The 72089-nt window shown below is 41.9% G+C and overlaps 4 protein-coding genes across 4 annotated transcripts in view; 2 read left to right on the plus strand and 2 right to left on the minus strand.

Annotated features, from left to right (window-relative positions):
* Positions 1-15185: 15185 nt before the first annotated feature.
* PRDX2 (peroxiredoxin 2) lies at positions 15186-27405 on the minus strand. The gene is made up of 6 exons (XM_081939829.1): positions 27255-27405; positions 22965-23070; positions 21088-21241; positions 20249-20371; positions 19600-19730; positions 15186-15494 (listed from the first exon to the last, which is right to left on the minus strand). Exons 2-6 carry the CDS (start codon positions 23065-23067, stop codon positions 15409-15411), a joined length of 597 nt encoding a protein of 198 aa, XP_081795955.1. The 5' UTR covers positions 23068-23070; positions 27255-27405; the 3' UTR covers positions 15186-15408.
* A 919-nt stretch (positions 27406-28324) lies between these two features.
* On the plus strand, positions 28325-36185 carry RNASEH2A (ribonuclease H2 subunit A). The gene is made up of 8 exons (XM_081939828.1): positions 28325-28888; positions 31869-31940; positions 32122-32248; positions 32936-33023; positions 33110-33247; positions 33488-33575; positions 34573-34696; positions 35863-36185. Exons 1-8 carry the CDS (start codon positions 28570-28572, stop codon positions 35999-36001), a joined length of 1095 nt encoding a protein of 364 aa, XP_081795954.1. The 5' UTR covers positions 28325-28569; the 3' UTR covers positions 36002-36185.
* A 2584-nt stretch (positions 36186-38769) lies between these two features.
* Positions 38770-53221, minus strand: RTBDN (retbindin). Its single transcript, XM_081936476.1, has 6 exons — positions 53063-53221; positions 45704-45871; positions 44886-44970; positions 43984-44112; positions 42400-42496; positions 38770-40242 (listed from the first exon to the last, which is right to left on the minus strand). The coding sequence occupies exons 2-6, from the start codon at positions 45867-45869 to the stop codon at positions 39946-39948; spliced, it is 774 nt and encodes a 257-aa protein (XP_081792602.1). The 5' UTR covers positions 45870-45871; positions 53063-53221; the 3' UTR covers positions 38770-39945.
* Positions 53222-61325: 8104 nt separating this feature from the next.
* TTC1 (tetratricopeptide repeat domain 1) overlaps positions 61326-72089 on the plus strand; it is a 25065-nt gene continuing 14301 nt past the window's right edge. The window contains exons 1-3 of the mRNA XM_081934724.1: positions 61326-61477; positions 62822-63116; positions 66692-66752. Of these exons, the coding sequence (XP_081790850.1) occupies positions 62829-63116; positions 66692-66752 (349 nt within the window). The 5' untranslated portion in view covers positions 61326-61477; positions 62822-62828. The remainder of the gene's footprint in view (positions 61478-62821; positions 63117-66691; positions 66753-72089) is intronic.

Raw genomic sequence — 72089 nt, forward strand, 5'->3', positions numbered from 1 at the left:
GTGCTCGATAGAATTCACCGCGTTTCCTCTTGCTCGCTTTTCCTTTCCTCGCCCTCCCCGCATGATGTCGTCTTCTCTGATGATCCCCCCCTCTTCCCGCGCGTCATTTTCCCGAGGTTTTCGGAATCGCTTTCCTTTCCCCTCCCAGTTCTTCCTTTTGATGTCAAGCTCTCAGCTTTCATGCTGAAAAAGCTCCGGTGCTTCGAAAGCCTGTTGGAGTCGGGGACGGGGAAGGGAGGGGGCGCGCCTAAGGGCCCCAAGGGCTTGGCCTCCCACACGCCTAAGCTCCACTTCCTTGATCTCGCAAGTTCTGACTTCAGCTCCAGTGGGTGGAGCCTCCGGAGCCGAGCGGGAGGGGGGGGACTCGTGCTGACGCAGGGGAAGATGCCCATATTTGGGCAGTTTCTGCCTGGTGACGTTTCTGCCGGTCGGGCTCCATTCCGGGAACCCCCGCCCACGTTGCCAGGCAAAGGCCCCTGGACTATGTCAATTTCCAGCCAAACAAGGAAGGGGGCGATGTTTTTGGGGCTGGGAATGTCCCAAGACACCGCAAAGCCACGAACTTTCAGCGAGCCTGCCTGGGTGGAGCGCGCTTAGCCCGTGGGGGCAACACAAACGCCTGGTTCACACAGGCATTTGTCCTGCGGGGGGGAATGACACACTGTCGATGGGTCGTGGTTGTGGATTGTCGGCTTTTGTTAGTTTTCCCGTAATGCTGTCTCTTGCCGGTCACCTCAGCGTGGTCAGCCCCAGCGATTGCTCCGTAAATATCGCGGAGTTTGTGCTGGCGGGGAAAAGAGCAGGCCACGCTCCCCTCCCTTTCAGAAGAGCAGATAGGGCTTCTACAAAACAAAAATGATCGGATGTATCTAATCTCGAGTTTCCTTCAGAAATAAAGCGCTAAGGCAAGGCCTAAAACAGTCCTGTGAGGATAATCAGCTGGTTTTATCCCTAGTCCTGGAGCTCCAGTGAGGAACTAGTGCCCGAGGCTACTCTGGCTCCTAAGGATCCTAAACCAGGCCCTTTTCTACTCCGTGGCTAAGCAAGGCACCTCTTCCAGAAGACCTGTTCAGAAGAAGTTCTTAGGTTACCATTAGTGTTGTTTCGCTAATATGGTGAAGAATCTAAGAGAAGGGTTTTCTTGCTGGGTGTCAGTTTTGTAAACATCTTTGTTGAGGCTCTGTCTCTATTTGGGTGCTCTCTCCTAGGGAGTATTTGAGAGAGGGGGGAGCGGGAGGGAGAGGGAGGGAGGGAGGGGGAGAGAGTCATGGCTTGTTGAAAAACAAAAAAACTGACTGGGTTCACATACTGGGCTAGACGCATACTTGTAGTTGATTTCACACGACAAAGGAAACCAAGCAAACTGTTTGGTGGGTTAATGGGTGGGGAAACGAAATCTTTTCTGACTTGTTTCAGGAATTGTTAAGGCATGATCTGAATAATCACAATAGGCTGGACTCAAGCAACACGCTAAGACATAGTCAACCAAACTATATGAATTCATATGCTGTATGGTCCAGACCTCTATTTCACTAATAATAGTTGGGGAAAACTTTAGATGGCTCCGTATTTAGGGTCACCATAGCGCAATGGTTCAAGTAGCACTGGGGTAATCCAGATTTAAGTCCTCCTGTGGATATCACTGGTGATCTGGGGCTAGTTGTTCTCTTTCAGCCCAACCTCTCTCATAGGGTGGTGGTTGTACAGAAAAATAGGAGGAGGGAATGTTATATACTTCACCATGAGCTCCAAGACAGACAATGTAAATCTAACTCAATTGCTAAAGAAGCAAACTACAATCCACAATTTGAGTTCATTATGATTGCTTTCTGTGCTCCAGAATATGTTCCTTGTACATTTTCTTTGCCACACTATTTGCTTCCTGATGCCTTTTACTTCAGGGAGTGCATCTGACATGACACAAGAAGTGTGAGGCAGCTTAATAAAAGCATTTAATTTTATATAGTGGGAATCTAGTGATAGATCTCAACAAGTTTAGATCATCACCGTCATCTTTGCTATGCACAATGTACAAACATTTTTTTCTTAAGCGACTTTCAAGGGCGCATTTTTACTCCTCCATCTGTAAAGAAGAGCAATAGAGCTATACAAAATAGGAATTTAGTTTCCCATTTAAAATGTATCATATTTGCATCACTTGCTTAACTGTCTTTGAGTGATTCACATGTAAATTATCAGACATTTTGCCTGTGTGTGTAGCATAATGTGAACTTAGCCATTATAGGTCAATACATGGATATGCCAAAGTTTTCTTGAATTTAGGACTGCTCTTGATTTGAGTGGAGTATGCTGGCAGCCATACTCCAAAAAACAGCAGATGCAGTCAGAATAAAATCTAATTTTGATTCCATTTAATTTTAACTAAATGAATATGGCTGTTCAGTGTATAGTCAAGTTTTCCCTCTGATCATATGAAAGATTAACAATTTAGTAACAATGTTCAAAAGCTCTGGGTAGATGCTTCTGGCTTTACACTTCTGGCTTACAATGCAGCACAAACTATGCTGAAAAGTAGCTGTCCTTTCAGCCATGATTATCTCTGAATTCTGTTGTGTGAAAATCTGAAGGATCCTTGGTTGCTTATTGACTTTGCTGATGTTCCTTCTTCCAAAAGATTAAAGTTGGGTAGGATACTGTGAATTTGTAAACACACTTTGACTATCCTTTTCTTTAGTATCATCAGATTGATGGCCTTGAGTAACACTGTGGCTAGGTCCACACATCACACTAAACCATGGCTTATTTTAAGTATGATTTGTCAAATCACACTTGTTGGGTTAAAAGGACACTAAATTAGAAATTAGGGCTTAGTGCAGGGATGTCAAACTCACATCACAGCGGCGTCACATGCAGGCAACATCCACTCCAGCTCAGTGAAGGGGAAAAATGTCATGATAAACCACGTGACGGCAACGTGACACCGAAAGTTTGTCACCCATAGTTTAGGCAATGAAACACCAAACATTCTATATTTCATATATGCCTTGGCTCAAAATCCAGCATCTGTTTCCAACTGGACTTGTAAGTGAAGTTTTGGATGGGCTAAAACAAGGTTACTCATAAAAGCAGGATGTGGTATCCTGCTTTTCTTCTCTTAAAAAAATTGCTAGTCCACGATTCAGCCACAGATCAAAAGGTCAGTGTGACTCAGTAAAAAGTAAATGGGCTGTTGGACCATAGAGAACATTTAGAGTCATCTAATAGCAATGGCTGAAGAAAGACATGCGCATTGGGGTTTTCCTGGACTGGAACTGCCAAATTCATTTTGGCAATTTGTCTTCAAAGATTACTTGAAGTTTTCATAAAGGCAGGGCCAACTTTATGCATGAGACATAGAGTAGTTTTGAATTGGGGGAGGACATGGTTATTTCTCACAGTATTGACACCGAAGATGGGAAAAGGAGAACCGGCAGCCACTGTTCTAGATTTGTATATGTAGTTTCTGATTATATATGATGTGAAACACAAGTTTCACTAGAAAAAAATTAAAGAAAACCATGTTATTTTTAAAAGCTTGTAAAATAACTTGCTAGGAACAACTTTGAAAAGCCTTAACTTTACTAGATTGCAAGGGCTATGCAGAAGAGCCTAGCTAGAAAATACTTTCATAAGCTGAGAGGCAGAATAGAGATGTATTAACAAATGGGAAATTAGATTTTGATTTAGGAATTGTATCTTTACAACACCCCTCTATGATCCCAAGTGAGGATAGCAATGGCATACTGGGAATATAATAGGCATATAATAAGTACAAGGACATTTGAATCAGGGTTTTGAGGAAGGTCTATTGAACAGACAGAAATTATAGCAGACAAACTCCTCAGGTGCTATTTATCACCGAGGATAAAAACTGGATTCTGATAAAGGGTAGCTAGCACCAGAGTACCACATTCCTTCTGTCTATGTTGCCTTCTTGGGTTCTTAATTACGTTTTGCTATCACTTAAAGGATTGAGGCAAGATCCTTGCTAGGCCTCCCTGGAGCTATATGGAGCAACCTAGTGTCCCTGGTAGGAGGACAAGCTGATCTGGAATGGAATGTGGTTGCAGTACTTATGGCACAGCTGAAGGTGAGGCAGCACCTTGTACCAGTCTTCATCTATATCTCTGGGCAAGGGAATAAAGGGTGGGGAGAGGGAAAGAGGCAGGCAGGAAGTTTTCCTCTCTTTTTCCATGTCATATCTAAATGATTGAAATCGGAAGGGACACAAGAAACTGGGAAGGTAAAAATAAAGCAGGAAGATGCCTTTAACGCTCTGACATCATAAGGTAACTTAAAGGAAGTAAAAAAGCAAAACAGGTTATCAAGGAACAAGTAGCATAAATACACCGGGGCAAAACTGGAACAACAAACTTGCAAAACAAGTTGCAACTAACAAAGGATACTGGGGACAACACAGACACATGAGATTATTAGCAACCAAAGTAAATCTGGGGATGGGGAAGTGGATTTGTTGCTCGTCTCCATACAACCAGATGATCAGATGCACGTGTGTGCGCGTGCCTGTGTTTGTTTAAGGTCAGGATTACTCAATGCACAATTCTTGGCAAAGAAGGAAATTGCACTGATACACAATATTGACAAAAACAAAGATGCTAAAAGGTAAAATGATTCAAAATACTTGGGCAATCTGAATTCGTGTTGCTGAATCTTGGTGGCTTCAAGACTCTTAGAAGGGATATGGGGCAAATTTCTTAAAGATAAATGTGAAGAAGCCAGGTGCTAGATTTGTTTGACATTTATCTTGACTCTTCAAAGGACTTCGAATGGGTAACTCCCAGGGAATGTAAGAGAAGCTGAAAACAAAATAAATGCCTGACTGGCATTTATTAGGCGAATCAAGGAAGAACATTTTACTACTCTTCCAGGAAGGCACTGGACCATGGACATCTGGGGAAAACATTCTACAATTGTTAGGCACAACCTCCTCTCTATAAACTTAAATCATAGGTAGTACAATCAAGAAAATAGTCTTGCCATGGACACAATTATATTAGGAACTGAAGATAAATGCTGAGATGGGCAGTATGGACGAGTGATCTGGGAATGGGGGATTTAGTCATCATGCCCCTGTCATGGTCTGATCACTCATCTCTCTGGCTGAACTTCCCTGGCGCTACCTCCCACCGCGAGGAGGCGGAACCAGACTGTCTAAGCTGGTACTGCCCCAGGCACCTGATGGAACCGGATAGATTCCAGACGGAGCTTGGGCCAATACCTATAGCCCTGACCCGCTCCCGGTCGGAGGACCTAGCGGCCGCCTGGAATAGGGCGGCGGCTGGGGCCTTGGACCGGGTTGCGCCTTTGCGACGTCTCCTGCGGCAGCGATCCACCCGGGCTCCTTGGTTTACCGAGGAGCTGAGGGTGATGAAACGCCACAGGAGACGTCTAGAGAGCAGGTGGAGGTCCTCACGCTCCGAATCTGATCGAGCACAGGTAAGAGCCTACTTGCGGACTTACCTTGTGGCATTAAGGGTGGCCAAACGTAGACATTGTGCCGCCCTTATTGCGTCCGCCGATAACCGCCCTGCCGCCCTGTTTCGGGTGACCCGCTCCCTCCTATCACAGAGGACGCGGGGGGCACCCCTGCAGGGAAGAGCAGAGGAGTTTGGGGAATATCTGCAGGACAAAGTCGCTCAGATCCGGAGCGGATGGGCCCCCTTCAGTGGACCGGACGAGCCGTCAACAGCGAGTCTTGTGACACCACTCTGGGAGGAGTTTGACTCTGTTGCCCCCGAGGATTTGGACAGGTTACGTGGACGGCTGCGACCCACCACATGTTCAATGGACCCGTGTCCCTCCTGGCTGGTACTGGCATCCTGGGAGACGACACGAGGCTGGCTTCTGGGCCTGGTGAATGCTTCGTTGGGTGAGGGATCCTTGCCAACCGCCTTGAAAGAGGCGGTGGTGAGGCCCCTGCTCAAGAAGCCTTCACTGGACCCAACGGAACTAGCTAATTACCGTCCAGTCTCCAACCTTCCCTTTTTGGCGAAGGTTGTTGAGAATGTGGTGGCGCAGCAATTTCCGCGACACCTCGACGAATCCGAATATCTAGACTCACGCCAGTCCGGTTTCCGACCCGGGCACAGCACGGAGACAGCCTTGGTCGCGTTGGTTGATGATCTCTGGAGGGCCAGAGATAGAGGTTGTTCCTCTATCCTGGTCCTATTAGACCTCTCAGCGGCTTTTGATACCATCGACCATGGTATCCTATTGCGCCGGCTGGGGGGGATGGGAGTCGGAGGCACCGTTCTACGGTGGTTCGGCTCCTACCTCTCTGACCGGACGCAATGTGTGTTGACAGGGGGGCAGAGGTCGACCCTGAGGCCACTCTCTTGTGGGGTGCCGCAGGGGTCGGTCCTCTCGCCCCTCCTGTTCAACGCATATGTGAAGCCGCTGGGGGAGATCATCCGTGGTTTTGGGGTTGAATACCATCTGTACGCTGATGATACGCAGCTGTACATCTCAACCCCAAACCACCCCAACGAGGCTGTCGAAGTGATGTCCCGGTGTTTGGAAGCCGTCGGGGTCTGGATGGGGGACAACAGACTCAAACTCAACCCCTCCAAGACTGAGTGGCTGTGGCTACCGGCACCCCGGTTCAGCCAGCTAACTCCATCGCTGGCCATAGGGGGTGAACAACTCCCCCCTGTGGAGCGGGCGTGCAATTTGGGCGTCCTCCTAGATGCCCGGCTGTCTATGGATGACCATGTGGCAGCCGTGGCAAGGGGGGCGTTCCACCAGGTTCGCCTGGTGCGTCAATTGCGCCCCCTACTGGACCGGGATGCCCTACGCACGGTCACTCATGCGCTGGTGACGTCTCGCCTGGACTACTGCAATGCCCTCTACATGGGGCTTCCCTTGGGACGCATCCAAAGACTACAGCTAGTCCAGAACGCAGCCGCGCGGGTGATTATGGGGAGCTCAAGATACTCCCACGTGACACCTCTCCTGCGCGAGCTGCACTGGCTACCTGTGGTTTTTCAGGTGCATTTCAAGGTATTGATTACCATCTTTAAAGCGCTCCATGGCACAGGACCCAGTTACCTGCGGGATCGTATCCTCCCACACACATCCCTACAACCAATCCGCTCTCACAGGGAGGGACTACTACTGGTGCCGTCCACTAGGCAGTGCCAGCGGGCGACGCCTAGGGGTAGGACCTTCTCTGTGATGGGCCCAACCCTCTGGAATGACCTCCCCCCCAACATTAGAACTACCACTGACTTCCGTTCCTTCCGTCAAAAATTAAAGACTCACCTGTTTCGATTAGCTGGCCTGGCACATTCTTAGTTTTTACCTCCCGGTGGATATTTTTTAATGGGTAATTTTGGGTAATATTTTAACTCCTGGGTTATTAGAGTTTTTAATGTACTATATTTATTATTCTATATACAGTCTTGCAACCTCCTCCACCTACGTATTTAATTATTTAACTGTTTTATGTATGTATTTTATAACGCATTTTAGTGACTGTACACCGCCCCGAGTCCCTTTCGGGAGAGGGGGCGGTCTATAAATACGAATAATAAATAAATAAATAAGTACCCAAGGGATATCAGACTTTGAGATCAAACTTAATATTGTGAATTTTATCCACAAGCTACAGGAAAAAGAAGCAATAGATAGCACATCTCTTTTGCCAGGGTTTTATAAAGTAGAATAAGTTTCAAAGAATGACAAGCTTTTAAAAAAAAATTAGCAAGTTATTGGGACAAATCAAGCAATTTGATTTTAAGAACAGAAAGATAACAGAACTTGTTTTTTAAAAAAAGAATAGCTCCAATTTAGCTTCTGTATCATTTATCAGAATCTAAGTCAAATTATCTGTTTTGACAGGATAATTTATTGGGGATATTATTGAGTACCTCCATGGCAAAATAGCTTCATTAAAAAGTTTGAGGAAGAAATACAAAGATAATAGGAAGTGGGTAACTAGCCCATATACTAATGAATAAGGTCGCCTATTTTCTCATTAGAATAAGCAATTCGCAAGGAATAGATATACTCATGCTGTAAACTGGCAGACAAGTAAAATAAAAACAGCAAAAACCAATGCTAAAATGTTATGCCCAGGAAAGTAAATGACGATAAACCCTGTGCATTTACACTACAGGACAGTAGGTGTAAGCTAAATACCAGGGGTTGGGGCAAGAGTAGCTCAGCAAGAGTATTTACAGAGAAAAATGATGCAATTTCCTCTTGGGAGATCTTCTGAGAACAATTTAGACATGCAGCCATTTGTCTTCTTTCTTTAAAGGCATAGAATCTCCTACTCAGTGAAAATTCCCTCATTTTTGCTACCATCTGTTTCCTTCATCCAGAATACTTGGGAACATATGTAGTTAAAACTCATGAATCCCAGGTTTTCATTCTCGTTTGTTATTTTGAAAAACCCAGGCGCAGGGCCGCACAAGGCAAACGCATAATTTAACTAAGGATAAGTACTGTAGAATGTAACTGGGTGGAGTGGGTGAGAACATTTTTCCTTGCCCTGAGGAAAATTAAACTCATTAGACTATATGCAGAATAAAGCTTTAGAAGAGGGTTTCCATTCTCATTTCTACTGTATATGGAAACTCGGGGCTCCACCTGTCTGGTACTCAACAACAGCTTAAGTAAATGCACTGAGCTCTGCAATGCTGTGTCACTTGTACAGGTAGTCCTCGACTTACAACAGTTTGCTTAGTAACCATTTGAAGTTACAGCAGCACTGAAAAAAAGTGACATGACCAATTTTCACACTTATGATCATTGCAGCATGCCTATTTACATTCGGATGCTTGGCAACTCACTCAGTGCCCAGGGGTCATGTGATCACCTTTTGCGACCTTCTGACAAGCAAAATCAATGGGAAAACCAGATTCAGTTAACAACCGTGTTACTAATTTAACAACAGCAGCCATTCACTTAACAAATATGCTACAAACTGATCCTCAGTGCCCCCCACCCAGTGGTGGAATTCAATTTTTTTTTACTACTGGTTCTCTGGGCGTGGCTTGGTGGGCGTGGCTGGGGGGGTCATGTGACTGGGCGGTTTACATGACGGAAGGAAGATAGTAACAGTAAAATTCAAAACTGTAACAATTAATTGCACATTTATTCAAAATCCAATTTAAAAACCTTTTTAGTTAACGTTAATTCAACAAAATTGTTGAATATGATCCAGTGATACCAGGTTTTCAAAGCCTGATAGTCATTTATCAAGAACCTTAGTAACTAGTAACTTAGTAAACTCAGTAAAATTTAGTAACTACTTCACTGTTCAGTAAATTCTTAATGTGATGGATGGGCTTGATGAAGTGATACCAGTTTCCCAACGTCTGGTTTTAAGTCACTTAGCAGGAGTCTTAAATCACTACGTTCAGTAATCTGGAGTCAATTTCTTTGCTTGGAGAGAAGTTGGATGATCACACTGAAGCCATGTTCCACCAAATATGATATTGGAAATGCAACAAGGAGCTTCTTAACCATTGTCCATAGTGCAGGATAGCGATCAGAAATTTCTTTCAGTAACCAAAACTCTTGGTATGATTTCTTAAACTTTGGCTTCAGCTCAATGTCATTTTGCAGCTCTATGAGTTGTTCCTCCACTACCCCATCTTCCTCAGTATCTGAAAATGGATTTATCACCCAATCTGGAATTTCCATCAAAAGAAGATCCTGATATTGCTCAGACATCTAAGTCTTAGAATGTTAGAGAAACAACTTTAGCTGGATAGTCACATCCCTGCAATAACATCATTGTAATTTTCAGTTTCATTAATTTCCACAATATCAACACTAGCTTTGCTACTAACTTCTTCCAAACCATCTGCATAGTCTTTAAGATTTGGTGGTCTAAATATCAAAAACGGTTGACTCACATCACACATCTAAGCAAAACTGAAGTACAATCTATTTTTCCTTTTTTTAAAAAAAATTTCAATTTTAAGATTTATATTACTATCTTCATCCAGTCCCTATCCAAAAATGGCAAGAAACTCTGATGTCATTTTTTTAAAGCAACCATGGACAGATAATTGCTCATACTTGCATTAATATTATTGGGCAAGTTTCTTATTGGCTATGCTAACCAAGAAGTGCTCTGGTCATTGTTAATCCTGCTGCAAAATTTATGTGTACACATATCCACACATACAAAGGCATACAATATAATCTTATGTCCTTCAGATTGCCAATTATTTTGCATGACAGACATTCTGCCTTCAAATGCTTACGTGGTTTCAATGGCTAAACTTCTGCTCGCCGAACCAACTATTCAAAACCAGTAATTCCGCAAGGAGAGAGGAGGGGAATGGGGATATTTCAAAAACTAAACACATATTCTAAAAGAAAATTCACCCGTGACCAGCATTGAGTGGAGCTTTTATAGCTTTAGAATAAATGAGCTGGAAGGGACCTTGGAGGTCTTCTGGTCCAGCCCCCTGCTCAAGCAGAACCTATACCAGAGGTCTTCAAACTTGGCAACTTTAAGACTTGTGGACTTCAACTCCCAGAATTCTCCAGACAGCTATGGACTTCAACTCCCAGCTATGCTGGCTGGAGAATTCTGGGTGTTGAAGTCCACAAGTCTTAAAGTTGCCAAGTTTGGGGACCCCTGGCGTATACTATAGTAGCATATACATATAGTATACTATACCTATATTAAAGAAAGCTCCTGTGAGTTTAACACCACCTGTATTTCCAAGGCTAGAAACGGAAGAGTGCAATGCGAGCTCCCTCCTGGTAATCCAAACCTCCCTAACCAAAATCCACACCACCAAAAGGGAGCGACCACACTTCCACTCATCACCCCCTCCCCCCAGTTACTTTTACCCAGCAACGACTCCATAATTCATGCTCAACCAGAATTCGATTGGCGTTTTTTCCCCCCCTGACAACAATGTGCATGATCTCTCTGCCCACCAACCATTTTGTTTTTTTTAAAAAAACCTTTTTACAAGCCAAGCCGGTTGGTTAAGACGCCGGTGGTGTTGGGGGGCGGGCGATTGAAGCGGCACGCGCCCCTCTCCTGGGAGGAAGGCGGTGATTGGAGGGGAGGATGGTGATGTTGCTTAAAGGGAAACCCGCAGCTATTTCCAGGCTTGTTTGGTTGATTTCGTCCTTCTGCCCGCGCCGATGGGCTTTAAACAGTCCATCTTCTGCTCTGCAAGTTTCTCCTTTCCATGTGATAATTAGCTAAGGGGCTAGCAAGCTAGGGGCGACGCCCTCTGCAGCCAACACAATACACAATCTTTTTTTCCTCGCCCATCCATGCCGCCCCCTTTGCCTCTTAGTGCCTCCCTAAGTCATCCCACTGACCCCCAGGGAGCGGTACCGCCCACTTTGGGAACCACTGATCTAGTTTTTTTGAATTTCCCTTTTTAGACAGCTGAACCAGCATAATGCAACAATACAGGTTGTCAAGTTACAACCATTCAGTTACAACGGCACTGAAGAAGGGGGACCTTACAACCGGGCTATGGAATTTTAACTAGTGTCCCCATGGTAATGGGATTGCATTCCAAATTCTTGGTGCTGGGTTATGATTGTCACAGTGAGATGGTCACATGATCACTATTTCCAACATTCATTGCCAGCTTCCTACAAGCAGTCAGTGGGGAAACTGAAGTTGTTCGTTTCTTTTCATCCCTCCATGGTACCCCATCCCTGTGGACCAGTGCACTAACCGTGACATCTGCAGGCTCAGACAGAATAACAGAATTGGAAGGCTCTTTATAGGTCATCTAGTCCACCCCCTCCAAGCAGGAGACCCTACACCATTTCAGACAAATGGCAGTCCAATCTCGTCTTGAAAGTCCAATCACTTGAAAATGATGAAGCTCCCACAACTTCCGAATGCAAGCTGTTCCATTGATTGATTGCTCTCACTGTCAGAAAGTTCCTGAATTTCTCCTTGGTCAGTTTCCATCCATTATTCCTTGTCTGGCCTTCAGGTGCTTTGGAAAATAGTTTGCCCCCCTCCTCTCTGTGGCAGCCCCTCAAGTATTGGAACATTACTATCATGTGTTCCCTGGTCCTTCTCTTCCTTAGCCATGCCCAATTCCTGTAAACGTTCATGTTTTAGTCTCCAGTCCCCTAATCATCCTGGTTGCTCTCCTCTGCGCTTTTTGTAGTCTCAACATCTTTTTTTAGTGTTGATGACCAAAACTGGATGCAGTACTCTAGGTGTGGTCTTACTAGGGCTTTATAGAGTGGTATTAGTACCTCCCTTGATCTTGATTGTATCCCTGTTAATGCAACTTAGGACTGCATTGGCTTTTTTGGCTGTCGCTGCACACTATTGGCTCAGGTTCCAATTCATTCATCACATTTCTTTATCACCCATCTCACTTAAGTTACCTTTTTAAACTAAGTAAAGTTAGGAACGGTTTTTCACTTTTGTCTGGGAGCGAGTAGGAAGGTAATATGCAAGTCAGGCATTTTCTCATCTAATAACAATTGGAGGAACCTTCTGGCTCGAAACATGGAGAGATGCCCATACAAGTAGTTCTTGTTTATAGTACAATTGGGACCTGCAAAATTCATTAAATGAAGTATTGATAAGTGAAACTGACTTACGTCAGCTTTCCTTTCCTTTATAGACCCTTGAATGTTGTAAATGCAAGGAATGGTTGCAAATTTCTTTTTAATCAAGGTCATAACTGTGAAGCATCACTAAATGAAGCAAGTCACTAAATTAGGTTACTAAATGAAGTCACTATCTGCAGTCATAGACAACAAGGAATTTAAAAAAGTATCACCTATCCCTTGTTCTCATTGTTTTTGACAGTGATAAACTATGATTAAAGTGAATTGGCATAGGTGAGACAGGATTTGTTGGGTTGAAAACCTTTTTCAATCTGTTCACAATAAAATACACTGTAACACTTTCTCTGCATTTTTCAATATACAGAAAAGACAAGACATGGTGATATAATAAGATGGAAAGCAGCTCACTGTTATGGTATATACCTAGTTCTGTTCTCTATTGACCAAATTAAGGTAGATGTGGAAAACCAACATAATAAGCACTGTGTGTATGTCTTATAGTCATTTTGATTAAAGAGGAAAAAAGCAAGTTGAAACTCATAGATTAACCAGGATTAAATATCAGTGAGAAAAAAATCAAACGCTTTCTACCCTCTAAGGTAAAACAGTTGCAATGATACTCAGTGGGGAAAAACCAATAGTACTTGAATAGTTCCAATTCAAGCAACGGATGGAGAAAAAAGGCCTTTCTTGCTCAAAACCAACAGGCAGTGTATTTCCAGAAGCTTTTCTAAGTTCTAAAAAAAAAATGGGTAAATACTGAATCCCTTGCACCAAAAGAAGCCGTCCTCCTATAGGAATACTGTTACAGTCCAGTTATGCTCTAGGTACTAACAAAGCATACTCTTTGGCCTACTTTGGCACATATTATCTGCATAGATACCCTGTTTCATGTTTGTGCAGCCAAATCAAAAATTGGAAAGCTTGATTAATTCATTGCTTTTTGTTTAAAAAAACAAAAACAAATGAGAAACTCATTCTGTGAAGCAACAGCATCATCTAGTGGCATAACAGGTACAGCAGGAGTTGTTTTCCCTTTCAAATCCAAATACAATTCCTGGCTATCTAAAAAAATGATAGTTTAAGTGTAGTTAGTACTGTAGTTGACTGAAAAACTTCCAGGGAGTACCAGGGATGTAGGCAAGATTGGAAAGTTTAAAAAGCAAATCAGAAAGCAGCAACAAGAAGTCACTTATGCTTTGTTGCCCCAAAACCTAGATGAAATTATTAAGATAGAGCAACACATTAATATTTATAAAATGCGTCTTAAATCTAATCATGTTAATGTCTGGCTTTTAATTAGAATAATTTAATATTAAAGAGGCAGCCTCTCATATTGCACATATAAAATCAGTACCTCAGTAATATTAAATAACGATTACATGATATTTGAATTTCAGTAATCTTTTTGAAAGAATATGTGAAGTCTAATTATATTGAATATGGGGCATTATGACTGCAACTTTCAGAACTGGTCAGAGTACCCAATGTGGTTGTAGTCTCACTCATCAGAATGGTGCCAAGATGTATTTGGTTAGTTATGACATGTTAAGTTTATGCAAGTATATATAACACGTTGAACCAAGTGGCTATTTACCATGTAACATATTGAGTGGTTCTCTTTGGTGATATTTTTCCCTCCAAAAACCCCCAGGATTAAGTAAACCAGTAATTAATAAACTATAACCACAGTCAAGACCAGTTATGCTGCTTACATTCTAGAGGCAGGAGGAAAACTGGGCTATTATACAAGTAAATTTAAGAAAGCATGGGATGAGCTCCTCATTCTCCTTAAGCTAAGGAAGGGCATGTTTATGTGCTCAAAGTCTGAGTCTAGAGGATTTTTCTAGCTTCTAAAGGCCATGTGACTGTATCATAGAAAGGAATTCACTCCAAAATTTGGTGGCATTTTTCTTATAGTACAAAATAACTACCTTTGCAGCCTTTTTCTTAAGAAACAATCTTTCTCCCCCTAGGTTTGGCTATATGAACTAGGGCCGTGATGGCAAACCTGTGGCACACGGAGCCATTTGTCCAGGCACGTGAGGCGTTGCCCTGTCGCCTGGCCAGTGACTGCCATTTTTCACCCTCTGGAGGCTTCAATTTACAATTTTACGTGGTTCTTTTAAGTTCCTCCCTGTTCACAAGAGTGGAGGCTCTCTCCACTCATTCTCATGGTCCTCAAAAGTTCTTTCAGCTCCCAAGAATGGATTTTCTAGTGGAGATGTCAATATCCTATTTTATATAAATAAAATGTTCCAGGATAGCAACAACGTGCGCTACGAATATGTGTATTTTCTAAAATTGGATGACAATGGACTAAACAAGATTTCCATCTCAACAAATTTAGATCTACTTTCTTACCCAATAGGTGGACTGATTTGTGGCTTGTCAGCTAATAGCTATGTCTTCTCTTGATTGTAGCACTTTAAAAAAAATCAGTGCCTGCTACATTGACAGTTCATCAAAAGGCATGGTAACAAAGACAAACAAGAATACATGCCGTGCATTTCCAAAATCAGATCTATTTGTCTGCTCCTGCTACATATAACTCGCCTTCCTGCATAACATTCAGCATTACGATCTTGGAACTGTTTTCTTATTTTAAAATAACTTCAGCAATACAGATATTAGAAGGTACCATCAGGCTCCCTTTAATGATCATTTTACTGTGGAATGAAGATGCCCAACTGAAATTTGCATTTATTCCAGTTCTATGGGCAATTACTTATACAGCAGCTGACTTTTATAGACAAACTATCTCCCAAATTTTTTTCTTATGGAGAATTGACGGAAAATCCCTTTACATTAAACCAGATTACTTCAGTAATAAGAGCATACAAAAGGAGAAATCTAGTGTTGCTTGGCAAAGAAAAGCTTGCTGTCTTTCACAGTGGGTTTGATGGTGTCACCGCCAGGTTGCCAGCCAGCTGGGCACACTGTAGCAAGAACAGGAGCAAATGTTAGAATGGAAAAATATATTGAAATAGGGATTTTTCAAGACAACAAAGGGGACAAATCTAAATAGGAAGGCTAGCTCTTTATTTCTGTTAACAAGAGATGAACCCAGTTAGTTGAATTAACAACAGAAAGGCACCCAAGCTAGTTCATAACATGGGCGCATATGTGCATGCACACTATTTAGAATTTCTACAAAAGACAACATTCCCCAAAGCTCAGTATTTTCTGCTGGACTATATTTGCATGAAACAGGGATGTTGAGCCTTATTTCATCTCTCATCCACCCAAAAAATGAATGTTACTTCTGGTTGTTGGGGTTGTTTTTTTTTACCTTCTTGGGAAATATGGTGTAAGATGGGTATATGTAGATGAGAAGACATAATCGGCAAGGATCATAAAAGATTTTGGAAATTAGCAATTTACAATGGCAGAAATGGCTAAATAAACTAGGATGACTTCATGATATCTGGGAATTGTTTGCACTTTGGGCAAACAAGGAATTCAACCTATATTCCTGGTGCATACAATGTTAACAGATTAACAGAGTTCGAAGGGACCTTATAGGTCATCTAGTCCAACCCTACCCCCACCCCTCCAGGCAGGAGACCCTACATTTCTGACTAATGGCAGTCCAATCTCTTCTTGAAAGTCTCAAGTGATGAAGCTCCCACAATTTCTGAATGCAAGCTGTTCCATTAGTTGATTGTTCTGTCAGAAAATTCCTCATTTCTAGGTTGAAACCTTGGTCAGTTTCCATCCATTATTCTTTGTCTGGCCTTCAGGTGCTTTGGAAAATAACTTGACCTCTTCCTCTCTGTTGCAGCCCTTCAAATATTGGAACACTGCTATCATGTCTCCCCTGCTCCTCCTCTTCACTAGACTAGCCATGTCCAGTTCCTGTAACCGTTCTTCATATGTTTTAGTCTCCAGTCCCCTAATCATCCTGATTGCTCTCCTCTGCACTTTTTCTAGAGTCCCAACATCTTTTTTATAGTGTGTTGACCAAAACTGGATGCAGTACTCTAGGTGTGATCTTACTAGGGCTTTATAGAGTGGCATTAGTACCTCACTTGATCTTATTGTATTCCCCTGTTAATGCAATTTAGGATTGCATTGGCTTTTTTGGCTGCTGCTGCACACTATTGGCTCATATTTAATTGGCTGTTCACTAAGACTCCAAGATCCCTCTCACAGTCACTGCTATTAAGCCTGGTTCCACCCAGATTATATGTGCACTTTTGGCTTTTCTTACCTAAGTGTAGGACTTTACTATGTTAAGCAAGCCATGGAGAAAGAAGGATTGCCAGGATATCCAAACACAACTTTGTAATATTCTAGTACTGTGTTTCCCCCAAAATACGACATGTTCTGATAATAAGGCCATGCCACATTTTTCTGGTGGGCAAAAATATAAGCCCTCTCCCGCAAATAAGCCCCCTGGACAACCCCCCATCTCCGGCCAGGCATAGCGCCGCTCACCAACCTAGCGGTATCCCAAAGGTGCCAAGCCACGGAAACCGGGGGGGGGGGGGGGGGGATAAAGGTGATTGCGTTGCTTGGTGTCTTCGGAATACTGCTAGGTTGTTGAGCAGCGCTGTGCCCAGCTGAAGAGGGGAGTTGCCAGGCAGCTGCTGTCTTGCGAGAGGGCTCCCAAAGAGCCGGGCACAGCCTCATGGGCGAATGGCTGTTGTGCTGTTGCAGCAGCGCAACACAGCAGCCATGAAGTGACCATGCTCACAAGCAGCCACCCAGCAAACCCCCTTTCCAGCCAGGCACAGCGCCATTCGCTGACCTAGGGGGGTCGCCAAGCCACGTGAGCGCCTGTTTGCTGCCGCCTGGCTCTCGCGGCTTGGTGCCTTAGAAATGCCAGTGAAAGGCGCTCTGCACGGCTGGAGAGAGGAGTTGCTCGAGCGGTTGTTCCGCTCTCGCGCCTCCCAGCCTCACAATGCCCTGGCCCAGCTCTCCCCGCAGAGCCAGGGCACCTGTGCTGCTGCCGCCGCATGGCTTTTTCGGCAGCTTCCAAACGGAGTCTTCCGGCAGTGGCCGCTCTGGGCGTACACTCTGTGGTTGTGGGCCAGCTGCTGGCAGAGTGTACAACCATAGAGCGTACGCCCAGAGCAGCCACTGCCGGAAGACTCAGTTTGGAAGCCGCCGAAAAAGCCATGCGGTGGTGGCAGCAGCAGAGGTGCCCTGGCTCTGCGGGGAGAGCTGGGCCAGGGCATCGTGAGGCTGGGAGGCGCATGAGTGGGAGCGGCACAGCCGCTCGCACAACCCCCCTCTCCAGCTGTGCAGAGCGCCTTTCACTGGCATTTCAAAGGCACCAAGCCGCAGGAGCCGGGCGACGGCAAACAGGTGCTCACGCGGCTTGGCAAACTCCTAGGTCAGTGAATGGCGCTGTACCCGGCCAGAAAGGGGGTTTGTCGGTTGGTTGCTCGTGAGTGTGGTCGCTTCATGGCTGCTGTGTTGCGCTGCTGCGACAGCACAACACAGCCATTCGCCCATGAGGCTTTGCCCGGCTCTTTCGGAGCCTGCTCGCAAGAGAGCAGCCGCCTGGCAACCTCAAAACAATAAACCCTCCTCTCATAATAAGGCCCAAGCCATATTTTGTGGGTAAAAAGAAAATAAGACCCTGTCTTATTTTCGGGAAAACACGGTAATTAATGGTATTTAATGTAGTCAGTTAAGCAATTTACTTAAGATGTTCTTGCCTCTGTGGGTAAGCATGTATTGTATATGTGCATTTTTAAGACTCTCTGCACTCCCCTTCCAGTTTGGATCTAGAAGCTCCTATTCTGGCTTCGGAATATGCATGCCTGCCTGGGAAGGCAGATGCCTCATGCTCCTTTACTAGCTTAATTACCAATAGTTATTTGACTAGAAGTTGTTCCTTTTATGAAATGCTTTGGACAATGATCTACAGTCTAGATATATGGTCCTAAATTACAGGGCACAACAGGGCAACTAACTATTTCTCTACATGCAATTCTACAAGTTGAGGTTGTTACATCAGATCAAAGTAATGTCATGTTCATTTTTGAAACGGTATTCAAGATGCAGCATGAGAAGTGGAAAGATACCAAGCTTATGTTCCAGTTTGCTCCGGGCAAAAATTATTAAGACTGTTGCTACCTGTATCTTTGGAATTCTACATACATTAAAAGGCTCTACTGAAGAGGTTCACTATTTGGCATGGGTATAAAACAATAATTACTTTCTGAAACTGTGTCAGCAACTATCTGTCTGCCTGATTACTTAGAGGACCGTCTCTCCCTAATTCAAGAGAGGCATGCTCTGGGTGTCATCAGCTAAGGAGTGTCAGCTGGTAGCGCCCAGAAAGAGAGCCTTTTCTGCAATGGTGCCTATTCTTTGGAACACTCTTCCCTCTGAGATTAGATTAACCCTATCCTTGCTGACCTTCCACAAAGCCCTGGAAACTTAATTTAGTTTAGTGCCTGAACCCGGCTCCCTGGATGCGTGACAGAGCTTGTCTCCTTGCTACATTAGTGTTTTTTTTAATGACACTTGGATGCTATGTCTTCAATTTTTTTATTCTACCGCTATGTATTTTATCCCATTTATTTTCAGCTATCTAGAGTCACATATGTGAAATAGATGCTGCATAAATCTAATACACAAATAATTCCACCCATTCACACACAAATATATAAAAATTGGTGACATCTTCATAAAAACCTATGGGAGAACACTGAAATTTGGTAATGTTGCAAAATGTATGCAGCAGCTGGGAAGATTCCTGAGCTCTGCTTCACTAAATGATAGCTTTCCCATAATGTGGCTGTTGACCATGCTAGCTAAGGGGTGTTAAAAACTGATGTCTAAGTCACCTGTAAGAGTTTAGACTGGGGAAGAAAGCTGCTTTTAAGGTAAAGCCAAATGTAAGTTATCTTTCTGTTAAATTGTTTGACAACCACTATGCAATCCCCACTGTCTCTCTCTCAGACCCATCATTGCACCCTAAAGAGAACCAAGGCACAATGAACCAATCTTAAATTGATCATCTTTCCCAGAGCACTACTGCTATCTTTCTATGCCCATTTCATTATCCCAGAATCTGTCACTCACCTTCACCATGCTGGTCTGTGAATTGGAAGGCTTGAACCAGGCGCAGTGTCTCATCTACAGAACGTCCCACAGGTAGGTCATTGACTGTGATCTGTCGCAGGATGCCTTTATCATCTATTATGAACAGACCTCTGAGGGAGAAAAGATACAATACTAATTGCAAGCATTATCATTGTAAAAGATACAGGCCTTTGGAAGCTATTAGAATCTTATATCTATCAATCAATAGGTGATAGGGCCAGGATCAAGTATGAACGGTAGTATTTTGAATTTTTGCATATGCACCCATCTCATTTTAAAGAATTAAGCTAGAAGAAAAGTTAAGACAAAGACAAAGAGATCCAGTAAACTCTATGAACCACAGGCTTTAAAAAAAAAATGGTATGGCTTCAGGTCTGCATTTGCTAGGAGTTGGATTACTATAACTTTCTTATATTTACTTGACCAACGTATTGTTTTTTGAGCAACATGGATTAATTAATTAGACATAGCTACTAAACAGAATACACTTTTAGTCCTATGACACCCTGGTCACTCTGCTTACATCACTAGGAACATATGCTAGCTGGGACTATATCAGCTAAGTTACCAAAATGTCCATCAGTTACCACAGGTTTTTCCAAACTGATTTAGAATTAACTTTCTATACCTGTATGCAATGCCATCCTCTTCCTTGAGCACACCGAAATCTTTACAAATGCTATGGTTGATGTCTGCCACAAGTGGGATATTTGTCGAACCCAAGCCACCATCCTTTCTTGCTGTATTTGTCCTAAAAGGAAAAATAATAATATCCACAATACTGCTTTAATGACCTGAAACTCACTACATTGAAACCATTTAGATTTTACGAATTATTAAATTAACTAGCAACTTTAAACATAAGAAAATATTTTCCTAACTTTTTGGTCCCACACTAAACACAAAACTTTGTAAAAATAACTGTGTCTGAAAAATGGGTAGGTCATTTTTCTCCTCACTAAAAAAATTGGATTTTCCAAAGAGACATTTCATTTATAGTTGACTTTGCTGTCCCAAGGAAGTGCATACAGTTTCTACACCCCTTTCAGGGGGTCCGGCATTAATTGTACAACCAGTTTATGTCAGCTAGTGAGCCAGCTGATAAACCCCTAATCAACAACCAAGTTTTGCTAGATAAAATTGGTGGAGACCTCCACACCCATCTGTCAGTTAACATCTGCCTAAGTGCTTCTCAGCACTAGAACGTCAAACAGTTCTTGTGACTGACATATCAGTTGTACCTTCTGCCTGAGTATGACTGGAATATTTCTAGTTCCTAAGGCAAGAATGAAGCCTGACAAAAGATCTCCATATATCAGCAAGGTCCAGACCAGGGTATACATCTTAGAAAGCACAATTATTCCTTTCTGTCAGTGTCCTATTATTAGGTAGCTTTTAATATGCACCTCTGGAACTATTTTTCCAGCACAACAACTTCTATGAATAATTATATACTAGGAGTCTCACCAAGCCAAATGGGTAAACTGAGAGTCGACAGAAGCAGCAATAACCTCACAATTAATCTTCCGGAACTCCGCAACTCGATCGTTGAAAGCTATGATCTCAGTGGGACAGACAAAGGTAAAATCCAGTGGGTAGAAGAACAGAACTACATATTTGCCTATATGGAAGAAATGGGCATCAGTAAAACAATCACATCCAAGAGTCCCAGAATCTTTGCACTTCCATACTCTTTTGGACAGTGTCCCTATTAAAGATTATAAATGGAGCAAAAGTTGGAGTCACTAGAGCAGAACACTCATAAATAAGGCGGTTGCATCTTACCCAGGTCAAATCAGGATCTTTCTTCCAGCTACAAAACAAACATGCCATTTATCTATGCACATTTATTTGTATTTATACCATCATTATTTTTATAAATAACTCAAGATGGTGAATATACACAATGCTCCTTCCTCCTATTATTTTTACCCTGTGAGGTGAGTTGTACTAAGAGTTAGTGACTGGCCCAAAATCACTCAACCAGCTTTTATTTAATGCAATGGCCAGCTAGACTGAATATGTTCCTGTATTTCATTCATAGTTGTAATACCATTAATTTGAATACTGAACTATGAACTGTCAGTTACCTCTTCTTTGGCTTTTGTATGAAAGGGGGGGGGGGTCCCTTCAAGTCAGTTTTCAACTCCTGGCAACTGCTAGACAACTCTCTACAGTTTCCTTGGCAAGCTTTTCCAGAAGTGCTTTGCCACTGCCTCCTTCGTATGTCTGATAGAGTGGCAGGCCCAAGATCACCCACTGGCTTTGGGCCCAAGGCAACACTGGAATCCACTGTTCTCTAGTTTATAGCCTGATGTTTAACCACTACATCAAATTGGCTGGCCATTAGGTTCACCGATAATGTATCTTAAACTAAGTATGATGATATTAAACTACAAACGTATCCTGGATTGGAGACATTCATGATGTTTGTGCATATGAAGTTACCCTTGAAGAGCATTTGGAAGCTTTAGCTGGAGTGCAGTGGTGTGGGCAGTCTTTGAGACCTCTAGAGTGGCCCATGATACACCACTCTTCCAAGAGGTGCACTGGCTGCCCATTTGTTTCTAGATACAATTCAAGGTATTAGTTATTACCTACAGTATAAAGCCCTGCATGGTATGGCTCCAGCTTACTTGACAAACCGTCTCACCACTATGGGACAAGCCCGATGCACCCATGCTGGCGGAAGAATAATGCTACAGGTCCCATCAAGAAATTCCAACTGGTGGGATCCAGGGGAAGATCCTTCTCTGTCGTGGCCCTTGCCCTTTGGAACATCGTGTCCCTGAGGAGAGATTGGCTCCCGCCTTCCTGACTTTCCACAAGAACCTAAAAACCTGGCTCTGCCAGTTGGCTTGAGGTCCCAATGGGAGAATATCACACATTGGAGGTGGTTGACTGACGTAATAGCAGTCCCCACTCCCCCACCCCCATACATACTGCTCCCTTCCTTCCCATCTTTAGTTATAACTTGTATTTTATTGCAATTTTAATGTGATTTCATACATTTATAAATTTATAAAATGTATGTATAAATAAAATAATGTGATTATACATGCCACACATTATACAATATTTCACAATATTATAATATTGTAAGCCATCCAGAGTTGCCTTGCAGTGAGATGGACAGCAAACAAATTTAATAAATAAAATAAAACATGAAAGCATATGCATTTGCTTTATAATTACCAAAGATGCCAACATTGCTAAAGTGGATTAATAAAACATTCTATTTGGAAAATGTATCTTAGCCTTCCCATAAAGTCTAGACAGGTTAGAATACTAAGTAATCCAATGGATGCACAATTAAAAAGCCAATAGAAGCTACAGTGCCTTACCTCTGTAGTCTGATAGCTTTATATCCTTGATGTTGCCATCCACCACTGCTGTAGCACGAAAATCTGGAGCTGGTTTTCCAATATATGCTTTACCAGAGGCCATTTCCTAAAATATCAGAGGAATAATGTATGCCTTAAGTTGGCAAATGCACCACTTCTCAGGAATGAAACGGTCTGATTCAGAGTAAGTATTGACTAATTGCCTTTTGATGATTTAAAAAGAAGCAGCACTATTTTGGCCTCTAACTCTTTCCCCATTTTCTCACCACAACTTTTACCCAATTAGAGCCTGTAAGAGAAAGAGCAGAGTCTACCAATCCAGCATGATGCTCTATTCAAAGCCCTAGTCACAGGAACTGGTTCAATCGAATGGTATTAATAATGCTTTTAAATCCGGAGGCCTGCAAAGTGAGTCTGTCCTCTTTTGAGGAACAATGTGCTGCATTTCCTAGTTCAGATGCCTCCTTCATCTTGCTAACTATAGAAAGAAAAAGTATGGTGCAAAGGGAGGGTTACCAAGCCATTTATTAACTAGATTTCCAACCTGAAATGTTGACCTAAAAGGTATGTTTGTAATGTCACAGAAATGTCTACTTTATTTTGGCAATAGTTTCAATCAGGCAAAAAAGCAACTCAGGAGCCTTTAAAAGCAGCCAAATCATCTGGTACATATTTACTTGTTAGAACATGCTTATGCTGAAAATACTTTCACTGGTAAGTGAAAGTGGCAAACTGGTAAGACCACATTGAATTTGAATGAATTTGAAAAAGTTCTGAAAATAATAGTTACACAGTAGTTGATTTAAAGTAATAATCCCAGTTTCTACCCAAGCTTTCCAATAAAATGATTTACCACCAAATTTTCAAATTAGAATTTATGAAACTCAAATTATATCCACTATGGTCCAAAAATTCTCACTACTTCTACTATTGATAACAAAACCTTTTCTTGCTCTGTTGTTCTAATCACTTGCCATGATCTCAAAACTAGATAATCTTTCAATTTAGCCCATAAAAGAAAATATTCCATTATATTTTCATTTCACCAGCAGGTGGCTGATAAATTATTGGTCCTGTGGTACTTTTACATAACATATACATTAAAATCACCTTCCTCAAATGATAATCTCACTTTAGTTAAGAAAAATCTTCGTGGTCCATTTTCCCAAATATATTTCCTAAATAAGTTTTCAATATAAATATTTATTAAAATGTAGAAATACCTAGAAGAATATAAATGAAATAAAGGACAATTTTCATAAGATTAATTTTGATCCAAAGGCTTAAAGGAATTTTCAGCTACTTATCAACATTCACTTCAACACTTAGTAATAATGTTCAACATATATCTACATATTTAGAAATACCTTTGGGTTTATACAGCCCAAAACGTATCAGTAGAAATCACAAATCCAATTTCTTTACATAACTCTTATGTATGTATTGGGATCCAGGGGAGCCAAGCTAGATTTATTCCAATTAGAACCAAAATACTTTCCAAAATACTCTACAACCTTTGTAAAATTAGACAAAGTAGAATACTGATCCAAAATTCCTTAAATATCACCAGTATACAAAAAATATATATATTCATACCCTCCCACTTTCCATCTAAAGATTGCCTTAGATGGTGGCCAAATGTTCAAGGATCAAATTAAATAAGGCAGAAAGTGATCAGCCTCCCATGTAACACACTATAAAAGAAGAGTCTAAAATAATTCAATTTGTTAACTGTGGCAGAAGGTTGCAAATAGTAATCTCAATCCATTGAACAAAACCCTGTGGAAAGCCATATCTAATCATCACTTGCTTTAAGAATTTAGTCTGGACTACATCATTTTTGGCATCACAGTTCTTTGAAACAGACTTTGGAGGAGAGTATTTGGGGCATATGGATGACACAACTAGGTAGATCTTCAACCTAGACAGAAGATAAACCTAAACTGCTTCCAGGAAACCGACATGATAAAATACAGACAAAACTGAATAAGTATTGCTATCTGGCTAATTAGAGCCAAATGTAATTTATTTTTTATAACCTAAAAACCAGCAGCAGTAACAGACCAAAGAAAGACGGAATGGATTTAAACTTCAAGCATAGAAAATTTTATAGTTTGGGTCAGCTCAATATCCATGTGAAGACAATGACCTAAGACAAACATATGTCCTTTCCAATCTTCACAAGAGTTTACATTTCATTTCTTTTCAAAAGATGTATACATCTCCCTCCCCATAATTCGTTACATGGGCAGTAGATAATAAATGTATGGTATAAAGTAGGCAATTGGTAGTTTCATTTTATTGTATCTTCTCTGTATTAAAACTCTTGTTTCTTTTGGGGAGCTGGGGCGAGTAATTCCCAAATTGTCTCAAATTTCAGTGGCAAATCAAAGAACTACAGCACAATTTCATCCTTTCCTTAGAACAAAAATGCAAAAAACTTATTCTAGGCTTGGGGCATGGTTGTCCCTATATATTAATAAACACCCTCTCCCACACCTCAAATGACATTTCACAAACTGGCTGCTTTGATGCAGTGTGCAGCTGAACTGGCAGGGGAGGGATAAAGTCAGCAGTAGCACCCAACTTCCCAGGAAGGAGGCAGTTCCTTCCAGAGAAGGAACTAAGTTAAGAGATTATGCAGTCTTGACCTGGATGGGAAAGGAGGAAAAAACTTAGGATATCCACAACCTAGAATTCTATTAGCTTTGAAGGTTATAGCCGAAGTCTGGCAAGGCTACATTAGATGTAAGCAAATAAAGAACTGGATTCAATTGGATCTCACTGTGTTGTCTTTGGGCGCCAGTAGTTTGAAAAGACACCTTACCCTGACCTACCCCTAATTGTGCTACAACAAGAGACAAAATCAACTGACCTAGCTCAAAAGGGGCAGTAACATTTAAGTTATTTGGTTTGATCAATAGGTTAAGTAACTGCCATCTTTTGAAATATGCCCCACTGCAGGGACTGACTGCACCTAGTCAATACTGATGATACATTGCAGTCTCTCCCAACCTTGACCATTTCCAGACCTGCAGTTCTTCAGCAGTTAATAGTTCTATTACATACTGTTACTTCTTCCCATAAAGAATTCCAGCAACCAATAACTCCCAGGACTATAGCAGCAAAGTCCAACTTATTAGGGAGATGATGTGTAGGTGGCAGAGAGAAAATGCTCTGACTATCCCTAATTTTGAGAGGGGACCCCCCCCCCCCCAGTTTTGGCAGTTGTTGTAATACTTCAAAGAATTCCTCAGACTATGGAGTTACAGAACTAGAATGCACCCTTGCACAATTCCCTTGCAGTTCAAAGAAGTGAAATCTGCACTAATGGGCATAATGCAAAACACCCAATTGTATAACCTTTGCATTTATCAGTGCAGCTGTCTAGAAGAAAATGATATTCAGGACAAAATCATTAAGTGTCCCAGCCCACAGCTATTACTATACTCCTGGGTTCTCTCTATTCTCTTAAACCTACTCCCTAACCCTGAAAAGCTTAGTCCACTAATTTAAAGACTTAAACTTAAAATTGGGACATGAAGATACCTTACACCATTCTGTACTCTTTCTAAAATATGCATACCTCTATTTTTTTTAGAGAGAAGCTGGGATATCATTTTTATAATCCCTAGCTAGCATGGTTAGGCATTTTAGAAATTGGGTAAGCACTATGCAAACTCTAAAGAAGGGGAAGGCATAAAGCATTCGTTCCATGCCTTTTTGGCTATATTTATATTTGTGTCTTCTTTAGGTTACTAGAAACCCTGTCTTAAGTATCATGGTTACTTTTCCTGCCTTGCGTCAAAAAATTAGAGCAGCCTAGAAAGCGTCCCCGTTTTTCCAGGCATTGGGGCGGGAAAAAGCTAGAAGCAAGCAATGGGAAGGTAAAGGGGGGAATATATATATATATACAAGGCCTCTTTTCTTTTCTCCATCCTCTCTAGGAACAAAGAGAAGCCTATTCCTCGCCTGCAGCCTACAATTTCATTCGAAGAAAGCCCGCCTATCTGGCAGTTTTTGGGAAAATAAAAGAGAGACTAAGCGTCGCAGAGCACTTAATCCAGCATTAGCGTTTCTCCCCGATATCACGCCTCTAAAAGAAGAAAGGGGACACACACTCACTCACTCACACACACACACACAGTCGCACCCGAATCCTGGTCCGCAAGGCTGAAGACTAGAGCAAAGGCGCTTCAGGCCCACTCGCCCAATTAGCCTTGCCGAGACCCAAACGGTTGAAACCTCCAACACGAGCCTCGATAAGAGTATTAAAAGCGTCGAACCTACCTCAGTCTCCGCGAACAGCACGAGGGAAAAAGTGACCGCTTCCAGGGAAAGGAGGTGTGGCACCCGCGGCTGCTGCGGAGGATTTTATACTCTGAGAGCCGGGAAAGGGGACGAGTCCGGCTGCGTAAAGGCGGGGCACGGCAAGAGCCCCGCCTCTCGCGGGTAGCGGCACACGTGGTCCTCTCCCTCGATCGTATCCGAAAGGGGGGGATTTTGGAGTGAGAACAAAGGTAGTCGGCGCGGGGTTCTAACATGCGGTGCTTGGAAACTCCCACCACTGGTTAGGAGGGTTCCCCCCCTCCCCGGTTTCGGGCCTTTGCTGGTAGAATAGAATAGAATAGAATTCTTTATTGGCCAAGTGTGATTGGACACACAAGGAATTTGTCTTTGGTGCATATGCTCTCAGTGTACATAAAAAGACAAGATACATTCGTCAAGAATCATAAGGTACAACACTTAATGAGAATCATAGGGTACAAATAAGCAATCAGGAAACAATCAGGGTGCTTGCGAAGATCGACGGCCAGCGATTGAACCGCAGTCCAGACTTAAAGAGCTCGATTTCCATTATGCTAATAAAAGCAATTCGTGGGGGGGGGAAACCTCCACACACACACACACACACACCTTCCCCGAGTTTGTGTTTATAGTTAAGTATGTTTTCCGCTCGCTGTAACCCTATATGAAAATCAAATTTGTTTACCAACAGTACCTCTATAGTTGCCAGGCGGCCAGGCGACAGGGCAAATTCTAACACGGAGAAAGCTATACTTGGAATAATGGGTTCTTGAAAAAGACAGTGGGCAGGTGTTTTTTTTGTGTGTGTGTGTTTGTGTGCAGAATAAAATGTCTTTTTATGTACACTGAGAGCATCAAAGACAAATTCTTTGTGTGTCCAGTCACATTTGGCCAATAAATAATTCTCTTGCATGGGTGTTACAATGCTTTAGGAAAATCACTGAACAGATAAAGGCAGTTCTTTCATTGCCTACCGTAATTGCTTCATGCTAAGATATCCTTTCTTTCTGGTATGGCTGTGTAGACTTTCAGGGGATGAGGAGAGCATTTCTTAAAGATACAATGCATTCCGTGTCCCGATTCGAGTTTTGATCTCACTTGATTTCCAGCTAATGTGGACATTCACAAAACGGGCTCAAGATTCCGAAAGCCAAAGGTTCCGCCAAACGGAGCAGATCAATTGGGATGGTCCACATTAAAACAACGGCCCGTTTCATACTTTCATTAAACGACAGGCATAAGCTCTGGAGAGGTGCATTAAAGTCCTCCGAAGCTTTCCTCACAGCTGGGATTTTTAATGAGAACGTCCTGCCTTTCCCTATTCTTAATTTGGAGATTTAAGGCCTTTCGAACAACCCTGGAACAGAGTAGCGAGCCGTCTCGTTGTCACAAACTACGCTTCCCAGAAGACCTTGCAGGCTTTGCGCTTCCCGCCCAGGTCCACGGCCGGGTGCTTTCAGAGCGCGCGCGCGCGCGCGCGCGAGCGAATATGGATCTCGACAGATTCGAACGGGACAATTCGGTGAATTGTTTGTTGGCCTCGGCGGTGCCTCCTGTTTGCCGGACTGAACCCTGCAGTTTGGGCATCGATGAGGCAGGCAGAGGACCAGTCCTGGGTATGGATTCAAATAGATGAGGGAAAGCTAGAGTCTTTGGGGTACTAGCCCAAAAACCATCGTCCAGGCTGAATCTTGTAACTCGCCGGGTTGTATGGATTTCTAGGTAGCCTAATTGCCTGTTGGTGTGCAGCTAACTTAAATGTTGCAGTGTTATCTTGTAGACATAGTACATAATTAATGCAGTCTTGATTTGCAACCCTTTTTCCTCATTTTGTGCTAATATGCTTCCGATCCTTAAATCCACAAATATCCTCATGCTACTTTTACAAAGTTGACTCAACCTTTCATCCTTCGGAGGTGGGTAAAATGAGAACCCAAAATTGTTGGGGGAAATATGCTGACTCTAGCCGGTGCAACAGGATACCATGGTCGATGGTATCGAACGCCGCCGAGAGATCTAATAGGACCAGGATAGAGGAACAGCCCCTATCTCTGGCCCTCCAGAGATCATCAACCAATGCGACCAAGGCCCTCTCCGTGCTGTGCCCGGGTCGGAAGCCGGACTGGCGCGGGTCTAGATAATCATTCTCCTCCAGGTGACGTGGGAACTGTTGTGCTACCACACTCTCTACAACCTTCGCTAAAAAAGGAAGGTTGGAGACTGGACGATAATTGACTAGGTCCATTAGGTCCAGGGAAGGCTTCTTGAGCAGGGGCCTCACCACCGCCTCTTTCAAGGCGGTCGGTAGAAGCCCCTCGCCCAACGAAGCGTTCACTAGGCCCAGGAGCCAGTCGCGAGTAACCTCCCAGGATGCCAGTACAAGCCAGGAGGGACACGGGTCCAATAAACATGTGGTAGGTCGCAGACGTCCACGCAACCTGTCCAAATCCTCGATGGCAACCGAGTCAAACTCCTCCCAAAGCGGTCCCTCAAGACTTGCCGCGGGCGTCTCAGCTGGACTACTGAAAGGGGCCCATCCCTTCCGGATTTGAGCGACTTTGTCCTGTAGATATTTCCCAAACTCCTCTGCTCTGCCCTTTAAAGGGGCTTCCCGCGGTCTCTCAAACAAGAGAGAGCGAGTCACCCGAAACAGGGCGGCAGGGCGGTTATCTGCGGACGCAATAAGAGCGGCACAATATTGACGTTTGGCCGCTCTTAATGCCACAAGGTACGTCCTCAAATAGGCTCGTGCCTGTGCTCGGTCAAATTCGGAACGGGAGGATCTCCAACGACTCTCTAGGCGTCTCTTGTGGCGTTTCATCACCCTTAGCTCCTCGGTGAACCAAGGGGCCAGGGTGGTTCGTCGCCGCAGGAGAGGCCGCAAAGGCGCCACCCGGTCTAGGGCCCCGGTAGTCACACTATTCCATGCGTCTACCAGGTCCTCCACTCGGGGGCGGGTCAGGTCCACAGGAGGTGGCCCAAGCTCCGTCTGGAACCTATCTGGTTCCATCAGGCGCTTGGGGCGGAACCATCTAATACCTTCCGGTTCCGCCTCCCCGCAGCGGGGTGTAGCACCGGGGAAGTCAAGCCGGAGAAGTGAGTGATCTGACCATGACAGGGGAGTAATAATTGGATCCCCTATTCCCAGATCACTCGTCCACTGGCCAGAGACAAAGACAAGGTCCAACGTGTGGCCTCCCTCGTGAGTAGGGCCCTGAATTAACTGGGTCAGGTCCATGGCTGTCATGGAAGCCATGAACTCCCGAACCCCCTCAGACGCTTCTCCCATCGACGGCAGATTAAAATCCCCCATCACTAAAAGTTTGGGGGTCTCAACCGCCACCGATGAGATCAGCTCGAGGAGTTCAGGCAGGGCCGCTGGTGTATAGCGAGGAGCCAGGTATACTATCAGCAGGCCCAACTGCCTCCCTGGGCCCCACCTCACGACGAGGGACTCGCACCCGGATGTCTGTGGCACAGTGAACTCTCTCGGCTCCAGGTCTTCCCGGATAATCACTGCTACCCCACCGCCCCTTCCCTGGGCCCGAGGCTGGTGAAATGCTCGATAACCTGGCGGGCACATTTCCACGAGGGGTAAACCTCCCTCGTGGCCCAACCAGGTCTCGGTTATTCCTGCGAGGTCCGGCTCCCCCTCCAAAATTAGATCGTGGATGAGGGGGGCCTTATTGACAACGGACCTCGCGTTGCATAACAGCAGTCTCAGGCCTTGGGTCTGTAGATCCTGACCACCTAGTATGCAGGGGTTGGTACAAACGACCGGGAATGACCAAAAACCCCGGTCTCCCAACCGACTACGCGCTCTTAATCTGTCCTCGCACCTGCCCCTCCCCACGACCGTTGGTATCAGGGAGCCCTGCGCAGGAATGCTATCTTCCCTCTCCTCCCCCACTCCGCTCCCTCCTCCTTCGACCACACCTAGGTGCCTGGCTCCCCCATCCCTCCTGACCTGTTCCCCCCCCCCATCCCTATAACCCCTTACAACTTTTAAAAAACATTTAATTAAAAAACCCCTCAACGTGCGCTTCCTCCACCTCCCTGGGTTGATGAACCCGTCCTCAAGGTGGGCCCTCGAGAGGGCAGGAGACCATAGCTGCGAGAGGGGGGACTCTCGTAGCTGTAGTAGGTCTAGCCTCGTGTATAACATAATTAGACAGGGCCAAGTTCATCAAGTGGGAGCTGTAGATGTTAATATGTATCAGCAGCCGCAGTTCCCACTAAGGGGATGGTCCTGGCAAGAGGATAGTCCAGGCAAGGGGATAGGCTGATGAAAATAGTCCATATCTGGATGGAAAAGATGGCTGGTGGAAATATGATAAAGTAGCCAGCTGGTGGATAAAAGATTGCAGCTAAGAAGTAGTTCGTAATAGATGGTAAGTCATAATAGGCGGTAGGGCAGATAGCCCGTAGTAAGTAGGTGGTAAATGAGTGTTGTAGCTTAAGTACTATCAAAGCAGTTTTTCCAAGCCATTTCATTTGTATTGCCTAGTTATCTTACAAGGACGTTAGCTAATTTTATACTTTTTGTAGAGATAACCAAGGCTGAATAACCTTTTTTGGGTTTTTTCCCCCCCCCAGGTCCCATGGTCTATGGAATCTGTTACTGTCCTGTGTCTCGGCAAGGAGACCTAGAGACTTTGAAAGTAGCAGGTAAAATGAGTTTCAGGTTGTGATTGTACTTCAGTAATATTGCAACTGTGTCACAGAACAAAGGGTCTGAAAAAAGAAAACAAAAATACTCTGTTTTTATTGGGGGAGCAAGAGAGGGGAATAATGTTTATTTCTTCCATGCCACATCACCTGAAAATGATCTTTTCCCACTTGCTTTCAGATTCCAAAACTCTGACAGAAACTCAACGGGAAGAACTCTTTGAGAAAATAGATGCTGCTAAGGAATATGTAGGATGGGCCCTACACATCCTCTCCCCCAATTTCATCTCAACTAGTATGCAGAGGCGGTGAGTGTGGTAGAGACAAGGCAGTCTCCCTATTAGGTGGATTAAATCTTAGGTTTTAAAAAGATGCCACACATTTCTCTAAAATTACTCCTCTGCCTGGCCTACCCCTCACTTTAATTGGAACACATGTGTCCTATGGATCTAATTCTAATGTGGAATCACTATATATAATATATATATACAGCTGGAGAGTTGGTTAAATTATTATTAACCATCCAAAATGGTGTAGCTGTAGTAGAGTATAATATTTATGTATTTTTTTTTAAAAAAATCCAAATTGCCCGGAGCAAATTAGACACATTATATATCCATAATTTTAATGTCATCCAAAGTTACAAAACAGTTTCATTGATTGTAGCATACAATGGGCCATCCTATTTCTAATTATTTTTATTTGCCCAGAATGAGAATCATTAATTTGTATTTGTATATGAACATTGTAGCGTCACATCTGATTTTATCCTCACAACAACAATCCATTTAAGTAGACTTAAAAATGATAGCTCTCATCACCCTGGCAGCCATATTAACAGGTGGGGATTAGAACCTGGGTCCTTCTTAACTTAGTTAGAATCCTTAACGATAAATCACATTATCTAGCTAATTTCAGTTTCTATCCACCTCTTTTCTGATAAGCTTCATAGTCAATTGTCCTCATCAGTCAGTGTGATTTCCTTTTACTTGCAGGATGAAGTACAACTTGAATGCACTATCCCACGATACAGCCATTGGCCTAATCCAGCATGCACTAGATTCTGGCGTGCAACTTGCAGAGGTGAACTAGCTTAGTGCCCTAGACTGCCAGGAAGTAGCCAGAAATCCTCCACTCTCCTCACTCTTAATCGGTATTTTTGTTTTCAGGTTTTTGTAGACACAGTGGGACCAGCAGAGAAATACCAAGAAAAGCTAAAGCAGCAGTTTCCTGAGCTGGATGTTACAGTGAAGCCCAAGGCAGACTCTCTCTTCCCTACTGTAAGCGCAGCCAGCATCTGTGCCAAGGTGAATGCGAAACTCCTTTGTCTCCAATTCCATGTATGTTACGTTATCTGATGAGATGCGCATCATGTATGTTCCATGTATTTTATGTTATCTGATGTGCCCATCAACTCAATTAACCACCAGGCTTTTCTTAATTTAGATTAAAAATTGTCCATTATTGAAGAAAGAATGCCAAATTATATGGACTTTTCATATGATGCAGAAGTCAGTCCCTGTGATCTTGTCTCTTACAATCTCTAGGTAGCCAGGGACAGGATTGTAAAGAATTGGAAATTTTTGGAAAACCTGGAAGATGCAGAATTGGATTATGGCTCAGGCTATCCCAATGGTAAATTCTAGTTTATTCTTTCAGTTCCTTCTCTGTGCATTTGGAGCAGTGGTGGGATTCAAAAAATTTTTATTACCGGTTCTGTGGGCATGGCTGGGTGGGCGTGGCAGGGGAAGGATACTGTAAAATCTGCATTCCCTCCCCAATCCAGGGGAAAGTTACTGCAAAATCCCCATTTCCTCCCGATCAGCTGGGACTCGGGAGGCAGAGAATAGATGGGGGTGGGGCCAGTCAGAGGTGGTATTTGCCGGTTCTCCAAACTACTCAAAATTTCCGCTACTGGTTCTCCAGAACTGGTCAGAACCTGCTGAATACCACCTGTGATTTGGAGCTGTGCAAAGTGATAATGATGTTTTGATTTAAAATAAGATTAGACAAGCAGAAAATATTTGCTTTGTGAAGAGCCTCTAATTCAGGGCGACAGCTGGATGGGCATGCTATTTTTCATGATACTCCATTCTGTAATACCTTTCTAGTCATCTAAGGCTCTTCACTCGAAAATGGAGGTAATAGGAATGCCAGTTGTGGGAGCCACCATGTATTGTTTTCATGCCATGGCCCAATAGGGCTTTATGTTCCTGTGCAGGAACAATTGAAAAGAGAAGACATTATTTTTCCCCCAGCCTCATGTTTAAATCATAATTAAAGTTAAATGATTTTTTTCCCGATGAGATGTCATTATTTCTTACTCCACTAAGGTAGATAGTTACGGTGCCAAAACTTCACTGTTCTTCAACTGATGCCACAATTTGCACCTGATGCAGTGATGGGGTTTCCAAACCCTCCGACTAAGGTGCGGTTGTAATGTGAAAGTGGAACTATAACAAGTTGCAATTATAGAGGAGAGTGGGAAGAAAACAGAGTTCTCTTAATGTTTGTTATGCCCTTTGCCTAATCTCTGCTCCTTTAGCGTAAGTAGTGGCCTGAAATATATTGTTCGATAAAAGGACTTTGCAGATAATATGCAAAGCTTCTTAGACATCCCTTCTCTCCCCAGATCCCAAGACTAAAGAATGGCTCGCTCGAAACCTTGACCCAATCTTTGGCTACCCACAGTTTGTACGATTTAGCTGGAGCACAGCTCAGCTCATTCTGGAGAACAAAGCTGTGCCTGTTCATTGGTATGTGGATGAACAAGCTATGAGGTGGGCTGATGGATAAAGATTATAATGGAGAGTTAAGGAGAAATAACTACACACTGCTGCTACTATATATTGTGATGTGTCAGAAGTTTCGTTCTCATAGTTTAATTCTTGCAGAAGGAAACACTCTTTCTCAAAGGCAACAGTTGGGTTGGGGAGTGTATTATTTATTTATTTGATTCTTATCCTGCTTTTATTACTTTATAAATAAGTCAAGGTGGCAAGCATACTTAATACTCCTCTCTTCCCCTGTTTTCTCCATAACAACCATCCAGTGAGGTAGTTTGGCTGGCAGAGAGTGAGTGGTCCAAAGTCACCCAGCTGGCTTTCATGCCTTAAAGTGGGGCTAGAGTCTCCTAGTTTCTAGGCCAGGACCTTAATCACTATTAATCAGATTGATGGAGAACAGGAAGTGCATGACATACTGGTATTGATTGGCCACCGTGTAAGCAGGGATGAGTGAATTTGGATGACTAAAAGAGAGTAGGTGAAGAGTTTGGGTTGCTATTTGAATAGTAGGCATGTGTGGAGGATTAAATAGAAGGAATGTGGGTTGTATTTGATCTGAATGGGTCATTTTATCTGTAGAATGTATTCCTTAAGGTGATTTATCATTTATGAGTGAGGATTTCCTGTTTCTCTTCGAAGTTAGTTCTGCTTATTCCCTGATGCCTTGATAATATGAATAGATGGGGGATGTTTAAAACACTGCAGGTCTAGGAATTGATGATCCCAGGGAATAATTAGGATGCCTGTCACTAGTTCTCACAACTCTTGAGAAACCCATCAAGCAGCTCTCCCATTTAATTCCAAGTGTTTTTGTTACCTGCCATCTCACAATGACTTTGGCAGTAATGCAAGACTGTACAGGAGCTGGGGATGCAACACCCCCCCCCCCCATTTTCTCCCTAGACAGATGTAGCAGCAACCCGATACTATTTGGATGCAGGGAAAAGGACTGGATACCGAAACACTTTTTAGCAAAGTATCCTAAGAACTAAGATGATTGTGGGAAAGCAGTGGTCAGTGGTTGCAGCAAGATTCACTATGTACTGTATGTTTCTCAAACTAGCACAGAAGAGCACAATAGTAAAGTAGGCTAACCTCAATCTTTCATTTCTCCCTATCTTTGCTTCCTTCATCAGGGATGATACTGAAGATGACCCATCCCAGCAGAGTGCAAAGTCCTTGCTGAGCTACTTTAGCCGGAAGGTTTCCCCCTCCAAGCGTACACCCCATCGCTTCTTTTATGAACGCAAACTGAAGACAGTCAGCAGCTTGTAGATGATGGCAGTGGTTTTCTTCTTGTTGTAAATTATCTTACGTTGGCTTGATAGAAAACCGACATCTAGTTTTTAACGGACAGTCACATATCCTTTGAGCCACATCTACAAAACAGCGTGAAACCCAAAGGTTTAACTGAAAGATACAAACTAAACAAAGAAAGAATAAATGTTCTTAATGGAGACCCTCCTGCCTCTGTGACTTTCTGTAATTCTTTTTTAGTTAATAAATTATCAAAAACTGATTGCAAGACTTTTTGTCTGATGTAAATTAATAGGCGCTGATGTCTAATCTAAAGCTAATCTAAAGTGACTGAGATGCATGAACGCTAGGAAAAAATGCAAGTGAAAGACCACACTTTTTAAAAATGACCTTTCTTAAACAGGAAGACAAAAACTCCCTGACTTTTATCTGAAAGAGAAAATGATTGATCTACTACTCTAGGCCAATTAGCTGCCATTTTGAACCTTAGCATGGCACGGGATCAGTTTTGTGCTGTTGATCTGGAAGTGAATTTAGTTTATCCCAACGCAGTCTCATGAACACAAATAGCTCTTTCAACCCCTGACTTTTTCTAAGAGGAATTAACAAACAGTGGCCATCTTCACTTCAAGGATACCACTAAGATTGGACAAAAAATATGAAACAAAAGAAAATTCAATTTACAATCAGTCATTAAGCAACCATTTGAAGTTATGACAGATCCACCAAAAAAGCACTTACAGATTCAAAGTTTACGGCCGCTACTCTCCCTCCCCTGGGTGATGTGACCTCAGCAACTAGACCACATTTACAGCTGTTAGTGGCATCCCAACTCTGACTTAAATGTTTTTGCTTCTGGCTTGTTTATTTCTGGTGTCTTGGAAAAAATGCCAATAACAAACAATGGGTTCGCTTAACGGCCCTGACATTCACTTCGTGATTGTTGCATTCACTTAATGATTGCCCCAGAAAAGGTATTGAGCACTGATGATGATACCTAATTTGGGTAACGAAAGTCTGCAAGAAAACAAGCAAGCTCAGACAGCACCAAGAACCCCTCAAAGGTAATAAAAACAGGCGCTGTCACATTTTGACATGTGTAACAACTGGCCCAACTTAGGATCATAACTTTTGGCTCAATTCCAGTACTAATTTGACTGTATGTATGTACTATATATAATATGCTGGGTTACATAATGAAATTAAAAAGTACTTTTATTTATGGTAGAAATAAAAATCACACCAAGAAACCCTTTTTAGTTAAGTCTTTTCTTTTGTATATTTTTTTGTCCAGTCTAGCTTTTCTTAAAGTGAAGATGGGCTACTGCTTGGAAAAGATCAAGAGTTGAAAGAAGTATTTGTGATCATGAAACTGAAATGAAGTCCCTGTTTGAAATTTCACTTAAATCACAAACTGATCAGCTGATCTTTCAACCCATCCCCAGACACCATATTTATCTTCTTTACAGGGTTATTACAGAAGACACTTAAAGGGAGCATCATTGAAATGTTGCTGTTACTGCTGTTGCTTGGCAATAGGACACTGCCTCAGGGTGGAAGAGAATAAACTTTTGCATATAGCAGGCCTTTATTTTTAATGTAATGTATTATCTTTCCTGTTTCCAGCCGTTACTCCTTTGATGTATATAACTCCATTTTGTCTTCTAAGTTTGCACATGCTCTTCTACTTCAGTTCCTCATCTCTTTCCTCTCTGAAAGCTTGGCATGTTTCTTTCTATTTAAGACACCCTACCCCCTCTTTGAACAAGTTCCTTTCATTTCTCTTCAAGAGCCTCCAAGATCTGCTTCTGTACCAAGCCTCTTTTGACATAGAAGATTATTAGCGTACTTGTGTTTGATTATCCATCCTCCCTTCTCATCTGTCTAAATTAATTTCCAGGGTTTCCATCTCCTTTCCCTTTCTTTAGAGGCTAAGTCATGTTTGTTGCATCCTTCTTGGCAGTGATAGAACATGGCCTCTTCAGCAGGACATAACAATCCTATTTCAGGGTTATATAATCCAATCTTGAAAGCTTAGCTTAGTCCATAAATAGATAGCTTGTGACCTGCAGATGCTCTTCCCAGCAGCTCCAGATAGCATAGATAATGGTGAGATACATTGGGAGTTGTAATTCAACAATATCTGGATGGCCTCTGATTGTTATCAAGTGGAATAATGGAAAAAAGACAGTTATTTACATTAATACCCTGTGCGTCATTCAAAAAGTTTTTTTACTACAATGCTAACAGACCAGATGTTAGTATGCCTTCATGCAGCGTGTAATTAGTCACTATATTTTGTCAACTAGTTTATGATATATGAAAAATCAAAAGGATATTTTGAAATAAGGATAGAATTTTACCACATTTCTGTCCATAATGTCATTACGCATTTAACCAGGTTGGCTGTTTCCTTGGTCAAATCTTACCTGTTTTAGTAACAAGCTTTTGGAAGTGTGAAATATACAATTTGTCAAAGGAATGCTAGTTTCCCATAAGCCCTTGCCCCAGGAGAGTATTGGCAACGTTTCATGATATTACTAATCCTCTTTTATGATAAATTGGGCAAATATTCTTTTTTTCAGAGCTGTATACCAGTGGTGGGTTGCTAACTGGTTTACTACCGGTTTGCGCATGCATGCAGTCCGGGCGGGTGGGTGGAGCCTCCCGCTGTTGGTACCGGTTTGGCCGAGGAGCAACCCACCTCTGCTGTATACATGCCTTCTAGAATAATCACTTAAGATTCAGTCCTCTACACTGATTTTTTTCATAATAAAACACAAATACGCACTCCATTTTTTTATTTCCCACAATATTAATAGGTTTAAATCAAGCCACAATATGAAATTTGTAGTAAGCGTAGCCAAGGTAAACAGGAATGTGAAATATAGCTGATAAATGAGGATAGATGGACAGACGAAGATGGGTGTACAATATTACAAGAGAGATTTGAATAGTGTTTAGAGTGGAGAGGATAGTTGGGGAAAGCTCAAGGAGCACTAAGTAAAGATGTGAGCATGACAACTCTTGGGTTCTCACTGCCACCATGGATTAGATGTTTTCTGACTGGCATATATCTACACTGATCACTTCTGTTTAGATGCTATGTATATTATCCAAGGGTTTTCCTTGATTTATGGGTTGTTCATTATATAATCATGCTCTTTTGCACAATCTCTCCGTCTCTCTCTCCCTCCCTCCCTCTCCACTCCACTTGGACTGGGTTGCTTTGAAAAATAAATTCAGTTTTGGATGTAATCCAGTTTAGTAACCTAGCAATGCTGGTCCCCCAGTAACCATTGTTTTGAAGCATACAAATGCAACAGGAAAGTCAGCCATGCTGGTCTCTAAGCTAACTTTTCCTATTTCCCCTTTTCTTTTTGAGCTCAGGAAGATCCTTCCATTTTACTTGAGTCCTACTTGCAATTGTATTTGAAGCCATGGCAACAACCGAGGCTAACTTTTCCAGCATTGATTATTTCACTCCACACCCCCACACCCTCCTTGTTCGTTCTCTCCCTTGCAGATATTTTCCTTCAGCTAATGTCCATGAAGGCTGCTTTCCCTTCAGCTAATGCTCATGAATGGCCTTTTGCGTTCTATGACGACTTCCTTGAGCCAGCTCTTCGGACACAAAGAATATGGAGAATATGGAATATGCTTACTGTTCTCTAATATCTTTGCTACTCTGAATAATTGGGGAAATCTTGGTTCTAGGCAAGTTCCCAAGAGGTGCCCTAGTGGTCCAACGTTTACTGCTAGGGCATAGTGCTCAGAGTCCTGGAAAGTGCCAGATTCACAGTCTATGCCACGAGATGCACAGAGTTGTAGAAGATGGCAGGAAGCTGGTAGTATGGGATGTGACAGAATTGCATAGATCACAAGCGATCCCCCCAATCCCCAGGCAATCACTGGAGAGGGAGCTTTTTTTTTTCCTCCTGGAAGGATGGATGAACCTTGGATTAGAATCCACTTCCACTGCCCTCCATGTCTTCTATAAAAATAGAACGCTTCTGCAGATTCCTTCTCAGACGCTGAAGTAGAAGGTTGCCCCTGCAAGGGCTCACGCGGTCTTTCCTTTCCTTTCCTGCCTTGTTGACGTCTATCTCTTTTAGGCTGTTGCTCTCTTTGAGGTGAGAATAAGAGGTGGAGACGGCTGCGTCAGAGGCATCCAGCATCAGGCACTGGCAAGGGTCAGCGCTTACTATGAAAGCATCATCCCAGATGTTCTCACACAGCTCCTTGCCATCCTTATACATCTAAGGAGGGGAAAAGGCCGCATGTTACTAAAAACAGCAACAACACGTCTTCCTTGGGAGGTACTACTCTAACCCCATTCAGGTTTGAAAGCAACTGGAATAGAGTGTGAAGTTTAGAAACTTAAGAATATGAAAAGTATTGCAGTCTTCCCGCAAAGGGCATGATGCAAAGAACTTGAGCAGTCTAACATGATTTGATTTCTAAAAATGAGAACCACTGTGATTTAATTTTTTCAGGAAGTCATGTTCCTGTCCCTAATGGTGATCGTTCTGTTCCCTGGGTAGAATATAACTGATATTTTTGTGTGGGTATACTATGATAAGCTTTATTAAAGACACTTCATTTATTAATGTTGTACCGATACTTTCATGGGGAAGGCAAGGGATAAATGTGGCAGGTGAATCCATAAAATGGCAATCGGCCATCACCCCTTTCTAACAAAAATGTCTTTCCTATTAGCTTCAAGGCAAGCCCCTATCCTCCTCTTGCCTGCATTTCTATTCCAGTATACAAGTTACATCATGTTGTTGAAAGAGACAATCCAATCATTTTTAGTGAGGAGGTTAGTAGAAAATAATGGTCAATTTTCTCTTTTCCCACTCTCTATATTTCATGGTAAATCACCTTTGTCTATCAATAATTATTCCAGACCAGTATATTTGTTTATAAACCAAGATTAAACTGTTGCTTTCTAACTTCTACAATATTTCAAGAAAACAAACACTTAGGGCGAGGAGTTAGCAATGATAAGGCAATTGTTACTGCTATATAAGCTTTAGCTTTGCCACTTTGAAAAAAGTTGTGGATTTTTCAGCCACACACTTCATTAGTATACATAGTATCCTAATCTATCTATCATCTATCTATCTATCTATCTATCTATCTATCTATCTATCTATCTATCTATCTATCTATCTATCTATCTATCTATCTATCTATCTATCATCTATAAATAAACATATATGTTTGTGTGCATGTGTATGTTCCAGCATAACTCTGGAACGCCTCAAGCAATTTCAACCAAACTTGGTACACAGATGACTTACCATCTGGAGAAAAGTATTGTGGGGATAAGACACCCCTAAAGCCCTTGGGGGGGTGGTCTGTTAAGATACAGCCTGTTGTGCCTTAAAATAGCTTCTACTATACTGCTGTAAAACGGCTTCTATGCAGCGTAATGGAGTTGCCATGGTAATGGCTTCACAGTACTCCACAAGGGGCTCCCTTTGGGAAGGGGGAAAATCCAACATTAGAAATTACGTTTGGTCTGGACATTTCCCCCTTATAAATAAATACCCGGGCAACGACGGGTTATCGGCTAGTTTTATATAAAATTAGGTGTATGTAATAAGAGTTCATGGAGACCATTGAGAATTGCCAGGCTTTGGGAAACTGAAAAAAACTTACAGGAAGAAGACATTTTGACTATAAACTTTTGGCTATATCTGGCATTTTTTCTTCTTATTTCCTATTCCTATTTCCCTACCATCTGAGAATACTTTTCTTTGATTTTTTTTCTTGAATGCTAGAAATCATTCAGATTTGAGAAAAAGCAAGCTTTGCTATAAAAATCATGTCAGTTAAACTCAAATTGTACTGGGCAAGTGTTATTAACACTGAAAACTTTGGATTGGTTTTTAGTGTAATTGCTGCCTTTCAGGAAAGCGCAGTTCCTGTTTTTCCCTCCACTTTCCACAATTACTCTTCCCAAACATGCTTGAGTTTCCGAAGCCACAGCCTACGCATCATTTTCAGGCCCTGTACAAACATATACCATATGTTCCCTCACATAAACATGATATGATCTCATCCAATGCATGCAAATTTTAAAAGCATTTGTCTGAATTCTGACATTAGGTTTTCTGTATTTCTGAAACTCCTGTACTTCATATGTCAAGATATCTGTACTTTTTACCCCCCCCCCCCATCTCTGAAGGAACAAACTATTCAGCTGAAAGAGATTAACCACCAGAAGTGGCTTTAATTAAATTGTATGTTTGTTTTTTCTGGTCCAATCTGTCTTTTGCCTTGGCTTTGCCTCCTTTTTGGAATGTTGTCTCCAACAAAGCCGCCCTTTGCACAGATGCCTTTAGACTGCAGCAAGCGACACAAGAATGGTTCTGCTTGTGGCTAAGCAGCACCTTCAGCGTCCTCACCTGGCCAAAGGAATGACATTCCTGACTGCAGTTATGTCCATCAGCTCCCCAGGGCCAGTTGCCAGGGCAGGTTACATCTTCTCTGCAAGCATCATACCTGGGTGGACAATAAGTTTGAGTGCTAAGAAAGACAGCTCATTGGTGTTTGGCTCAATTTGACCATAATCGGGGGAGGGGGGGCTTTGCAAATTTTAGCAAGGGGTTCTCTGCTCCAGAGGATTTCTTCAAGGCTCTGGGAGGGTGAAAATGACCCCCGGGCTTCAGAAGCCCTCTGGAGGCCAGAAATTTCCCAAACTTCTGGTAGACCCGTTTTTTGCCCTCCCCGACCCTCCTCACGCACTCTGCACTTACCTGCATCCAAAACGGGCCATCCAAAATGGGGATTCCTGGGAGGGTCAGGGTCAGCCAGGAGTGGGATTTGGGGCTTCTCTGAACTGTACAGAATCTTAGCTAGAGTTCTCCTGAACCCCTGCGAACCCCCAGCAGCCCACCCCTGAAATAAACCCAAATTCACTCAGTGAGACTTATGATGAACTAGAAATTTGAATTTGGGAGTAGCCCACACCCTTTTCAGTTCAGGAGAGGACCTCAGATTTTTATATTCAACCCCAAAAAGCTGACATTCTCTTTCACTTGCTGGGTTAACTTTTACACTAGTTCCTGATAGCTTCTCTGCCCTTCTCTGAGCACCCTACTGCACAAATTTATGCATTTTTAAAATATACTTTATAATAATAAAATAATAAAACAAAATAATAACAAAATAATAAAAGCAAACAGATGGGAATGTTCTCCAAACAACTTTTGCATTCCCTTGCTATCCAAGTCATATCTCCAAAGCCAAATCATTCCTTTTGCCTGATGTTAATTTTCCAGAAGGGAATCACTTAACCTTGTCAGGAAAAGTTTTATTTTTAAGTTTTAAAACTATAATTCCCCTAATAGCAAGGTTGAACCGATAGAGAATAGGACATTAGTTTTCTCAAATTTTTAGCAATTTAAAATTACTATAGCAAGCTAGTACATCTGTTTGTTTTGTAGATGATAGCAAAGGACTTTGCTGCCATCTAGTGTTCATCCTGATTTTTGCAGCCCAATCATGGTAATCCTAAATAACACCTCTCTAAATAAATAATAAATAATGGCCTTGAATATGTGTATCTCTTCAGAAATATGGTCTTTTCTTTTCAGATAAAGGTAAAGGATCATGGTTCTATTTAACCCAATATACATATCTTCTTCTTTGCCATATCCGTCATCAAATGTTGGCGATCATGTTGGTGATCCTATTTTTATCAACAGCCGCACGAAAAAGGGCTGTTGAGTTTTGTCCAAACCTTAGATTTTGAAGCCATGATATTCTTCTTCTACCTGGACCTCGTTTGCCTTCAATCTTTCCTTGGAGGATTAAGTGAAGTATGCTGTATTTTTCTGGGTGTATATATGTACGTTTTCAATTATAGAAAAGAAGACAGAGTTATTTGTTAAGTTTACTCAGTGTCTTCTACTTTCAACAGGTTTTGTACTTAATTCTTCCTCCCTAGCAAGATGGCCTCTTCTAGATGTGGAGATGTGATAACTTACCACTGGTCACAGAAATTCTGGCAGAGAGGTACAGCCATCAAGGCTGTGGGTTGTTGAGGATGAGGCCATTGAGCAGCAATGGGGGAGCAGTGGTAAAAACAGTCCAGTTGCCAAAGGTACTCCTCACACCTGCCAAAATGAATCAAACAACAGCAAGCATAAATATTGACCCTAAGATACAGGGGAGAAAAGCAAGGCAGGCATCTGTTCCTCCCCATCTTGGTAATTAGTGATCAGAAAGGCTGGTAGAGGAAAAGTCATGAGACAGGGCCAGGGGTAAAATGCTACAGGTTCGCACTGGTTCGCGTGAATCTTTAGGGACCATTGTCGTTAGTTCTGCAAACTGGTAGTAAAAAAAATATATGCTTCTGGCGATTGAGCAGCTCACAGCTGATCCGCACGATTGTCGGAAGCTTTTTGTCCTGCCCATTCTCCCGATCTGGCAAGAAAAAAATGCTTTAAAAAGCGGGGGGGAGGGGGAGCTTCCGATGTTCTCACAGATAAGCTGTGAGCTGCGCGATTGTTGGAAGCTCCCCCCCTTTTTAAAGCATTTTTTTCCTGCCGGTTCAGGTGAATGGGCAGGAAAAAATGCTTTAAAAAGCAGGGGGGGAAACGTCCGACAATCGTGCAGATCAGTTGAACCTTTTTTTTCACTTCTTAAAACATTTTTTTACTACCGGTTGGGGCATATAGGTAGTAAAAATGCTTTAATTTTTTAAAAAAGTTGGCCACACCCACCCAGTCACATGACCCCCCTCTCCCACCAAGCCCCACCTAGAGAACCGTTGGCAAACTTTTTTACATTTCACCACTGGACAGGGCCCAGCTTCACAAGCCACAGGGGCCCGTGGCTGACATAGGTAGGGTCCCCTTCATTTCAGAAGAGCAGTCTTGGGGATGACCTGATGCTGAGGCTTCCACAACGATTCCAAGATCCAGCACTGGCTCTGGAAAGTTCCTGGGCAACTTCTGATGAGCAACAGGCATCTATAGAAAGAAACCTTCTGTCAGCATCTCTATTTCTTTGGCATGAGATTAGCTATAGTATGAGCCTTCTGCAAACTACCCCTCCAACAATTGCAGTCCAGACCAAGGAAGATGTATGCCAGATGAACACAGTCAAAATCTGGTTATAGCAATAGCACTTACTTATACACCTCTTCACAGTCCCCTCTAAGCGGTTTACAGAATCAGCATATTGCCCCCCAACAATCTGGATCCTCATTTTACGCACCTCGGAAGAATGAAAGGTTGAGTCAACCTTGAGATTTGATCTGCCAAATTGCAGGCAGCCAGCACTCAGCAAAAGTAGCCTGCAGTACTGCATTCTAACCATTGCGCCGCTGCAGTTCATAGACTCCCAGCATATCAACAGATATGTATATATGTATATATATATATATATATATATATGTATGTATGTATGTATGTATGTATGTATGTATGTACGTACGTACGTACGTGTGTGTGTGTGTGTGTGTGCGCACACACACATACATACATACATATCCTTTGACTTATCTTGTTTTCAGGATTTTAATTGCAAGGCACCCACAGTTGCTTTGATGTCGGATGGCCTTGAAATCATCATCATCATCATCATCATCATCATCATCATCATCATTCATATTATGGATATTTTATACTCATCCTACGATACTCTCATTTTCTCTCCCTGCTACACAATTCTACAAAGCTTCTAAAGAGGAACCATACTTACTTTCTGCATACATCTGGCAGATACCCAACTCTTCTTCTGCGCTTGGATTGGCTTTGTGCTTCCCTCCAGATAAGCAGTGATCTTCTGTATCCTTTGCATTGACCCAAAACATGGTCAGTGCCGAAGCCATCACCATTATCCAATTGGTATTGCCACCACCTCTCATGACTAGAAAACAAGGGCAGAGGAAACAAGGAAAAACTGAATCGGTGTGGAGAAACTTGCTTCTCTGTTTTCTAGCATGCCAGCCAGCCAACCAGCCAGGTCATAGGAGACGGCCCTCATGCCCCAGGTATATCTTCCACCAGTAACATCCTGGATACATCATACTTTCATCCCTGTCCACCAATTCCCTGAATCTTGCTTCTTCCTTGATAAGCTATTAAGATGCTGCAATTACATTATTCCTACTGTTCATTGTTTGACTTCTGCAGCTGTGGTCCACTCTCATTGCTAGGTAATTCAAGGCAGCCAACTGCAGGCAATTCTACAGCACCTGGATTAGGGCTAGCTGTCATGACAAACACCAGCAGCTCCCTTCTTAAAGAGAAGATATTCTTAAGAAAAATGTGAATGCCTCCATCTTCATGGAAAAATTAAAAAATGTGCAAGCAAATTGCTCATTGATGTAAACAAGCACGAAACGAGGAAGGACACAATTCCAGGAAAGATTTACACAAGGTGGGCAAAGAAAAGAAGGTTGAGGCTTTCACCACAGTTCAGCCTGCAGGGATATTTCACAGTGATCACCATGCTATGGAATGTGCCAATTGGTTTATGACATGACATAAAAGTCATTGTTGAGGAACTTGCCGGTAACTACATGGGATGTCACAACCAATGTGTGCAGATGTTATAAATTCTGCCCCTCATCCAGAGGGCAATCTGGCTTTGCAGTGGTATTTTGCTTAAATGAACACCTTCTTGGTTGCATTTGCTATTGGCTATAAACCTCACCTTGAGGGATAGATTAAATATGGAGGGAAAGGACATTTTTTACCAGAAAAACCCAAGGAAGGTTGTGATCCATCTGAGAAATAGAATCTTAATGTCAAAAACTTGGCCACTTGAGAATACACCTGACATCTCTTTCACTTTTATTTTTCTTGCTTCTTTGGATTGAAAATTTTTTATTCAGATGCTTAGTAATCATTCTTCCTCCTCCTCGTGGAATGGGGGGAAAAAACTCCATCAAAATGAAACACAGATGAAGGAGAGATTGTTATGATCAGTCAGAAAGCCTGAAGCTGATGGCGTAATGGAAAAAAAAGAGCACTTTTGGGACCCGAAGCTCATGGCGTTTCAGTGCAGAGGTGTATCAGCATCATTAAGCCAGCCAGCCTGTCTCCTGAAGCTCAGCGTGCCTTGCTACCTATGGACAGACACGTCTTGTGTGTGTCGATTCTGTCTAAGTCTCATCTGTGGAAAGATGTGGGCTTTAATTAATGTTTGCAAAGAGTTCTGATAAGCCTGAAGATAGCATTGCGGTAGAAATGGGTGGGGTGTATGTGAAGGAAGATATGGGAAGATGATAGCACCAGAGACAGAGAAACAGCAGAGGCATAAGTTGTTTAACGGACAATATAAAGCCCATCACATCCAAACTCCTGCTTCCTGGTACAGCTTGTACACCCTCTTTCAAATTTGGTTGTTTATTTTTGTTTTATTGCATTTATAAAATGTTACCAGTACAACAAAAATATAAATGCCACATTTGATATATTTAAATGGTAACAGCTACAAATACCCTTCGTAATACGCAATTAGAGAAGAAAAAAAGTCATGGTAATATGTAATTTCAAAGAAAATCAGTTTAAACTTTGACAAAACATCCATCCATCCATCCATCCTCCACTCTTGTATGCCAAAAGCCAATTTATCTTTCCAATGTTGTAACTTACCGTAGTTCTTTGACAATCCCTGCCCGCTGGAAGAAATAGTAATCATAAAAGCAATCAAGTTCATGAAATCCAAAATATTGGGGATCTGGACTTCATGCATCTTGCACATACATAAATCACTTTGTTTCCTAGCATGTTATCCTTCCTCCTGTCCCCTGGGAAATTCCGCACATACTTTCTGCAAGTGTGGGTCCTAAAAATAATGAGCCTTTGTAGAGGGAACATGCATTGGTGAACAAAAAAACATTGGATCCATATTTCCTGCATCTTTTGTTGTTGGGTCCTTGAACAAAGTGTGCCAGAGGGTAAAATCTCACTACAACAGCAACTATTTTCAAGACAAGGTGTCTCTCTACCCCTTCCTTTCTTTTGTGATATCAAATTTTGGTGAGGCAGTCCATGAAATACGAGCCTAGATTTCCAGTTCCCTAGAAACAGTCACCTTAAGTATTAAGATGCAGAACTTTGACAAGCAATCTTTGTTTCAAAGCTGAATAAAATCAGCTTTGTAATGCCTCCTGGCTAAGATATATACAAAATGATATGATTCCCTCATATTAAATTGTTGCTTTTTTAATCATGATGAGCAAAGTCAATGGGGAAACTAATTCACTTAACAACCTTGTTACTAAATTAACAACTGCAGAGGTTCACTTAACAACTGTGGCAAGAAAGGTTTGTAAACTGGGACAAAACTCACTTAACTAATGTTTCATTTAGCAACATAAATGTTGGGCTCAACTGTGGTCGTTAGTCCAGGACAGCCTGTATATATGTTGTCAGTCGTCTAATTTATCTCATGGTTTATTGGGGCTCTTGCATTTTAGCATTAAAGACCATGAGAATTGAAATAAGAATATAGATGCAGAGTATGGGATATTAGTGATGGCACGGAGAAAGACAGAACTACATCATAGGATATGAAACTGGAGAAACACAGCAGCCTGTGGAGATAAAAACCTAATTTCAACCAAACCCCAACTGATTAGCTGTCTGGGAAAGGAGAATGAATTGCATTTCCTGTGGTTTCTCCCAAACTTTCCAGGAGGACAAGATTAATGGGAGTGGGAATTGTGTCATGATCTCGGGGATCTTTTCCTCCCAGATGCATCAATACAGCTTTGACATTCAATGAAATGAAAAATGAAAAAAAAAAAGGCACTGCTTTGAAAAACCATGGGTGGGAGAACCATCAGTGCAGAATCATCCTATCTGCATTTATTACTCCAAACGTTTGGTCACATCTCTGCTTCAGCTTTCATTAATAACCCTGTGCTCCCATGTCAAGCCCTGTCTCATCAATCTTATTTCATAAAATACAAATTACGGGCTGGTTTGATGCTCAAAGTATTTGACAGTGTTTCCCCCTCTTTACTGCAAAAGGTGGCAGCACTTAATTGAACTTGTCTGGGTTCAACAGCTAAGCAGGGCCAGATCTGGTTAGTACAGGGATGGGAGACTAGTATCAGGAAATTTCAGGGCTATAGATTAGACTGGGAGATTGAAAGATATCATGGAGGAAGGCAACAACAAACCATTTGTCATGCTGCTGCAAATAAATATAATACATGTCTATAAATCCCCAGGAGTCAAGCTTAACTCAGAGAAGATATTACCTTTAATATAGCACACACATATACAGGGCCCAGCTCACCATAAAGAAGAATGATAGTTCTTCCTGTTTTGCATGGTCATGTGTATTCAAAGGGGAGGGAAGTAATGCAATGTGTTATGCACAAATTTCACCTCTTATGTACTTATACAAAAAGGCAAAATTTGGATTGTAATGGCATGACATGTTTCCATCTTGGCCTGTTATCAAGGCTAGCTACAGAAACCTCTCCCTCTTCCTTATTCCTATTACCCTTACCACCACCTTTGGATTGCTTGAAAAGGGACCAAGCTACAATTCCGGTTTCAGATGATATATTAACCAAAGCATTGTTTCAGGCGATTGGCGTCATCTGTAACTATCTTAGGTGGTCTGCTTGTGTAAGACTAGTAAGGGTTTGTCAATAAACTTCAATGTGGCATCAGATAATCAAAACTGAGCCAGGAACTTTCCAAGTATCCAGGGATTTGGCTATGAATCAGGAGTGGGTTCCGGCAGGCACTACTGCCGGTTTGCTGGTGTGTGTGTGTGCCGCATGCTTGATGCATGCTGTGTGATTAAAATTGTTCATGCGCATGTGCAGAACCAAAAAACAAGACGGTGGCGCCTATGACGCTGCTGGGAGAACCGGTTCGAGGGCGTGGCAGGCCTGGGTCAGCGACTCAGACTGCCAAACCACTACCGGTTCAGCTGAACTGATAGGAACCCACCACTACTATGAATCCAGTTCTTTGGAATCTACTTCAGCAAGTTTCCACTGGTTTCTAATGTTTCATGGTCTCCCCATTTGATTGTAAGCAATCCCAGTTCAAGACTCTTTTTTGAACTCTCAATGACCTGGAATAGGAATATTTGTCTAATCTCACTTTACATACATGCTATTTTTTAAAATCCTATGCAAACATAATTTGCTTTCCCTTATGTTATTTTTAGTGACTCCAATGGTCCCATAAACTGGGAGATAGGAGACCTACTGTTTGAAAATAAATCTTAGCATCCTGGTTTATAAGACTGGTTTTGCTACCCTGAATGAATTCAAATTTGAAGCGACTGCTAAGAGTTAGAGGCAACCCCTCCATTGCCCCTGCACCCAATAAGATCCACTTTAGAGCTAAATAACTACATCTTTATGGAGGGATATTCTCCATGCCTAGGAACACAAAGGGGTCATCCATTATTAAACCTTTCTTGGCTGACATTGAACAGTGGCTTTATTATGAACTATCCTTTTATTCCCTGGCACACAGCCTGGAAAATCCTGATGGCCTCAATCTCAACACAGATTAGGGACACTTTTTTCTGAGCAACTGTCATCCTTGTGGCAGCAATTATGGTAATCAGTTCTTCAATTGATCACAATGGAGCACAAGAAGGCAACCCTCAGAAGCAAAAAGGTGTATGGGCACATGTCAATAATATTAGGCTTCCTTGCTCATTTTTCGGGAGTGTTTTATGAACAAGTCTGATTTGTAATACATCTTCAAGAAACCAGCCAAAATATATCAGGTCAGATTAGAATTAATAGGATTCCATCCATATAGTTGTAAAAAGAGCATCTTATTTGGGATTTTATTTGAATCAAAGCTGACCTCCAGGATTTAGTGTGTGTATGTATGCATGTGCAGGGGACGTTGTTTTAAATTGGAGGAAAATATTCCATAAAGTGCTTTTCTATTAAGTATCCATAATATTTTAGTAAGGTTATGGACAAAAATCCTAACATTTTAATTTTCTTATTTCTAGCACCAAAAATAGACAGATACACAAGGAATAGGATGAATGTGGGGTTATCATGTTTTTCTCCTTCTCAAGATAAATGCTTATGGTTTCACTCAAATTATAATTAAACCCTGCACCATTTGTAGGTAGCAACTCACTTTTCAAGTTTCAGGAATCCATACATTTTTGCCAGTATACAGTATTCTATAGATTACACTGATTTGCACATGAAAAATAACATGCATACAAAAAAATAAACATTCTTTAGAATCTGTAATTATAAGCATCCTTATCTAAAAAGAAGTCTCACAAACCTCAAAAGAATTTCTCTTCCAACCACTGGGTATATGATTGCATTCTTACTAAACTATCATCTCGGCAAATATGCAGAATGAATTAAGAAAGGGTGCTTACTTTAAAGTCTGCCCATTCCTTTGAGCAATTTTCATAAAATAACAAGTAACACAAAGCTCTTAATTCATTTCATATATTTGCCTATTTTCTTAATCTAAATCTTCTTAATCTAAAACGTATTAGAAATTAACTCAGTAAACTTTGCTTATTTGGGGCCCATGCTGTTCAACACAATAGTTCATTAATAAACTATGTGCCTCCCCCCCCCCACATCCCCCCCCCTCACACACAAACATCTAAAAATTTGAAGCAAACTGGGCATCTTGTCCTTTTCAGGAAAATCTTATTTACCTATATAGATATTCTGTACATAAATTCCAATTGAATATCCTCTTCTGATTCCAGTTTACCCAGGTAAACAGAAACCTCCTTAACCATAGTAGAGTTCCATATTTACTATAGGGTGCAGGTTATATTAAAACGTTGCCAACAAAGACCTGTTTAAAAATTATTAGTTGCACACTTCACACTCCACAATCCTCAGATTGGGACAGTCCCAACCATTTTGGCTGTGAAAAGATTGTGAAGACCTGGGTTTTCTCCTGGACCTAGACATTGGGGCAGGAATATGGAGTTAGCCCAATATAGGCATGGTGTATGTGATGGAGTTTATAGTGCCTGGTGATCATATTATGACTGTTTTATTATGTTGTCATTTGCTGGAATTGAACAAATCTCCTTAAGAGGTTAATTTATATTGTCTTTTGTTTGTTGTCAGCTGCCCAGCATTCACATGGGTGGCTCTATAAAATGTCTAGTAGCTAAATAAACAACAACAAAATTAACTTTCTGGCCATTCAGTTGAGGTGGGGTTTTTAATTTGGAATAGCGGACGGCGCCCCTTGTTACTCCTAAAAGTTTTAGAAAATCCTTCTGAAAAATATCCCATATCTCAGGATTTAAAAAAAAATCTTTTCAATACTTTATGCTAATGAATCCCCTGAATTAAATTGCAGCCCAACATTATACTAAGACACCTCTGTTAAGGTATGGTCTGACACCCACACTTTACACACCTAGCAGGTTTCCTTTAACATATGAGTTATACCAATTAGGGGTTCCCTCTTATCCTAGATTATAATTTTGCAACAGGACGATTTTAATTGCATTCCGACGCCACCCCCCCCCCCCCCACAATACATCCAAATCTATTTTAAATTAAAATTAGGCCGGTAAGAAAACTTACACCCCTCCTTATATCCAAGGAAGAAAGACGGAGAAGAGTTTCTCCTTTTCCATGCCCTGAAATCTTTTGAGTCTAAACTAAAACGGATACCTGAAGAATCTCTCTTTCTCTCTCCCTCCCTCCCTCCCTCTCCCTCTTTTCCTTCCGAAAAATCGATTCGGCAAATAAACACCCCGGTCCCGGATCTCTTCTCAGTAGCCTTCAGACGTGAACTAAACCCGCACTGCAGCCGCACGTTAATTTACAGGCGCCTCTACTTTCAGCAACCCCATCCAGGCGCTGGTGGGGCGGGGGTCCTGCAGAGAGTGGAAGGTTAACTTTTAACCCCATCATCCCGCGATCCGCAAAGCGAACTGGCTTCGCCTTCTTGCACCCCACCGGAGCCATCTGTGGGGCTACCTTGCAAGGCGAGGAGGAGGCAAGGCGGCGATCGCGTCCCTGTCTCGGAGTCCCCTCTCGACTCCGGACAGGTTTCGCAGTTGTGACCCGGCGCGGCGCGGCACCCCTCGTTTCGCGGGACGCCTCACCTGGAAGCCGCACGATCCGAACGATTTCCCCCCCTCTTCTGATGTCGCCTCGTTCCCTGGTCGAGAGCTTCGCCCGAACGAGCCCCGATCTCCCGGTTCTGATCCGGAGGAACTGCGTTGCCGCTGCCGCTCTCACCGCGCTCTGCTTTGAAGCAAAGAAGCCGAACTGCCGCCACCGCCGCTGCGGCAATATACCAACCCTCCCCCCCCCCACCTCCGCCCCCCTGGCGCTCACACGCCTGTCCCAATCGCCGCTAGACGCCCGCCCGTCAGCTCTCCAGTAGGTTCCCAAGGCGGCGCCTGGTTGGGTAAAGGATAAACAGACTTTCTCCACCGAATACTTTTCTATGGCGCATCGGGCCCAGGCAGGGTCCACGCGCTGCCCCCCCCCCCAAAAAAAAACCCAAGTCTCCATCCTCAGCAGGAGGAGGAACGTCTTTTTGCCATTCAGATTAACAGCCCCCGGTAGATGAAGTTATCTAATTCTTAAAAAGTAGTAAGTGGGTTTAACCATCACCAGAGTACTTCTTGTGGCAATTCGTTCCAAAAGACATCACATGTCAGTCCCCGGGAATTACTGCCTCACTTGAAGTAATGGGGAAAGAAGCAAGTTATTTTATTGTGTAAGCAGGTTGCATTTTATCTCTGTTTAAGATGTTTCTTTCTGCTACTAAAATGGGAGGATCAACAGAGCTGCATGAAATTTACTTTATCTATCTATCTATCCATCCATCCATCCATCCATCTATCCCTATCTATCTATTATCATCCATCCATCCATCCATCATCTATCCCTATCCATCCATCCATCCTTCCTCCATCCATCCATCCATCCATCCATCCATCCATCCATCTATCCATCTAATCCATCTATCTATCATCTATCTATCATCTATCTATCTATCTATCTATCTATCTATCTATCTATCTATCATCTATCTATCTATCTATCTATCTATCATCTATCATCATTATCTATCTATCTATCATCTATCATCTATCTATCTATCTATCATCTATCTATCTATCTATCTATCTATCTATCATCTATCTATCTATCTATCTATCTATCTATCTATCTATCTATCTATCTATCATCTATCTAGCTATCTATCATCTATCTATCATCTATCTATCATCATCATCATTATCTATCTATCATCTATCATCTATCTATCATCTATCTATCTATCTATCTATCTATCTATCTATCTATCTATCATCTATCTATCTATCATTCTATCTGTCTCTCACACCATACAGTTCTTGGTGTTTTACAATGCAATGGCAGAAGCAACAGAACCTCATGAAATTAATGTATTTGTTTATGCAGCTGTTCAGATAAGGAGCCACTATTTTCACTTTGTCCATCAGTAGTTTGGAACTTGGAGCCTTTGCAGTATGATCCTTTTTTAAAAATGCGAGACGCAGCTTTGAGCCAGCAGGAAATTCTGCCAGACTGGCCTTTGGTCTGAGCCAGCAGGGAACATCGTGCCTGTTCTGATGCAGTTCAGCTACTGGAAATAGACGATTCGGCTTTATGAAGTCTGTTGGGTTCCGACTCAGCCATCATCAGGGGCTGACATAGCTCTGTCATGTTTTTAAGTTGCTGATCCAGCTGAAAAAAAATAATGAGTCACATCTAATTAGTTTCAAAGCATCTTGCAAGACATATATGTAAGCGGGCTGTTATCCACAACAGCTTAGCCCCTAATAAAAAATGAGTCTTTAAGACGTTACCAATGTCCTTAGCTCATGTCTTACTGCTACCAAGCTCAGCATAGGTACCTAGCATCACGTTTCTCATTGCCTGCATTGTAAATGATAATAACTATGGTTCACAGGGCTGAATTAAAAGGAATATAGTGCATTTTAAAATACAAACATTAAATTCCATTTAAAGCATCACATTATTTTCATTATCTGCAGTAGAGGGCTAATTTTACTGCTTTAAAGTAAACATATTTGACTCCTAGCTACTCCTAGAGACTTCATGGATGCTTCTTGGCCCCAACATGAAAAAAAATGCTGTTTTTTCCCCAGGATGTTTATTAGATTACCTCCTTGGGCTTTGTTCCAAGTCTTTCATTCAAATGCAATATACATTCAGTACCAGCCCTGCTTAGTTTGCCCTGCTTCGTATGTCAAGATAATGGGAATGTAATGGCATTTAAAAGTCATCACACTTGCAACTGTGACACAACCTTTGGGTTTGCTAACCTCACTTTCTAATCACATTTTTTAAAATGACCTTTTAAAATTATCTTCAAGCTAATAGAGATACTTAAAACAACAAGTTTTGCAAAGCCATGAGTTTACAAAATAAACAAAATATAATCATTGGAATTTGAAACAAATGACAAAAAGCTAAATCAGACTTTCATCATCATCATCTTCTTCTTTTAACGACCCCATAATCCCTTGCAGGGTGGAGTCTGGGCAACTGAATGGAGCTAGCAGAGTGTCTTAATGGCCGGATGCCCTTCCTGTTGCCAATGAGGAGTTTTGATCAGCAGATATATTCTCAATGTGCCCAGAGAGAGAAATATCTGCCTCTAGCTAGGATCGAACTCACAGTCTCCTGATTGTGAGGCAAGGGCTCCACCTCAGACCACTGCACACTCCAAAAAGCTAAGCTTTAATTCAAGAAAATTATAAATGAATCATGTATAATAATAGACAAGGAAACAGTACATTTATGGAAACTAAATTGTTTAGTCTATCTTAAATTGTAACAGAAATTTGAGATTTTGTAATTTCAGACATTGGACACTACAGGGGACTAATATTTCCAGGCATAAAAATTAGAAGAAGAAAAAAGGGAGGGAGGGAAGGGCTTCTTCTTTGTCTTTGGGAATGTTTATTACACTACTTTAGAAGTTAAAAAGGTTGGTTGTCTTTGAAACAAACTCAAATCTTGATGACTTACATGGACACATCCATATAGTTTACCTGGCATGATACAAAATGATTTGCCTTTGCATTTTTGAAGACTTCTCAATTGAACTTACAGCTCCAGAAGATTATCAATATTGAAAGTGATCTTAAAAGATTAGAAAACTGGGCTGAAATTGATCTTTAATAGCAATACAAATACATGCAAGGTCCTTTATATAAGAGAAAAAAGTAAGAGAAAATCCCACCTAGTTTACAACAGTGCTTATGAAAGACATGTTGAATTTGTAATTAATGTAATAAATCACAAGGTATATATCCCTCCCCCGACCCCATTTTGCACATAACCAAGATACAAATGTGTCCCAGCAGAATTTTTTTTGCTGCCAATCTATAAGGAATCTTCATTTTTTTGGTCCCATAACCCACATATGAGAATGTCTGAAGTGTCTTTAAGTGGTGCAGGTTGAAAGTAATGTTTCCATCCTTGAGCCAATGTATGCAATGGCAAAGGCAATCTGGTTATACTTTAGTTGACATGATTCACATAAACTATGATGTTCAGTGTTCAGATTCATGTAACAAAGCCAAAACTGAACAAACTCTTTACAGTGCTAGGGAAGACACTTAGTGATTCTGCACACTATCATGGGCTATGGTTTGTTTGAATTAAAACATTACAAATAGTATGTCTCATACTAGATGTGGTTTGAATTAATCTTTCCAAGACTTTTGGATGTGTGAATTGTGGCTTGTTATACTACTGTTAAACCATGGGTTAGCAAGATGTATGACTCCTATATTTATCCATCAATTAATATCAGCTTCTTAAGGTGATATGTAGAATAACTAGTCTTACATGAGAATAGGTGGGTGCAACGCCTAAGGCCAAGTTCATAAGACAAGCTATTGTAAATTGTTTGAGTTCACATAATGAATTTAAACCAAAATCAAGAAACTAGTGTGTCAATAAACTACAGCTGTAGTTTGTTCATTAAGTAAAATGTATTTATTTATTGAATTATTTATCATTCCTTCAGAAACTCTAGATGGCATATTTAGCGCACTCTCCTTCTATTTGTCTCCACAAGAAAAATCACCATGAAAATGACAGCCGGGGTGGGGTTGGGGTTGGAAGAGAATGATTAAATAATGATTACAGTATCCCAAAGTCCCTAGCTGGTTCCATAGCTGAGGGAAGTCTTTTTGCTTTGTTGACACTTTAACCACTCCGCCATACTCCCTTACTGTCTCCCCATCTGTGATCTGAGTCACATAAACTTTTAAGAGATAATGTTTTGCTTATTTTCATTTACCATATTATACAATCTTAGTCCATTGATGTGTGAGCTGAACATTTAGCGTGCTATGTAAACCCAACGAATTTGATTTATGTAGCAAACCGCAGTTCACCCAATTATGACTTAGTATAGTATGAGAATTATATTATTTTATGGAGATAATGAAGATAAAAATATTTTAAATATTTTATTCCTTTCTCTAAAAAGAGTCGTCCCCCCCCTTCCTTGTGAGAATGTGAATTATTGTAAAAGGATTTCAACCAAAACTTTTGGTAAGATCAAAATACCATTTATATCCCAAATGTAATTAGCCCAGATGGCCAAGTAAATTAGGAGCTCCTGTACCTCATGTCAAAATCATTTTCTTTACTCCAGAATTCTAAAATTTATCCATCTGTACTGGCATATTTAATCATCTTTACACTTTCAAAACTATTAGGAACTAATGAACAACATACTGTATGTCTAAGTAACTTGGACTCTCTTATGAAATGTATTTTTATTGGGAAGGGTGTCTATTTTTTTAAGTTAAGAAACTTTGTACTGTTAATTCACCTAAAAGCTAGTTTTGTTCTTATCTTAGTTTCTAGAAATACATGGGCTGGATCATATACTGCAATAAAATATTGTCCAGTTTAACTAGGTTTCTCAAAATGTGATGGTTACCACAATGAAATGGATTCAAACATGTTAATCTAAAATCAAATGATATCATAGCTTAGTATGATTTGAGTAAACATCTCCTAGTGACAAATCAGATGTATAAATCGTTTTTGGCTGAAATACAGAAGAGTTGTGTACATGTATATATGCCAAGTGTTGCAATGATCAACAATTTATTTTACCAATCAATGATATGTAAAATCATTCATAGGAAAAGGACATTTTGTGTATTCTTGGGACTACCGCAGATGGTGAACACTTTTAATTGGAACAAGGCAGATAGTGGACATCTGGTTTTTACAATGAAAAAAAAACCCACATTCCTTTAAGAATTTTCCAAAAATCAACAGGAGTAGGAAATCATACTGGGAGTAACTGAGGCACAAAGATGAACCAAGAATTGCATGCACAGTCAGCAGAGGGCTGTAGAAGACAGGATGCCAATTGAAGCTATATTGCTCTGTAAAGCCTTGAAATGTTTGTGTAGGCTTGTCACCTTTCCAAAGTTAAAAAAAAGGAGACCAAAACGAAAGACAACAAAAATGACTAAGAGTTAGCTCATGAAACACAAGAATGCAATTAAAAACTCTTCATTTTTACAGAAAGAAATAGGCAGGAATGACATGACAGCAGTTCCAAATATCTAAAGGAAAGGGAACAAATTGTTTTCTTGGAGAAATTGAATGAATTGCCAAGATTTGCAGCCCAGTATAAGATAATTTACTTTGTGGTAGAGGAGTTAAATACGCTTCTTGTTTTGTATGTTGTTACAATATAAGAATCAGTTACTGATGCAATCTTAAGGTGCTGTGTAGTACATTTATATATGCATTTACTTAATTGCAACTCTCTGAATCTTCAATGCATTTCCTCCAATGGTAACTGTACAAATGATAACTGTCCTAAAGGATATAGAATGATGTCTCTTTTGAAAAGGCTTAAAGAAGCTTAGGCCAGTTTCTAGGTCATTCTAAAGCTGTAAGATCGATTCAGAAGGCCTCTATGTACACCGGCTCCACACCACCTGGAAATTTGGATATAGTGTAATGGGTAAATGCAGCATTGTGTTATGTGTAAATGCAACACTCTGGCTTTTGTCTACCTGGAGGAAGCCAGGAAGCACAACTTTTAATAAAATAAAGTATTGCTTTATTCTGTTTTTGTTTGGCAATTACACATTTCTATCTCAACTTCTCTGGAGTGCAAAATAACATTTATGCTTCTATTTTCCTTTCATTCACACAACAACAATGCATGTAACTTCATCTGTTAGTAAGACCTAGATACTTTCATAATACAGTGGGGCTTTGAATTTGGTCATCCCCAATTCTAGGCCTCCCCTTTAAAAACTAAATCTATTGACTTTTAAAAGAAAGTACAAGCATCTTCTCTAGTTACGCTTTCACATGAGCTTAAAGATTTAGTTTATAAACAATGTTTAGTTAAAGCATACAGCAGTTTGTTGGCTTTGGCTTAATGTGTTGTATATACCCAGTCATAATGATCTATGAGGAATGTATTTTGATTTAGAATGTTGTTAGTCCATCTGATTTATTCTGTACCTTATAAACCATGGCTTAGTGATTAATAAACCTGGTCATATGGTGGACATTGTTCTGTTTAAGAGCTAGCATACTACTGATTTGTATCTTTCTTTTTTTTAGGACACCAATGTTTTCAAGATACATTGAGAAAGGCTGTCCTAGTTCAAGATATCTGTTGATTTGGAGGATCTTTCCTTGAGTCTCTATATTATGCCTATTACCATCTTACTTTCTATTTTTTATTCTTTGGTGTTTTTCTGTCCTTATGTGAGGGCTTGTGTGACAATGATTATTTAAGGTTGTTTTAAACTTCATTGTGGTTATTTTAAGTTAAGTTTATACAGTCTGTAAGCTATTCAGAATAATTTGATGGGGGGGGGGGGGGAGATAAATTATTCCTATCCTCTAACCTGCTGTTTCTCAAGTTTGGCAACCTTAAGAGGGAGGGACTTGGAGCTGAAGTCCACTTGAAAATGAGGGTGGAAGAGTTGCTATTAACAGTTTTGCTTCAAGTCAGAGCAAGTGTTTCTTGGCTTCCCAACTCTGTTAAGTAAACAGAGTTGGGAAGCCAAGAAACACTTGCTCTGACTTGAAGCAAAACTGTTAATAGCAACTCTTCCACCCTCATTTTCAAGTCAAGGAACATTTTACCTAATAGGCTAGCAGAGGCAGGCAGCTACTGCCCAGATGACCACTAAATGACTGCAGAAAATTTGAGGTGTACTGAATGTCATTGCTGCCAGCTGGATTTATGCATTTCAGATCTATTGTGTCAATCTAAGACTATTTAAGCAATTTTGATTGGGTGTGTGCACGGGGTGGGGGAGCGTTCATTGAGAAAGTATGAAATACTAACTAAGGCTGATGATTTCATGGGCACATCTACCAGTTTGCTTGGCAAACAAATAAAAATAATTCGCTGCCACCTTCTTTCTGAATTATTTTTCAAGTTCCCTAAACTATAGCACTGATATTTTCTGATGGTCTCTCATCTAAACACTAGCCAGAGTTGATCCTGATTAGCCAGAGTCAACTTAGTGCAGTTACCTACTGTGACCTGTTAAGATTAGGGCTTACCTATGAGAGGAGGACTGAGTGGCCTTGTAAAAAACATTTCTTATATTAACCTTGCTTTTCAGTCAGATGGTACAATGCACCCAAATGTTTGATGTAGCCTTGTTTTATCTGACTACCACTAGTGAAGCTATTCTTAAAGTACGAAGGTAGACCTACATGCAAAGTAGCCGGAAATTCAGTTGCCTGCTTCCATCACAGAATTATTCCCAGCCAAGTAGTAATAGCACTTAGCCTTATATACCGCTTTTACAGCCCTCTCTAAGCGGTTTACAGACTCAGCATATTGCCCCCAACAATCGGGGTCCTCATTTTACCGACCTCGGAAGGCTGAGTCAACCTTGAGCCTGGTGAGAATCGAACTGCCGGAATCGCAGGCAGCCGGCAGTAGTAGCTAGAAACAAGATTATGAAAATTCTATAAATAGACGATTGCAGGGAGAAAAACACTCTGCATATGGTCAGAAGTACAAAACCCAGAAGAGGAAACTTCAGGGAAATGAAAAAGAGAAGGAAAAAAATAACACATCTCAGCCTCTCGTTTCAGAAGTTTCGGTTGAATGACTTAGATTCGGCGGGGCAGTCATCGTAATGAGCATTCCTTATTGATCCATTGCTCCCTCATTAACCTTAATGTAGGATGCAACACTATAAACAAATCAGATCTGGAATAACCAGCACAAAAATCACCCCAGGTACAAAAAATAAAAAAAAGCCTTTGTTTTCGGCTCCTGTTTCTAACATCCCGCCTCGTCTGCAGCAATTGGTCCTTGCCATGACTGGCATGCAACGTCACCCGTCGTCCTCTTCGCCTCGAGACGCTTGACTGGAGCCTTTGACGCCGCCCGGCTATTTACGTACTAATCGGCTTGGGCCGGAAACCGGAACTGGCGTCTTTGCGGGAGACCAAGTTGCAGGAAGAAGTTCGCAAGAAGTCAGGTCGGCGGGGGGGTGGGGTTAGAGGTTGAGTGGTCTGCTTTGTGGGCGGTGGGGTGGGGGATTGGCGCTCGAGGAGGCTGCTGATGAGCGTAACAGTTAGAGATCTGGTAGAATCAGGCAAGCAGAGGGATAGGGAAGAAAGGGAAGGGTGTGTGGGTCCCAGTCTGGTTTGGAAAAGCGTGCGACCCAGAGCAGCTGGCCAGAGATTTCGATGTTTTGAGTGATAATGCTTTCCTTCCAGACTGGCATTGGAAAATGCTGGGGGAGGAGGGCATGGTTCCTGATTTGACAATGTTCAGGGCATCTTAATATTCTGTGCATTGAATTGCACTATGAAACAGGACTGGAGACTTGGTTTTTCTTGATTTCCTTTGGCATGGTTTTGCATTTCGTTTTAGGAGATGGTGGGGTCAGCTGACAAAGGTGCTGCACTTCTGGTGCCCACTCTGTGCAGTTTAGGTCGGGCTTGTTACTTAGAAATGAAAATTATTGGATTCAGATTAGAGAATAGCATATGTATGGGGGAGGGAGCTAAAAGTTAGGTTAAACTATTTGAGGGGAGGGAAATCTTGAAGGAATTATGACTCTGTTAAAAAAAAAATTCATTGGTGAAGGACACCTTTTAAATGATAAAACTGCAAAATTTAAAAATCCTGGTATCTCCAGTACTGTACAATAAAGAACATGGTTTAAAAAGATCTTGTATGAGACTGCAGAAAACAAATGGCATTTAGAGCAGCGGGTTGATCCAGCATGATCTGACTGAAGGCAACTTGCTTGCCCGTGATTAATTAAAGTATGGTCTCCGGACCGATCTCTTTTTTCTGATTTTGCACAATGTAATTTAATAATGTACTTACAGTATAGTTGCGATTGCATAGGCTTTGCTAAATAGGGATATGTGTGATCCAGGGTGTCTTGAAAATAAAGCCAACAGGATTCTTTACAGTTTAATATTTTCTAGTTGCAGTTAGTGATAATTTCCCATCAGGTACACAGAGGCAAAATGGAGTTAATTTGTTTTTTGGTTAACTTTTTTGCCAATTGATGTTGAGCAATTCATAGAGCCACAAGAAAAAAAGGATTTTTTCCCAATATCGAACTATGTATAGATCATTTTATCATTTAACCTGTCCCCAAATTATGCTTCAAAATAGTTAAATATTCTTATATAGGGTTTTCTAGATGAAACAAAAATAAATGGTAAATGTGTTTTTAGGCACAAATATCAGTTTTTACAAAATTCTCCATCTCTTATTTTTTTAAAAGAAATATGTTTCTATCTTTCTTTAAACATACTGAGAAAGCTACTGCCTGGTATAATTTCTTTGTCTTGCATTGCAGGTTCAGCATGGAGTCTGAAGATGCTGTTGCTCCTGAAAAATTAATTGAGGATTTAAATCTCTCAGAAAAACAGAGCAGTCCTACACATCATGCATATATCCCCAGAGTCGTTAAGGAAGATGTGAGTCAGTTGTCTGAGGATGATGATCTCTTCCATGACTGCAAAGACTCTCTTGAATCAAGAGTGGTGGAAGAGAATCACAACAGTGAGACAGATTCTTTAGAAAATGATGTGGATCTAGATGAAAAAGAATTGCTGGAACTGGAAAAAAACATGTCGGAGGAAGAAAAAGAGGTATGTTCTAAAGATACAAATATTTTTTTTAATAATAGTAAATAGCTGTTTACTATTACTGTGACTCTATATATACTTGCTTGGAAATATCTGCAGTTGTTTGCAACAAAAATATTTCTGTGATTCTATTTGGAATGCTAATATGTAGGCTGTTAAACATTCCTTGTTCGATTCAAATTTTCTTTTAAAATGAGCTCCTAATAGCGTTTGCAGCCTATCTTCATATTTATTCAGAAGTAGTCCCACAGAGCTGCATGGAATCTGCTTCCTAGTTAATTTGTAAAGTCATTCAGGTTGTAGTCGGTTAGTAAATATGTGGCATTTTGGGATAAATACTGGACCAGCACTCTGTCGTCTCCTCTCCCTTATTTCCTGGTTCATACCTAACATGTTTGATTAAGGAAAAGTATTTCTGATCCTGCTATGTACTGCAAGCTTTGTGATTATTTTCTCATAAAATTAAGTGTCCTGTGTCATGGTTTTTTCTTATCACAATCTTGATTAGTTTTGCTTGCCTTCTGTTTATTTCAATTCCATATATTACATTATCTTTTGCTTGTCATTCTCTAAATCTGAAAATGGGCGGTGTGCATCTTCCAAAGAGCTGAATGCAGTCTGTGTTTTTCTTGGATTTTGAGTGTAAGAAATCCAAGTCTTTAGGACTTTTTAAAATGAGTTGGATGAAATAGCAGTTCATACTGGTGGTTGGATTCATTGTACTGGTCCATTGTAAAGAGGGCTGCTCTTGAAGTGAGAATAGCCTCATTAACAAGAAGTGCTAACCATTATGCTTTCAAGTAATATCTGTTTGGAGCTTAACTTTCCAGATTCAGGGTTTTTTTAAAGCTTTGTTTAGCTTTAAGAATGCCCATACATATTAATATTTAAGCATTTTGTTACAGTATGTTTCTCATTTAACAGAAGCAGCAATATTTTTGTCCTACAGTTTTAAATTCCCATGCTGATAGATTGTTTTTGTAATTTTTGTTTAATGGAATCTAGTTTTTAATAAGAATCAAAGCATAGGATGGATTGTTTAAAGTTCCTGCCTGCAGATAGAGTTGAACTACTTGGGTGCAGAGAGCTAATTTTCCATGTGAGGAAATAGGATGTGTGATTCAGCAAAATATGTACCTAAGCTTGGAATTTTCCATTTAAAATTTTCCAGTCAGCTTACAACTTATATCTGAAGAGGCTGAAGTCATATATGAAATATATATGCAATAAAAAATCCTTGTAGAGATTTGCTTTGTCTAATCTTTTTTGTTACTTACTGAGAAGCTACACAAATGTTATAACCTGACTGTTGAATCTGCTATTTCCTGAGCTGATACTCCCCATCTTGTTTCGTTCCAGATGTGTTAGCTGTGCTAGGTGGGAATGATGTGAATTATAGTCTAGCATGTTTGAAATAAAAGATGATACTGGGATTTATTCAATTTCTATTAATTCTGAATTAATATAAAAATGGTGGATTACATAATATTGTACTACTGAACAAAACTCCATTTTTAACCCTTTGAATATCTTCCTTGAGTGTTAAATTTTGACCCCCTTGATATGTACTTTAGCTTCATTTTCATTAATTGGATACTATATTGTTTGAGGGTGGAATTAAAATATTTTTGCTATTAAGCTTCTAAAAGGAGACATAGATACAGCTTGCATTATTGAAATAGCTTGCAGCGTTCTGTTAATAATGTACTTGGAAATACAAATGTAGAAATGTGGAAAGTCAATATAATTGAATATGTTTGAAGCAGTCTATTTTTAAAATTAAAATCAGCCAAACTATTCGATGTTATAGATGATTATCAATATTTTGATTGCTAGTGTTAGGCGTGGGTTATCTTAGCTGTTCTCTATTAAAACAGGACCCGAGGTATGTATTAGTTATATCCATGGTACAGGATAGACTGTTGCCTTGAAACCACTTGAGTTCTTGTGATGTCATAACACCTGATCAAGGAAACAGATTTGAACATAGCCAAGATGATTAAGGACTGAAGTCAGGCAATCATGGATGTAAGGAGAAAAGGACCATGGGAGGACTGTGTACTAGAGGGAAATTGGGGGTAGAGAATATGTTTAGTTTAATTAGGACTAAGCTATGAAAGAGTGAGGGGATTAGGAGGTGATGGGAAGAATTGAGAAGCTAGGTTTTGTGAAAAGTTGAGAAACAAAGCTATACTTGTTGAGGACTGTACAACTTCCATTCCTCAAACCTCTTTTCCAGTCCAGCTATTGATTAAATGGTAGCTTCATGAATTATTCATGTAATTTTTATCAAGCCTTGGAGACTGAAAAGTACATGGTAGCAAATAACATTTGTTTTTCTACAAACGTTGATTGAGTCTAATTCAGAGACTAAAAGTGAGATAAGAATGCTAACAATTGTTTTAAAAAACTCTTGTTCATATATATGAAACCAGGGGTGGGATTCAAAAATTTTAGCAATTGGTTCTCTCCCTCGTTGCTGGGTGGGTATGGCCCTGGTGGGCATGGCTTACTCAGCTCCTGCCCCATGGGGGATGGGCATTTTCACCCACCGTAGGGTGAAAACGGCTTCCCCTGAGCTCCAGAGGCCCTCCGGAGGCTGGAAATGGGCCCATTTCCAGACTTCCGGAACTTCTAGGACACCTGTTTTTCATCTTCCCAGAGCTTCTGCACGCGCTCTGCACTTACTCGGCATCCAAAATGGCCGTGTCAAGACTCCTGGGAGGGATGGGGTGTAATGGGGGGTGGGGGCAGCCAGTCCTTGCAACTACTGGTTCAGCAAACCAGATGTAAAATTAGCATCCTGTTCACCCAAGCCAGTCCAAACCAGCTGAATCCCACCCCTGGAAATCAAATTTTACGTTGCGGCTAGATTTTGTAGTTAAGGATTGGAGTTGCAAGACTAAATCCACAGTATAGGGTGTCTCAGGGCTTGTGTATGTCACCCTTTCTTTTTAATATCTATATGAGATAGATGGAAGAGGTAATCCGACAGTGCAAGATGTGGTATTAATATGCCAATGATATTCAGTTAAATATTTCTACCCCTGGCTGGCCAAGCAACATATCCCAGTGCTGGCCCAAATCCAGCCCAGGGTTCTGTAGTTTTATAGTTTATAGTTCTATTGTGGCTTATAAAATCTTGTTTATAAATTTTTATAAAGTCTTACAAAATAGAAGTGCTTGTCATATGAATAGTAGTATCTACTCTGTACAAAATTATCTATCTTAGGCTTGGGAACTAGCCTGAATTGTGTCTGGACAATTTGTGTTATTAGATAACAATTGGTTCTTAATTTTTAAAAAAATTAGTATGGTTATAGTTTGCCTCTAGATATTACTACAGAATTATTCATTTCCAGAATTTTAAGCAGTGAAATCTGGTAGTTAGGAGATGCCATCTAAATTTTTGAAGTATACTTCCTATGAATTTTTTTTTAAAAACCCATAAAACGGGGAGATACCATAGTAGTAAAAAATTTGGTAGTGTTTGCTATATGTCATGGAAAATTGATTTTAATTTCAGACAATGCTATCAAATGTTAATTATTATATTAATTCAAACATTTATGTTGTAGAAAAGAAGAAATGAAAGTGCCACATTAAAAGAAGAAGGAAATAAACAGTTTAAAAATGGAGGTAAGCAAATGATAATTAAACTTTCGTTAGTGTTTGGGCTTCCAAATGCTGCCTAAAGACAGATTCTAAGGCGTGCAGAATAATTCTTCCAGAATAACTGTCCCAGTCAGTATGGCCCAGATTAATAAGAATGCAACAGATCTGGACTTCTGGTAGTACAAGACTAGCAATTAATTCAACATGGCAATCAAGGAAATCCTCAAATAATTTATCTAGTCTTATTTTTAACTAGCTATCTTTGGGCTATATAGAATTGTTTCAATATAAGATTTTATTTAGAAATATCTTTTTTTAAAAAAAAGATTTCATTTTTAATTAAACAGACAAACACAACACAACAAAATAAAATAAAATCATCTTTCGTTACATATTGTAGAAGTGTGTCGATTGGTTACAAATAACTTTCGTGCATCTCTTCCACAGTCATTACTTATAATTCATATCACATTGTATATTTTAAATCAAAAGTCTTTATATATCTTACTATCAACATCCCACAATTCTCATTTGACTATAATTGTTTCAACGTCCTTTTGCATAAAATAATCCAAAATTGAAAACACAACCACATAATGACATTTCATTAATTATTTCTAACATCATCCAATAACATTACACCTTTATAACATGTTCTAAGCAAGAATTAATTAGGATTGATAACAAAATTTCTAATCCTCTTTTCCAAGTCGCTGTTTACTATTTGTATCCCAGTATCTTTTATCGAGCTAGTACATATATATATATAATTAAGTATATCCCTTGTCATTTCATTATTATAATTGTTATTTATTAATAAAAATTCATTCACTAATTATATCAGGTTTCCTCTCTTCAAACCAATACATGTGTGTACCTTGTTATCATTATCAATTATTTATTTAACATATCACTCTAAAGATTGCTAAATTACTAATCACTAATCTTATTGTAAAAGTATGTCGATTGGTTACAAATAACTTTCGTGCATCTCTTTCACAATCATTACTTATAATAATAATAATAATAATAATAATAATAATAATAATAATAATAATAATAATAATAATAATTTGAATTTATTAGCCGCTCCCTTTCCAGACAGGACTCGGGGCGGCGTACAATGGAGCATATAGAACATAAAACATGTGTACAAACACATAAACATACATATATACAAAGACACACATGCACGGAGGAGGTAACAAATTACAACATTTAGACAGTTAAAAATCACCATTAAAATACCCCAATTGTAAGAAACCCAATGTACAATTAAAATTTAAAATTTAAAAAGACAGTCAGGAGGAGTAAGAAAAATTACGGTTGAGCCAGGCCAGATAATTGAAAGAGGTGGATCTTCAGCTGTACACGGAAGGAGCGGAGATCGGAAGTAATCCTGATGTCACGGGGGAGGTCATTCCACAGGGCTGGGCCCATCACAGAGAAGGCTCTGCTCCTGGGTGTCGCCCCCCGACACTGTTTGGCGGACGGCACCCGGAGAAGTCCCTCTCTGTGTGAGCGAATTGGTCGTAGGGATGTGTGGGGCAGGATGCGATCCTGCATGTAACTAGGTCCTGTGCCATGAAGCGCTTTAAAGATCATAATCAAAACCTTGAAACGCACTCGGTAGACCACAGGAAGCCAGTGCAGCTCGCGCAGGAGAGGTGTTACAGGGGAGTATCTAGTCCTCCCCATAATCACCCGCGCGGCCGCGTTCTGGACCAACTGTAGTCTCCGAGTGCATCTCAAGGGAAGCCCCATGTAGAGAGCATTGCAGTAGTCCAGGCGAGACGTCACTAGCGCATGGGTGACTGTGCGTAGGGCATCCCGGTCCAATAAGGGGCGCAATTGGCGCATCAGGTGAACCTGATGGAACGCCCCCCTTGCCACGGCTGTTACATGGTCATCCATGGACAGCCGGGCATCTAGGAGGACGCCCAAATTGCGCACCTGTTCCATGGGGGCTAGTTGCACGCCCCCGATGGCCAGAGATGGAAGCCACTGGTTGAACCGGGAGGCCGGAAGCCACAGCCACTCCGTCTTGGAAGGGTTGAGTTTTAGTCGGTTGCCATCCATCCAGACCCGTACGGCCTCCAAACACCGGGACATCATTTCGACGGCCTCATTGGGGTGGTTCGGGGTGGAAATGTATAGCTGAGTATCATCAGCGTACAGATGATATCCCACCCCAAAACCACGGATGATCTCGCCCAGCGGTTTCATGTATGTGTTGAACAGGAGAGGCGAGAGCACCGATCCCTGTGGCACTCCACATGTGAGTGGCCTCCGGGTCGATCTCTGCTCCCCTGCCAACACACGTTGCGTCCGGTCAGAGAGGTAGGAGCCAAACCACCGTAAAACGGTGCCCCTGACTCCCAGCCCCTCTAGCCGGTGCAACAGGATACCATGGTTGATGGTATCGAACGCCGCCGAGAGATCTAATAGGACCAGGATAGAGGAACAACCCCTATCTCTGGCCCTCCAGAGATCATCAACCAATGCGACCAAGGCCGTCTCCGTGCTGTGCCCGGGTCGGAAGCCGGACTGGCGCGGGTCTAGATAATCATTTTCCTCCAGGTGACGTGGGAACTGCTGTGCCACCACACTCTCTACAACCTTCGCTAAAAAAGGAAGGTTGGAGACTGGACGATAATTGACTAGGTCCGTTGGGTCCAGGGAAGGCTTCTTGAGCAGGGGCCTCACCACCGCCTCTTTCAAGGCGGCTGGTAGAAACCCCTCACCCAACGAGGCGTTCACTAGGCCCAGGAGCCAGTCGCGCGTAACCTCCCAGGATGCCAGTACAAGCCAGGACGGACACGGGTCCAATAAACATGTGGTGGGTTGCAGACGTCCGCGCAACCTGTCCAAATCCTCGATGGCAACCGAGTCAAACTCCTCCCAAAGCGGTCCCTCAAGACTCGCCACGGGCGTCTCTACTGGACCACTGAAAGGGGCCCATCCCATCCGGATTTGAGCGACTTTGTCCTGTAGATATTTCCCAAACTCCTCTGCTCTGCCCTGTAAAGGGGCTTCCCGCGGTCTCTCAAACAAGAGGGAGCGAGTCACCCGAAACAGGGCGGCAGGGCGGTTATCTGCGGACGCAATAAGAGCGGCGCAATGTTGACGTTTGGCCGCTCTTAATGCCACAAGGTACGTCCTCAAATAGGCTCGTGCCTGTGCTCGGTCAAATTCGGAACGGAAGGATCTCCAACGACTCTCTAGGCGTCTCTTGTGGCGTTTCATCACCCTTAGCTCCTCGGTAAACCAAGGGGCCAGGGTGGTTCGTCGCCGCAGGAGAGGCCGCAAAGGCGCCACCCGGTCTAGGGCCCCGGTAGTCGCACTATTCCATGCGTCTACCAGGTCCTCCACTCGGGGGCGGGTCAGGTCCACAGGAGGTGGCCCAAGCTCCGTCTGGAACCTATCTGGTTCCATCAGGCGCTTGGGGCGGAACCATCTAATACCTTCCGGTTCCGCCTCCTCGCGGCGGGGGGTAGCACCAGGGAAGTCAAGCCGGAGAAGTGAGTTATCCGACCATGACAGGGGAATAATGGCTGGATCCCCTATTCCCAGATCACTCATCCACTGGCCAGAGACAAAGACAAGGTCCAGCGTGTGGCCTCCCTCGTGAGTAGGGCCCTGAATTAACTGGGTCAGGTCCATGGCTGTCATGGAAGCCATGAACTCCCGAACCCCCTCAGACGCTTCTCCCATCGACGGCAGATTAAAATCCCCCATCACTAAAAGTTTGGGGGTCTCAACTGCCACCGATGAGATCAGCTCAAGGAGTTCAGGCAGGGCCGCTGATGTATAGCGAGGAGCCAGGTATACTATCAGCAGGCCCAACTGCCTCCCTGGGCCCCATCTCACGACAAGGGACTCACACCCGGATGTCTGTGGCACGGTGAACTCTCTTGGCTCTAAGTCTTCCCGGATAATCACTGCTACCCCGCCGCCCCTTCCCTGGGCCCGAGGCTGGTGAAATGCTCGATAACCTGGCGGGCACATTTCCACGAGGGGTAAACCTCCCTCGTGGCCCAACCAGGTCTCGGTTATTCCTGCCAGGTCCGGCTCCCCCTCCAAAATTAGATCGTGAATGAGGGGGGCCTTATTAACAACGGACCTCGCGTTGCATAACAGCAGTCTCAGGCCTTGGGTCTGTAGATCCTGACCACCTAGTATGCAGGGGTTGGTACAAACGACCGGGAATGACCAAAAACCCCGGTCTCCCAACCGACTACGCGCTCTTAATCTGTCCTCGCACCTGCCCCTCCCCACGACCGTTGGTATCAAAGAGCCCTGCACAGGAATGCTATCTTCCCTCTCCTCCCCCACTCCGCTCCCTCCTCCTTCGACCACACCAAGGTGCCTGGCTCTCCCATCCCTCCTGTCTTGTTCCCCCCCCCATCCCTGTAACCCCTTACAATTTTTAAAAAACAATTAATTAAAAAACCCCTCAACGAGCGCTTCCTCCACCTCTCTGGGTTAATGAACCCGTCCTCAAGGTGGGCCCTCGAAAGGGCTGGAGGCCATAACTGCGAGAGGGGGGACTCTCGTAGCTGTAGCAGGTCTAGCCTCGTGTATAACATAATTGGACAGGGCCAAGTTGATCAAGTGGGTGCTGTAGATGATAATATGCATCAGCAGCCGCAATTCCCACTAAGGGGATGGTCCTGGCAAGAGGATAGTCCAGGCAAGGGGATAGGCTGATGAAAATAGTCCGCATCAGAATGGAAATGATGGTTGATGGAAATAAGATAAAATAGCCAGTTGATGGATAAAAGATTGCAGCTAAGAAATAGTTCGAAATAGATGGTAGGTCATAATAGGCAGTAGGGCGAATAGCCCATAGTAAGTAGGTGGTAAATGAGTGGGGGGGTAGTGGTGAGTACAGCAAAGCACTGGGTCTGACCTTCTGCATGGGCCTCTGATGTTCCAAGCCTCCATTCCATGGCCTGCCATGGTTGTGAATGGTCCTCCGTCCATTTGGCAATCCACATTCGTTGTTATTGGGCCCGGGAGGGCTGCATCGGCCTCCCTGCGGCCTCCCTGCAGCCCTTCCACCGTTCTTTCCGTTCTCTACTTCCTCCGGCGCCTCAGGCCTCACTCTCCTTCCCTTCTTCCCTTCGGCGCCTCGGATCTCACGGGCCTCCCTCGGGCCTTGCACTCCTTCCCAGGGCCCTCTCGCCGGTCTAAAGCACAATCGCTGGCTAGCTTGGAGCTCAGCAATCCATAGATTTATAGTTTGGGCTACTGTAATAAAAACAAAAGGGTTTTCAGCTATTAATCTCAATTTTAGGATAATATTTATTTATGCATTTGTATCCCACCTTTTTTATGTTTATAAGTAGCTCAAGCTGG

The sequence above is a fragment of the Natrix helvetica genome (assembly GCF_964273705.1).
Source record: "Natrix helvetica genome assembly, chromosome: 1".
Classification (NCBI taxonomy): Eukaryota; Metazoa; Chordata; class Lepidosauria; order Squamata; family Natricidae; genus Natrix; species Natrix helvetica.

Coding starts and splice junctions, on each gene's coding strand:
- RTBDN (XM_081936476.1), bottom strand. CDS start 45,869: ATGAGAGGTGGTGGCAATACCAATTGGATAATGGTGATGGCTTCGGCA. Junction 44,971..45,703: donor CTGCCAGATGTATGCAGAAA/GTAAGTATGGTT, acceptor TTCTTTCTATAG/ATGCCTGTTGCTCATCAGAA. Junction 40,243..42,399: donor AATGTCATTCCTTTGGCCAG/GTGAGGACGCTG, acceptor TCCCCTCCTTAG/ATGTATAAGGATGGCAAGGA.
- RNASEH2A (XM_081939828.1), top strand. CDS start 28,570: ATGAGAACGTCCTGCCTTTCCCTATTCTTAATTTGGAGATTTAAGGCC. Junction 32,249..32,935: donor TCAACTAGTATGCAGAGGCG/GTGAGTGTGGTA, acceptor TTTTACTTGCAG/GATGAAGTACAACTTGAATG. Junction 33,248..33,487: donor CAGCCAGCATCTGTGCCAAG/GTGAATGCGAAA, acceptor TACAATCTCTAG/GTAGCCAGGGACAGGATTGT.
- PRDX2 (XM_081939829.1), bottom strand. CDS start 23,067: ATGGCCTCTGGTAAAGCATATATTGGAAAACCAGCTCCAGATTTTCGT. Junction 20,372..21,087: donor CAGTTTACCCATTTGGCTTG/GTGAGACTCCTA, acceptor TTTTCCTTTTAG/GACAAATACAGCAAGAAAGG. Junction 19,731..20,248: donor GAGGATGGCATTGCATACAG/GTATAGAAAGTT, acceptor TTTCTCCCTCAG/AGGTCTGTTCATAATAGATG.